The sequence below is a fragment of the Miscanthus floridulus genome, chromosome 6 (genome assembly GCF_019320115.1).
Source record: "Miscanthus floridulus cultivar M001 chromosome 6, ASM1932011v1, whole genome shotgun sequence".
In the NCBI taxonomy this organism is placed as follows: domain Eukaryota; kingdom Viridiplantae; phylum Streptophyta; class Magnoliopsida; order Poales; family Poaceae; genus Miscanthus; species Miscanthus floridulus.
Genome location: NC_089585.1, coordinates 2,835,053 through 2,899,749, shown reverse-complemented (window position 1 = coordinate 2,899,749; position 64,697 = coordinate 2,835,053). Strand labels below are relative to the sequence as shown.

At 45.1% G+C, this 64,697-nt stretch overlaps 4 protein-coding genes and 1 pseudogene across 8 annotated transcripts; 2 read left to right on the top strand and 3 right to left on the bottom strand.

The window, feature by feature from the left end:
• The first annotated feature begins 20,979 nt into the window (after positions 1 to 20,979).
• LOC136457361 (zinc finger BED domain-containing protein DAYSLEEPER-like) lies at positions 20,980 to 23,241 on the top strand. Its single transcript, XM_066457387.1, has one exon. It carries the CDS (start codon positions 20,980 to 20,982, stop codon positions 23,239 to 23,241), a length of 2,262 nt encoding a protein of 753 aa, XP_066313484.1.
• Positions 23,242 to 24,534: 1,293 nt separating this feature from the next.
• On the top strand, positions 24,535 to 28,015 carry LOC136461530 (beta-glucuronosyltransferase GlcAT14B-like). Of its 2 annotated transcripts, none has more exons than XM_066460799.1 (4): positions 24,535 to 24,886; positions 24,997 to 25,939; positions 26,388 to 26,463; positions 26,552 to 28,015. In XM_066460799.1, exons 2-4 carry the CDS (start codon positions 25,204 to 25,206, stop codon positions 27,207 to 27,209), a joined length of 1,470 nt encoding a protein of 489 aa, XP_066316896.1. In that variant the 5' UTR covers positions 24,535 to 24,886; positions 24,997 to 25,203; the 3' UTR covers positions 27,210 to 28,015. The 2 variants fall into 2 exon arrangements, with proteins under 2 accessions (XP_066316896.1, XP_066316897.1); XM_066460800.1 differs by having other exon boundaries at positions 24,535 to 24,928.
• Positions 28,016 to 28,151: 136 nt separating this feature from the next.
• Positions 28,152 to 32,499, bottom strand: LOC136461528 (serine/threonine-protein kinase STY13-like). 4 transcript variants are annotated; one of them, XM_066460795.1, is made up of 4 exons: positions 32,146 to 32,499; positions 29,797 to 31,145; positions 28,801 to 29,256; positions 28,152 to 28,701 (listed from the first exon to the last, which is right to left on the bottom strand). In XM_066460795.1, exons 2-4 carry the CDS (start codon positions 30,814 to 30,816, stop codon positions 28,459 to 28,461), a joined length of 1,719 nt encoding a protein of 572 aa, XP_066316892.1. In that variant the 5' UTR covers positions 30,817 to 31,145; positions 32,146 to 32,499; the 3' UTR covers positions 28,152 to 28,458. The 4 variants fall into 4 exon arrangements, with proteins under 4 accessions (XP_066316892.1, XP_066316893.1, XP_066316895.1 ...); XM_066460796.1 differs by lacking the exon at positions 32,146 to 32,499 and adding an exon at positions 31,801 to 32,125; XM_066460798.1 differs by lacking the exon at positions 32,146 to 32,499 and adding an exon at positions 31,993 to 32,102.
• Positions 32,500 to 47,934: 15,435 nt separating this feature from the next.
• LOC136457420 (beta-glucuronosyltransferase GlcAT14B-like) lies at positions 47,935 to 50,099 on the bottom strand (annotated as a pseudogene).
• Positions 50,100 to 55,043: 4,944 nt separating this feature from the next.
• Positions 55,044 to 60,956, bottom strand: LOC136461527 (probable serine/threonine-protein kinase At1g54610). The gene is made up of 8 exons (XM_066460794.1): positions 60,336 to 60,956; positions 59,106 to 59,390; positions 58,447 to 58,764; positions 58,114 to 58,341; positions 57,632 to 57,732; positions 56,717 to 56,828; positions 56,144 to 56,581; positions 55,044 to 55,882 (listed from the first exon to the last, which is right to left on the bottom strand). The coding sequence occupies exons 1-8, from the start codon at positions 60,684 to 60,686 to the stop codon at positions 55,637 to 55,639; spliced, it is 2,079 nt and encodes a 692-aa protein (XP_066316891.1). The 5' UTR covers positions 60,687 to 60,956; the 3' UTR covers positions 55,044 to 55,636.
• Positions 60,957 to 64,697: the final 3,741 nt, after the last annotated feature.

The following is a 64,697-nucleotide window of genomic DNA, read 5'->3' as shown; positions in this document are numbered from 1 at the left end:
TAGACTTGCATGAGGGAGTAGACAATCAGCATGTTCGCTTGTTGCCATGGGTTATCAGCCATGATATAGTATTTTTCTCTCATAACAAACTAACACCAACCAAACTTATTAGTCCAGAAACCAACCAGGCAAACAGAGGGCACTTGATGAAAGAGACAGGGTAGGAGGTCATATGCATGCATGGGCGACACGGCTGCCTCAGGTTTTGATTCGAGGCCCGCCACGTACGTGCGTGTGTATATATACGGCCATCAACTTGCATGCGTGCATGTCTGTTCGGAATATGTATATGTGTAGCTCTGCCACTGTTGGAATTTCACCAAACTATGCATGGATACGTATGTTAGGTAATTAGAGACTCACCGAGAGTCTTTCTAAAATTAATTTTTAAATCATCCTTGAAAAGTCATATGAGTACAAATTGTTTTCTATATTTTTGTACCTTCTAACAACTTTTTTTATATCATGTGTGCATTCTAGAGAGTCATTTTCGTCCTTCATCTTTGCCCAGCAAAAAATCTGAAATAGAAGATAGGTATATTTTGAGATCCAATTAAAGAAAATATTGGATGGTTTCGCCAAAATCTTTATTCCCATAAATTAAAAAGAAGAATATAAAAAGTCTCTTGAGTTGCTTTTACGACGATATTTAGTATGAATTCAGCGGTGATGTTGTTTCCACACACACAAGACAACACATAGTCACAAGCATGGAAAGAGAGAGGGTCATTTTTATACATTTCATTTAATTATATACTCACTCCATTCTAAATTATAAAATATTTTAGATTTTTAAAATACTTTTGTTGGTATGTATTTAGATACACTATGTCTAGATATACAATAAAAACAATATATTCATAAAATCCAAATTATCTTATAATAATTAATAAAAGCAATATATTTAGAAAAAAAAGCCAAAATATCATATAATTTGGAACATATAGAGTATTTATTTTCCTACCACAGAGAAAATTAAATATTTATCTTTTAGGAGTGCTGGAGTGGATACGATCCAGTGGCCTTTTCTGTGAGCGCAGAGCAGAGATGGGTGTTCGAAATGAACGTGCAGGTGCCAGGAGGAGGTTGCAGGCGGGCGGCGCGTGGTCCAGGTGGGACTGCCCGGGGGTGCAAATGCAATCAAAGTACCACGCCATAGTCACGTGACTAATCATGATCCTGAATCGTATCGGAACTCCACCGTACCTTTGGATCCTAGTTATAACTGCTACTACAATCGTAAAGTTGCAGTAAATTCTACTTTCTCCGTTCTCGACGTTTTAGTCTTTTTGATACATTAGTTTTACTAGATATCTATATAGATCTAAAAATCTATATATCTAGAAAAGCTATAACGGTTAAGATTGATAATTTTGTGATCAATTAGTTAATTAATTAGTTAATCATGTCATTAGCAACTGCTAATGACGGTTCCTATAGAGGCACCTTTTAGAACCCGTAGAGACACCTTTTGGCAACAGACGACTGTTCTTTAGCTTATAATATATATTTGTACATATTTCATTAAATACACATCGGTCATTTTGCACCAACCACTTTTCACTTGCAATACGTTGTCAGACACGCACGCTTGACACCGCTGACACAAATAGGAGAAGGAAGGAGAGGGAGTTCGTCGGCATCACTGCATATCAACCCAAGGTAGATGGCAAACCCCATACATTCCATGAATACGATGGTGGATTTGATCACCGACGTAGTGGAGTCCGCCATCCACCGTGGCCACCACGTCGGAGGCCTTCTCCGCTTCATGCTCTAGGGCGTCGTCCGTCGTGCCCTCCGCGACATCCACGACCACCGCATCCCTCCTCGCCGCTTTCATGGAATCTGTGCTGGAGGGAGTCGCCATTCCTCGCCGTGCCCAGAGCCGACGCTCCAGTTCACCCCCGGCGTCTGCTCGACGCATGGCCCGTCCATGTTCATCAGGCGCATGGGGGCGCCACCGGCGATGTCGCCGGTGTCGTCGACACTACCGAGGCCGCCGATGATGTTGCTGCCGCCACAACCGCCGATGCCGCTAGCCCCGCATGCGCTGCCGTGGAACGGAGGCGGTGGCTCCATGGCTGCGCGCCATGACGCCCCTCCACTCCCCAACCACAGCGCCAACACGGAGATGTGGCCGACTGGCTTCGCCTACGACTTTGACGTTGTGCTCCCGCCGCCACCTCCACCAACCAAACCGTGCTCCTACGCCGACGTGGTGGCCAACCGCCGCCATGGCCTACGCTGGAACGCCGAGCCAGTTTCGTCTCCTCCTCGGACGAGGAGGGGGCAGTGCCCCGTCTCTGAGCGGTCTGGGACGGGCCGGTGGGGGCGGATCCACCATTCTCGGCTCGCAGCGACGACCCTTGTGACCAGAGCTCGCCGAGGATGAGCGAGGTCCGCCCTGCCAGCCGACCTCCATGGCCGAAGTAAGGGCTTCAGCCCAAGCCCGCCATGGGAGGAAGGGGAGGAGGCACATGACAGCGGCAATCTACATCTAGAGGCTTGACGATGGCAACAAGAGCAACAGCAACGGCGAGAGGCGGCGGCGGCAGGCAAGCGGGGCGGCGGTTGGTTCTAGGCAGTTAGGGTTTGCAAACCCTAACCACTGGCCTCTTATAAGCCTGCATCGGGGGTGGCCGGCTAGGCCAAATCGGTGGCCTAGGCCCAGGTTGTGGCCTGCACGCACACATCGCCCTAGAGCGCTTGGCCTGGCTGCTGGGCTGCCTGCTTGCTCGCCAAGGTTGAATTTGCTTGTCTTTGTGCCTAGGAATTTTATTTCTTTGTTATTTTTTCTTTCAGTATTAGTACAATTAATTAGCATATGGTTTAGCTAATTTAATTTTCTGCAACAACATGAGTTTTATGTATAATTACTCAATGTTGCTCTGTACCTGTTGTACCTTGTTATTGTATATAAATGTGGTTTGATTTTATTATATTACAATACAATATGTGATTCTATTATATTTTGGCGTATGTTGGTGCACCCAAACCCTATTTTGCATCACATACACATTATACTTGTGACTTTGATTATTAAATTGTAGTATGTTGGTGCACCCAAACCCCCTGTTTTGCACCAACATATATATTGCATTTGTAATTTTATAATAGAATTGGGTATGCTGGTACCCCAAACCCCTTTTGCACCATATACATGTTAAATTAGCTAGTGACTTAGATGCAATTTAACAAAGTTATCCATAGAATTAGAAAACTTTAACTACTGTAGGTTTAAAATTGCAATATATATCTTGATTATTTTGGTTAATTAACACAAGGTAATGGAGTCTATGGCATTGGTTGCGTTTAATTCCTTGTGAATTATTCTGCCTAGAGATCGTGCCATAGCAGTGTTTAAATCACCCGTTACTGAGAGGTCTACATCATGTTTCCTCTAAGACTTCATGATTACCTACATTGTGTTTTTGCCCAAAATAATGGTTTTGGATTGTTATAAATGGTCTACATCTACGCGATGATTACCATTTTCATCATATTATTTTGCTATTACACAAGATGGTAGAGACCTAAGCAATGGTTGCGTTTAATTCACTTGTGAATTATCCTGTCCAGAGACCGTGCTTAGGCAGCAATATATTTGCCTACCATAAAGATCTACTCTTTGTCTTTAACTTAGAGACTATCTGCCTTGTGTATATCAAAAATTTATGATGATTTGTTGTATGATCTACACAATTTTGTGATTACCTACAACACTCCAAAACTATGATAAGATATAAACTTTAAAAATATTATATTTAGTATTACAACATTACCATGTTGATTTTAATTTACCATACGGTAAAATAATTAATCCATGGTTGTCCACGTAGGATCATGGTCACTAAGGAGTTTGAGGAACCCACGTTAAATGGCAGCAATTACCCTACATGGGCTTCTAATATCAAGATAGCGCTTGCATCTCGTAGTCATACATATACTGCTTTAGCTTTGCTACGGTTTTATATTCATAAGGACCTTAAATCTAAATACCTTATGATTGAAAATCCTCACGAATTATGAGTCGCTCTTAAAGAGCGATATGAGCAAAAAAAGAACTTATTTGACTTGAGGCCAATCATGAATGGAATTAGTTATGTCTCCAAGATTTCAAATCCTTGGCAGACTATAATCACGTTGTTCATAGGATTTGTTCTAAGTTGAAGTTTTATGAGAAGAGCCAACGGATATAGACAAGATAGAGAAAACACTCTCCACTATGCTTCCGTCTGATAGAGTATTACAACAGCAATACAGGGCTCATAATTACCAGCTTTATTCCCAGCTTATTTATACATTGACTCATGCAGAAAAACATGATGAACTTCTTCTAAAGAATCATCATAAGTGCCATATTAGTTTGGCACCTCTGCCTGAGGTTCACAACATACAGAAAACTACTAGGAATAAGTCCAATGGATCTTTTCCAAAGAACAGAACTGGTAAACGCAATCATAATAGGAGACAAAGGCCTAATTCAAACAAGAGGAAGAGGAACAATGTGAAATAAAAAAATGACAATAAGTGTCATAGATGTGGAGATTTTTCATATTTTGCCAAGAATTGTCGTGCACCTAAGCATTTGGTTGCTTTGTACCAAAAGTCCTTAAAAGAGGTCAAGCCAGCAGGAGACACAAGATATGAGACACACTTCAATCTTGCATCTAAGGCTGTCCCAAAAGATGGTTGTTCCAATCAGGCCCCTAAAGAATAAGTGAACAACAATTCTCTTAACATTAAAGTGAACCTTCCATCGACGGACAACATGCTCCTAGACTTTGGTTCTAGAGACATGTTTGGAGATTTGGAGTAATCTCAGTCCAACATTTGATATCTCACTTGATAAATGTTGTAATAGTTTAAGTCATACAAACATATAGTTGTTTTGGGTTGTATTATTTAGTGTGCTTGAGAGTTGTACAAACTTCTTTATATTGTTATTAAGTTGTACCAACTCATAGATATTGTAATATCATACTATTGTACTTGATATTCAATATATTGTATGTATAATTCTATTTGTTACATTTGAGTATTTTAGTTACATTTGTTTTACATATAGATGTCTATTGATCTCAATCCAAAGGAGAAAGAATTATGCCTTGTGGACTCATGTACCACAAACTCTATACTTAGAGAGATGAAATATTTCCGGACTCTTAAGAAAAGAGAAGGAAATATTATGATCATCGCTGGTCGCGAAGCGTTAATAGTTGATTCATGAAGATCCACTATTACTCTCCCTATGGGTCCACAAATTACAATGGAGGATGCATTGTTGTATCCCGACTCGACTCGTACCCTTCTAAGTTTTAGAGATGTCCGTAAGAATGATTTCCATGTGGAAACATATATGGATAATAAAGAGGAATTCCTTCTCTTTACCAAACTTACTGGATATGGCAAACAAATCTGTGAAAAGATTTCTTCACTCCAAACTAGATTGTACTTTACATATATAAAGCCCATAGAACATGTTGCTTATAAGATAATTTTCTAAGATATCGATACAATCCAAAACTGGCATGCTCGACTTGGGCACCTTGGAATAGGGATGATGAAGAAAATTATCGGCAGTTCTATTGGTCATGATATGGAAAATGCAAAATTTCCTCAAAATAAATTTTTTTGTTGTACTGCTTGTTCAACTGAGAAATTAATTTAAGACCATCATATCTCAAAATTTGAGCTGAACCACTCAAATTCCTTGAAAGAATTCAAGGAGATATTTGTGGTCTGATCCAACCATTGTCGGGGCCATTCAGGTAAAACAAAGAAGTTATAGCTTAAATAAAACTAGTGGCAAAACTATAATTAAGTGGGTTTTAATTCAAATTAAAATAAATCAAAATTAGGATTGTGAATCTGGAGTGGACTGCGGGTTTAAAATCAGCAAACTAGGGGGGCTCATATGCAAAAGTAACAGTCGAAAGGGTATACCGTGATCTGGACAGTTGGATCTAATTTGAACGTCTCAGATTAGAACCTAGGGAAGGAGGGAGAGATTGTCGACCGGTGAAGAAAGCCGGCGAGGCGGTTTCCATGGGCGGCTGCGAGAATACCTCACCGGCGTTCATTGATTCAGCGGTACAGGCCACGGTTTGACTCAGGAACGATACGAAAGAGGAGGGAACGACAAACTCACCAAGATCAAAAATGAAGGCGGGGATGGATAGAAGATGACGAGCGACTCAGAACAGCGGCGACAGATCTCCTGCAGACATCAACGACGCGAGGTGAGCGAACCAAAACTAAAAAAGGAGAGGCGAAGGCCTTGGTGACTTCGAAAACTCGACGCAAAATTTGGCGAAGGGCTTACGATGATGTTGAAGCAGAGGAACAGCAAAGCGATCTCAGCGGCGGCGCTTAGGGTTGTGGCTGCTACGAGCTCGAGGCGAGGGCAGTGGCTTGCTCTAGGGTTCGGTATGGAGGCGGCGGACATAGGGGCACCATTTATGGGGGCTTGGAGTGTGGTGCGCACGCTAAGGAATTGGGCTCAGCGGTGGATTTCCATCCCTAGGTGAGTCCAGCTCGCATACGAGAGGAGAAAGACAAGGCTGACACGTAGGCCCGGGGTGTCGTCGACTCCAAGCGTGGGGTCGGGCTATCAGCGCCAAGAGAGAGAGGAGCGGCACCCACAGTGCTGCAGGGCCAGTCCAAGAGCGAGAGCTCAGCCTCTAGAAGGAAAACGGGCGAGGAGGTAGTAGGCCAGCGGCTGGCTGCGAGGAGGGAAAAAGGCCGAGCAGGCCAAAAGCTTAGAGAGGGAGAAAGGCGAAAAAAGAATTCCTTTTCTTTTTCCTAAACACATTTTCAAAACCAAATTCAACTCAAATTTTAATCCTTTTGCAGTTTTGATCAAACCCAAGCATCACAAAAATAAATATGCATCAGCATGAATGCACAAACATATAGCTAGACCTTATAGTTGATTTTAATTTAACAAAAGTTATTATTTCTCTAAGTTTTAGTGCTCAAATAAATACATAAATAAATCAAATTAACCTATTTTTAAATGATGCAAAATTTAGGGTGTTATAATTCTATCCCCTTTAAAATGAATCTCGTCCTCGAGATTCAGATGATGCTTACTCAAAAAGCTATGGGTATGTTCTCTCAAATCCTCTTCTCTTTCCCAAGTAGCCTCATCCTCTGTATACCGATTCGACTGAACCTTACATATTTTTATAATTCGACTCCTTGTAACCCTTTCTGTCATCTTCAAGATCTTTATCGGAAACTCCTCGTAGGTGAGATCTTCCTTAATAGTAAGCTCCTCTAACGGTATCTACTCCTTAGGTACACACAAATACTTCTTTAATTGAGACACATGGAACACATCATGAACACCTGACAAACTCTTAGGCAATTCCAACTGATAAGCCACTTCACCACATCTCTCTAGAATCTTGAAAGGCCCAATATACCTTGGTGCTAACTTTCCTTTCATATTGAACCTTCTCACACTTCTCATTGGTGATACTTTTAGGTAGACATAATCTCCTACCTCAAAGACCAATTCTCTTCTCCAAGTGTCAGCATAACTCTTCTGTCGAGAATGTGCCACTCTCAAGTTGTCTCTAATCATCCGTACTTGCTTCTCTGCATCTCTTAGAACCTTCGATCTGAATACTTGAGTTTCTCCTGTTTGATTCCAAAATAACGGAGTTCTACACTTCCGTCCATACAAAGCCTCGAAAGGTGCCATCTTGAGACTTTTCTTGTGACTGTTGTTATATGAGAACTCCGCATAAGGCAAGCTCTTATCCCAACTTATATCGTACTGCAATGCACAAGCTCTCAACATGTCCTCTAAAATCCAGTTCATCCTTTTAGTTTGTCCGTCCATCTGGGGGTACTGACCACTTATAGAGATAGACAATATATTCTAAAAATTTTCTGGACGAGTTCCAACATCAGCAGCTCGATAAAACAGTCATATCTTGAGTTTCAGATATACAAAAGAGGTGTTCTTTATATGGTTGAAAAGCTTAAGAAATTATATACAACTTTAATTTAGATCATAGGCCCAGATTCTGTCGTTATGTAAATCAAAAATAGGACACAACCAAAACTATTCTAGATTCCAGACTGTGCAGAAACTTCAATTTGAAACAACTATATCTCTCGAACCAGATCAGATAAAAGGGTTATTCCAGTGGCATTTGAAAGATACTTAAGTCTAGTTAGTCTCATAAAAATTTCATACTTTTGGTCGAGCAGATTTAAATGGGCATTGAGATAAAGGAAGACTGCTCTGAAAAACAGAACCAAGAGAATAGGATAAACCAAACCCAACTATTCATTCATTAACTTAACTTAATATTCTTAACTATGGAACTTACGAACATGCTCACAAAGTCCCAACACTCATTACAAAAATTCAACTCACGCATAAACATAATAATAAATCAACTAGACACACCAAGTTCACACCACACTACTAGACTTGACTTGACTCAACTTGGCCCACGCTACTAACGTCTTATTACATAGAAAGGAACTCCAACACCTATTAGCAATATTTATGGGGAAGCTTCTCATAAATCCTTGGCAGGTTGAGGCACATCCTTTGGTCATCTATCACTCATTGGCACCTCTTGATAGACCTCCCTTGTGCCTTCAACTGATCTTCCAACCACCGATTCTTCTCTACTAACTCACAGGCAAAGTTTACCATCACTTGAGTAGTTGGATCCATGCCTTCAGGGTCCATTATTGCCCATTCCAATTTAGGGTGTTGGCGAGGGAGGAATCGATATTGATCCTCCTTCATATCATCAAAGCGCGTGTCCATGGAGACCCATGTAGGCTTCAAAGGTTGTGTCTTCTATGCTATCTTCTATGGTGGCACAATGAGCCTCATGGGTATAGTTCAAGTCCGGCTGATATGCTTCCTTCTCTTCATCTCTGATGTAGATGCACACACTAGTCTTCCAATAAGTGTCCTCTAGGGGGTGCGTATACTTATTGTAGACATACTCTACAGCTGCGTCCCAATTAGCATAGTAGGCCTAAAGGATCCCCAAAAGTCGGCAGTGCGAAGCAGAGGAGTCACACCCCGGCTTGTCATAGGTCATTGTAGTCCACCCCATGGCAGGGGGTGACACATCTTCTTGAGTGGCCTCCTCCTCCTCCTCATCCTCCACTTCAATGACCTCCACAACATCTTCCTCAACTTCTAGCTCTTCCTGGAGTGGCTTAGGCACAGGTGCTGGTGAGTCAACTTCCTACTCCTAAGGTTCCTCATCTTCATCTTCCAACGCATCCTCAACCACCATGATCTCCTCCTCACGTGGCTCCAAGGGCTCATACAAGGCACGAGGCGAGTAGTAGCCTCCGGTGCTGATGCGAGCGGTCTTGTTGGCACGAGACATCTATAGGGTTAGATTTAGTTAGAATAGAAGCAATAATTTTCATAACAGAGTGAGGCGAAAGAAGCATAAAATTTAGCAAATAACACGAGTGAGGTAGTAAGCTTGAAATGAGTGAAGCAAAAGAGGCTAAAACGACCATTACTAACTAGGCTTGCGTCCTACAGTCAACACGGCTCTGATACTAATTTGTCACACCCAATTTTAAGGATAAAATAGGATGCATAATCTTATGTGCGCCTAGAGATCAATCACGCGCATAAACCGACAATTTATAGAAAGTATCATCATAAGTGTTTATTACATCATGGATATTATCATATAGTCTTCATATAAATATAGCAAAAATATAAAGATAACTCTCTCGTGGAAGCTCTATAGCACAGGGACGTCAACTGGTTGACCACAAGACTAGTAATCCTCAGGAAAGTCGTCATTACCATAGTAATCTGTTACCCATCCTGGATTTTTATCCAAATAATAAAAATAAACAAGCGTAAGTACAACTCATACTCAACAAGTGTAACATGGGGTTCATGAGGCTCAAAAAACTTAACTCGGGTTTGACTGCATTTAGCTTTTATTTGTCACAATTTTAGCATATGAGTAGCATCAAATTATCATAATCCCATAGTAAACACATGATCAATGTAAACATGATTAATGAATAGCATAAACAAATAATTAGTAGTGATCATCTATTCCATAAGGGTTCCAAGGCCACTCGTGACCGTAAGCACGGCAAATATACTAGTTTTACACTCTACAGAGGTTGTACACTTTCACTGTGAGTCGTGTTTCTCATTTGCTCGAGGTTTGCAAGTCCCTAAAACACTACCAAGGTGAGCAGGTAGGGTACACTATGAAGCCTTTCAAAGGTTCACCTAACAAGTTAGGGCCACAAGATTTTCAATTGGCAAACATATATAGAGCTCCCCTTCTAAATGGCACATTCCGCGCAAGCTATACACATAAAGACAGAGGCCGCACTATACCTAATTCGGCAAGCCCCTTTTGTGCCATGAAGGTAACCACTAACAAGCTAGAAAAGGTCCTCATACTTGACTAAAGACAGAGCCATATGGCTCTCATAGTTATACTGTAAGTCCTCGATGATCACTTACAGATAAGTCCTTAGGGAGAGGAATCTAAAGCATTTAGAAAGTAGCTAAATACTCTAGCCCCCTTTTATCAAGTTGCTAAAAAATCATATTTTAATGTTTATTGCATATACCATTAGTCAAGTTACAAGATCATGGTTTTGTTGAGCACTAGCATTAGCTACCCAATGCAATATCTCATAGGACTCAAGGCATAAGTACAATTCTAGGAAATCCTTATCAAGGTGACACACGCATATATGAATTAAACGTATTAAGGTTAATAGGAAGCAAGGATAGTCCCATGCTATACTTGCCTTGATCAAAGTGTTCCTGTTGATCCTGCTCATCAAAGTAGTACTCTTGATCACCCATGAATTGCTCACCGTCTATACTCGATCAACACAGCAACATGCAAGCATCAAGAAGCAATCATGCATAGCAAACAAAGGCTATAGATTAGAATATTACACCAATATCATAGAATCAAGATGAAAAGTTTATAAAATGAATCTACGTCTCGCTATGAACACGCAGACGCGAAGATCACGAAAATTGGAGCTATAACGAAGAAGTTATGAATTAAACAAGATTTCTTTTAATAAAATAATAGATTAAAACTAATCTCAAATTTCAAAAGTTGAAAACATATTTAATAGTGGTATGAACATGTAGATTATGTAATTATGAATCTAATGCAACTGGAACGGATCACAACGGAGTTAAAACGAAGAAATTATAGCTTAAATAAAACTAGTGGCAAAACTATAATTAAATGGATTTTAATTCAAATTAAAATAAATCAAAATTGGGATTGTGAATCTGGAGTGGACTGTGGGTTATAAATCAGCAAACTGGAGGGGCTCATATGCAAAAGTAATAGCCGAAAGGGTATGCCATGATCTAGATGGTTGAATCTAATTTGAACGGCTCAGATTATAACCTGGGGAGGGAGAGAGATTATCAGCCGGTGAAGAAAGCCAGCGCGGTGGTTTCCATGGCCGAGAGAGGGAGAAAGGGGAAAAGGAATTCCTTTTCTTTTTCCTAAACACATTTTTAAAACCAAATTCAACTCAAATTTAAATTCTTTTGCAGTTTTGATCAAACCCAAACATCACAAAAAAATATGCATCAGCATGAATGCACAAACATATAGCTAGACCTTATAGTTGATTTTAATTTAACAAAAGTTATTATTTCTCTAAGTTTTAGTCCTCACATAAATACATAAATAAATCAAATTAACATATTTTTAAATGATACAAATTTGAGGGTGTTACATTCATGGTATTGATAGACGCATCTACTAGATGGTCTCATGTGTCTCTTTTATCGACACGCAACCATGCTTTTGCCAAAATAATGGCCCAACTTATTAAGTTGAAGGCACATTATCCTGAACATCGGATTCAATCTATCTGAATGGACAATGCTGCTGAATTCTCGTCCCATGCTTTTAATGATTATTGTATGGCATTAGGAATTCATGTTCAGCATTCTGTTCCATATGTAATTTAAAATGGTTTGGCTAAATCGTTGATTAAAAGAATCAAGCTCATTGTAAGACCTTTGTTGATGAATTGCAAATTGCCTACGTCGTGTTGGGGTCATGTAGTTCTGCATGCTGCCGACCTGATCCAACTATGACCAACTGCATATCATGAAACATCCCCTTTGCAGTTAGTACGTGAGAATTCTCCGAGTATTTTCCATTTACATAAGTTTGGGTGCACACTATATGTACCCATCTCACCACCTCAGCGGACATCGATGGGTCCTCACAGGAAACTAGGGATCTATATAGGATATTCATCTCCGTCAATCATTAAGTACTTAGAACCTTTAACATGGGATCTATTTACAGCCCGGTTCGTTGATTGTATTTTTAATCTCGGCATTAGGAGGAGAATTGTACCAAAAGGAATGTCAAGAAATTGATTAGAATGTAGAAGGCATTCCATTTTCTAATCCACGTACTACAGAAACTGAACTACAAGTTCAAAGAATTATTGATTTGTAAAATATTGCAAACAATCTGCCAAACACTTTCTCTGATTATAAAGGTGTTACAAAGTATCTCCATCCTGCAAGGAATGTGCAATGAAAGAGTGAAGGTACCTAATAAAACCATTCACCCCTAAATTGGCAAAAAGTGGGGGAGAAGCACTTCCAAAAGGCAAGATGTGATTGCTGGCAAGCAAAAGAAGACTAAAAATGCATCTCAACCTTTGGTTAAAAGACACCTAGAGGACAAACGATGTCCTGTGGATAGAAGTGATCCACAATCTAGCTCAGTTATGCGCATAAACACTAAGACTAGAACATCAGAAGACCCTAGATCCATTGTTTTGGGAAGTCATGATGAATCTTTAAGGGTAGACAAAATTGGTATAAATTTTGTAGAGACTAGAGAGTCTTATGATTGTAAATCCATAATAGTCGACATTTATTTCTCTGAACAAATTGCAAATATCCTTCAAACTGATTCAGATCCTAAGTCTATGACTAAGTGCAAGAAACACTGAGACTAGGATAAGTGGAAGGTAGCAATTGAAACAGAGATTGCCTTGCTTTATAAAAGGGAAGTGTTTTTGGCTGTAATGCCAACACCCCCTGGTATCTTCCCTGTGGGATACAAATGGGTTTTCGTCCATAAATGGAACGAAAACAACGAAGTGGTGAGATATAAAGTAAGGCTTGTGGCATAAGGTTTTACGCAAAGACCTGGCGTTGATTTCAACAAAACTTACTCTCCGATAATGAGCGAAATAACGTTTTGATACTTAATATCGTTGGTAGTACAAAATTGTCTATCTATGCAGTTGATGGATGTAGTAATAGCATATTTGTATGGGTCATTAGATTCTAATATATACATGAAAGCTCCTAATGGAATCAATATACCAAATCCCAAGGCAAATCGCAACATGTTTTCATCAAGTTGCAGAAGTCATTATATGACTTGAAACAGTCGGGCCGAATGTGGTACAATCGGTTAAGTGAATTCCTTAAGTTGAAGGGATATACAAATAATGATGAGTGCCCGTGTGTCTTCATTAAAAAATCATTAACAGGATTTTGTATCATATTGGTATACGTTGATGATCTCAATATCATTAGCAACGAACCCGATATTAATGAAGCATGTCATCATTTAAAGATAGAGTTTGAAATGAAAGATTTGGGTCAAATCAAATTTTGCTTGGGTTTACAACTTGAGCATTTATGTTATGGTATATTTGTATACCAAGCTGCCTATGTCTAGAAAGTATTGGAGAAATTCAATATGGATAAGTCATATCCAACAAAACCCCCGATGGTAGTGAGATCCTTAGATGTTGAAAATGATCCTTTTAGACCACGGGAAGAAGAAGAGATATTGGGACCACATGTCCCATATCTTAGTTCTGTTGGAACATTAATGTATCTTGCTAATAGCACCTGGCCGGATATTGCATTCGTAGTAAATCTGTTGGCAAGATATAGTGCTAAACCTACCAAACATCATTGGGTAGGAGTTAAAACCATTTTAAGATATCTCAATGGCTCTAAAGATCTTGGATTATTCTATAGTAAAAATAAGATCTAATTTTGTTAGGATATACCGATGCTGGTTGTTTATCAAATCTCCACAATGGTAGATTACAAACAGGCTTTGTATTCTTGCAAGATGGAACAACAATATCTTGGAAGTCTTCAAAGCAGACTTTGGTGTCCACTTCCATCAATCATTCTGAAATAATTGCTTTATATGAAGCATCACGTGAATGCGTATGGCTTTGCAGAATGATAAACCACATAATACAATCATGTGGTATTGGTGCACTTGAGACACCGACGATTATCTTTGAGGATAATTCGGCATGTGTTACACAAATGAAATTATGTTATATTAAGAGTAATATGACTAAGCATATTATTCTCAAGTTATTATATCCCATGAGCTCCAAAAGAATGGAGAAATTGAAATCTTTCAAACTAAGTCATGTGATAATCTAGCAGATTTATTCATAAAATCTCTACCATACTCCGCATTTCGCAAATGTGTTGAGGGCATTGGTATGAGAAGACTTAGAGATTTGCAAGAATCAGGGGGAGAATCCCTCTAAATATGACATGTTTCAAACATCACATTACACTCTTTTTCCTTTATGAGTTTTACTCTTCTAGAGTTTTCTCGCATAAAGTTTTTAATGAGGTAATGTTAACACATAGTAAATGCCATGTTATCTATTTTTCTTCACGGAGGTTTTTCGAATATAATATTTATGACATGTTGATCTTTTGATCAAATTGTTTTTAGACTATATCTTTAGGGACACCTAAAGGGTCTATTAACATTGGAAGTAACATATATATCATGGTGTTTTTTCTTATTTTCCCACTGGATTTTAAGGAGTTTTGCCTGGTATATCGGTATACTTTGATTTTTTCCCACAGGGTTTTCCAAAGCTTCAAGATGATGACTGATGAACAAACATATATGTCTATAGGAACCAATTGATCAAGGGAAGTGTTAAGATTAATAATTTTGTTATCAATTAGTTAATTAATTAGTTAATCTCGTTATTAGCGATTGCTAATGACGGTTCCTATAGAGACACCTTTTATATCCCGTAGAGACACCTTTTGATCAACAGGCAACTATCCTTTGACTTGTAATATATATCTATACATATTTCATCATTAATACACATCGGTTATTTTGCACCGACTACTTTTCACTCGCAATAATAACGTCTTACTTTGGAGCGAAAGGGAGTCTCTAGAATCAACGTAATCAACTAAATTATAAAAATTATAAAATCGTTATTATAGAATCATTATTTTTAGTAACTAGGCATGTGTCACTGTCACGTGACACTAATGCAATGCAAGCTCCAGACTCGAGCAGCAGCAGTCAGCACCGGTACCGGCCTGGCAACCAACCAGTTCTGGATTGGGCCTGCATATCCAACCGAACAAGCATACTACTGTGCAATTCCATGGCCCATCATTAGCAGCGAACATTATTAGGCCACTTCTGCAGTTGCTGCTGAAGACTTACCGGACATTACGTGTTATATTCCAACCTTCTTAACATTACTTTACTAGTATATTGTCCGTGCTAATGCTACAAGCCATGTTAAGTCAAAATTAATTCTATTAAATTTGAAGTACTTAGCTAATTGTGCTTTGTCAAAGCTGTTTCCATATCCCTGAACTAAGCACTGAAAGTTACATTACAGGAACAATAAATTTATTCACAAATAAGACTCCTAAAAATCAAGAGGAAAGAAATTGGATCTCTTCAATCAACTCAAACTCCAAAACTTAGAGCTAACAAAAAAAGGTTCGGTCCATATAATTGAGTCATCATGGAAAATTTTTCTGTACTGGCTTGCTTTCTGTACAAGTGAGTAACCGAATAACATGCACATGGCCGTCACTATTATAGGCATACTACAACATTCGAAATACAAACTGCTTAATTGACTTTTTCAACCCTAATCAATGTTACCATGATATAAGGGGAAAATTGTGATGACGTGACATAAAGCTGGCAATTACCATGACTTTGCATCCTTCCCATCCTCTGCATCAGGTTTCTTTTCAATTTCACTCAGTACTTTGTCAAGTAGTGCGTAGTCCAAGCCCTTCAGATGTGTATGCTACAACAACAACAACAACAACAACAACAACAACAACAACGACGACAAAGCCTTTAAGTTCCAAATAAGTTGACGTAGGCTAGAGTTAAAATCTAGCAAAAGCAATCAAGATCCAGGCACATGAATAGCTGTTTTCCAAGCACTCCTATCTAAGGCTAAGTCTTTAGGTATATTCTATCATTTCAAGTCTTCTTTTATTGCCTCTACCCGAGTCAACTTCGGTCTTCCTCTGCCTCTCTTCACGTTACTATCCTGGCTTAAGATTCCACTACGCACCGGTGCCTCTGGAGGTCTCCGTTAGACATGTCCAAACCATCTCAACCGGTGTTGGATAAGCTTTTTTTTAATTGGTGCTACCCCTAATCTATCACGTATATCATCGTTCCGAACTCGATCCATTCTTGTATGACCGCAAATCCAACGCAACATACGCATTTCTGCGACACTTATTTGTTGAACTTGTCGTCTTTTCGTAGGCCAACATTCTGCACCATACAACATAGCAGGTCTAATCGTTGTCCTATAAAACTTGCCTTTTAGCTTCTGTGGTACCCTTTTGTCACATAGGACACCAGATGCTTGGCGCCACTTCATCCACCCTGCTTTGATTCTATGTCTAACATCTTCATCAATATCTTCGTCTCTCTGTAGCATTGATCCTAAATATCGAAAGGTATACTTCCTAGGCACTACTTGACCTTCCAAACTAATATCTTCCTCCTCCCGAGTAGTAGTGCCGAAGTCATATCTCATATACTCAGTTTTAGTTCTATTGAATCTAAAATCTTTGGACTCTAAAGTCTCCCGTCATAACTTCAGTTTCTGATTCACTCCTATCCAGCTTTTATCAACTAGCACTACATCGTCCGCGAAAACCATACACCAAGGATATCCCCTTATATGCCCCTTGTGACCTCATCCATCACTAAGGCATGTGTATGCTCCAAATTACCTTAAAAGCATAAAGTGGAAATGGAACGTCATTCAAAGAGCAGGTCATAAGATGGAAATATAAAGAGCGACATGCACAGAGAAATTAAGAAGTTACCTGTTGCCCTGTTTCTTAATGTAGCCATTTGACCTCAAGCAGTACACTATTGGGGATTTAGATGAGCATAATAAATGTTGACCACATGACCTGCATTTTCAATTTAGGAGAGATAACCAGAAGAAAAAATCGCATCAACACTATACAGAACAGTAAACCAGTTGAACTTGTAAGATGGCAAAGCAAAAATGGTCATTTTCAACTGAGGGAGCACGACATGGCCGCCCGACTCTGATGAAATCCTTCCACAGTCCACAGTCATTTACACCTGAGGGAGCACGGCATGGCCTTTTTTTTTAATTAACCACAGTAGAATTCATGTATTGGATTTGGATCCATAGGAAACTGAAAGATGCAAATATCAGGACGTTGTGTTGCTATCTCTATCCAGCTACCACATCCGCATTGCTATCTTCTCTATGTAGTTTCAGTATAGAATAAATTATGGACTAAAGTATAGATGCTAACCAGCGAGGGTTTAGGGTTCAGGCGTGTATTCCTCCACTGCGCTACCTCCGTCGAGGCCGCCCGCTTGCCGCCAACGTCGTCCGCTCCTGGAACCTGCGAGTGTTTAGGGTTCAGGCGTGTCTACGCCACGGGTTTATCTCAGGGATGCACATAAAAACAACCAAACAGCGATAGTTTTTTTTCATAGTTTAATCCGAAAAACACTCATGCATAGCAAGACATAATAGGTCATGTTATCACTCAATCTATCAAGTGTGCAATTTCATTCAGGACATCAACAAGCATCTGTTTGAGGTCACCTGCTTGTGAACCCAGCTCAACCTAAATAAAATCATAATAAAGTTTTGAGAAGTGGCCGCTGAAATTGATTCCAGAATGTAGTTTTTATACTGATGCTTGTTTACTTAGACGAAGTTGCTCCAGCACATCAGCTGTCTATCGATTTGGTAGAACTTCTAGCAATTTAGCCACCTGAGATGCAAGTGGAAAGCAATATTTGTCATCGAAGTTTTTAGTGCTCGAGTACTATATGATTCAACATGGCTGATGTCAGATGCTTTCACAAATTCCTAAAACAGTGACTCAACAGATGGCTAGTTGACATGATCTCTACCGAACAGTGGCCGATCTAAAAAAATTCATGTGCAATTTGCTAAAACATATTTAGCAATTCAGTAATCCATTTCAAAATTTATCTCATAATTTAATATATACAAGTACTAAATAACATAATAGATTAAGAACTTTGTTACTATGCTTGGGAGGAACCACCGGTTCCTCTCGTAAACTCTCCCGTAAGACTAAAGGGTAGTTTAGTATTTTTTTCTCTTCTTCCAAACATATAGATACTCACGAACAGGAAGTAATTCGCCGGCGACGGCCACTCGCCGCCCCGTTAATTCGCCGGCGCCCGGCGCCCACTGCCCGTCGTAATCCAACCAAGGGGAATAGGAGTTTGTTGCTGCTCGTGCGCGATCTGCAAGTATGCTGCTGCTCTCCTCGCCACCAACCACCTCCCCGTATCTGCAAAAGGCATGCATTCAGCCATTCAGGAAGCAAGCCTGCCTGCAGTGCAGAGACGACGCAAGCAAGCAGCAAGCTGGCTCCGTCGGTGGAGCCGATTCATACATCTAGACATGACCTGCGCGGCTACGCCTAGAATCCGATTGGAGGTGCCGCTGGCCTTCTGACTGCCGCCCGCTGCCGGAGCCCGCCGTCTTCCTGCGGTGCTCCCCGGCTGCCGGTTCCTTGCCTCGGCTGCCGTCGTTCTGTCTAGAACAGTCGAACTCTGAACCAGGCGTCGCGGAGCGCGCCGTCGCTAGGAGAGGGAGGCAGGAAGAGAGCGGTAAAGTTACCTTGCTACCCTTCGAATTTATTTTGAAATTAGTTCCTGGCCCATGTATTTTAGGTTCCGGTCCACAACTTAAGTTTCTCTGTATAAGTTCTTCCTATTTTATAACCATTAGATCTATCTAAATGGATGGCTCTCCTTTTTTGCAAGCACCCTAAAATTTCTCATACATTAATAGTTCAAAAAATATTACAATACTATTTGTATGATTTTCTATAGGACACCAAAAGTATCATACACCAAATTATCAAATGATTAAAAAAAGAGGGGATGGAATGTAGGATCCTCACAAAGGAGGTACGGTGCGGCGGGAGATCATAGATGCCTCGAAGTCTCTGTCTTTGAATAATTCGAAGCCTTTGTCTGCAAATAATTCCAAATGGAGATTTCATAAAACTATGGTTCAGAGAAAAAAAATGACTACTCTGTAATCATATTGTGGATTAGAGTTCAGAAAGAATACGCTACTTACTCCTGATGTATATTTGATTTACAGGTATAAACAAGTCAGTACCTGAGCTTTACTGTCTCTCTGTCAGATTAGTTTGATCATAGACCCTTCTGATCGGAACGGAATAACTCTGCTCCTGCAATCAGAAGGCACCAATTCTGCTGGAATCGATCGTAGACACTCTCTCACAAAACAATGGTTAGCACCATAACATGCAGAACAAATCAAACATGCCTCTTACTCGATGTCTGCCTCCATCGCACCGCCATCATCCCCAATTTTTTCCCCCAAACTTGGAACCCTAAATTCTGAACTGAGGCATGAATTGGCGGATTAATACCTGCTCCAGCATCAGTGATGTCGTGCCGCCGCTGCCAGGAGGCTCCCCTCCCGCGCACGCGTCCCACGCCATCGACATCCTCCTGTGCACTCCACCGCTGCGAGACCGAGGACTGGCTGGATGCGGTCTCCTCGGCGACCGAGGGCTTGGACGACTACGGCATGGACGACTATGGCACCGGATGCGCCTCCTACTGCTGCGGATGGCTGGCGGCCAGTGCCCTGTGGTCCGGCGCCCTGGTGGCCTTCCGTCCCGGCGCAACGTCGTGGGAGAGTAGTCGTCACGTCTCGCGTGTATATCTGGGCACAAAGCCCGAGCCCGTGAGCCCGGCACGGAGCCCGCTATTTAGGCCCGGCCCTAGCCCGGCCTGGCCCGAAGGTCAATGGGCCCGGGCTGGCACGGCACGGGGGTGCAGGCCGTGCTTGGGCCGCACCCTAGGCCCACAGGCCGGCACGGCATGGCCCGCAAAATAACGGCAGGCCCGTAGCGGCCCAACGGCAAGCAGGCCGGTGGCCGCCGGCTTAAGAACTCCCCCGTCCTCCCCATATATAAACCGCGACCCCCCCGGCCCCTACCCCCACCCTAACCCTAACCCCATTCCCCTCCCAACCACCGCCGCACTCGACACCCGCTCGGTCGCTCGTCGCTCTCGCTCGTCGCCACTCACCTCCTCTCATCGATCCATCTTCACCGCCGGTGCGACCGTCGTCCTTGGATCCAGTGATATCGCCGCCGCTCCATCACCTCTCCCTGAGTTCCCTGCTCCCTTAGTCCCTCTCCGTCTTCCTTTTTACTCCTTCTCCTCTGTTTGTCGATGAACATGTGAGTCCGCCTCCCCGTCTCTCTTCCGCCGTCGCTCGTCGTCCTTCTTAATCCCGTCTTGCCCTTGTGTGGCCCTCGTCTTCTCTGGCGCTGGGCTCCGGTTGCGCAGGCAAGTCCATCCCCATTCGTAACCCTAACCCTAGCCCCTAGATCTATACGTTTCTCAGTGTTTTGATTCTGTTTTTGGGATCATTTTCTCATCATTTTCTTCTTTTCGTGTTCTTTTTCTTTGCAGGTCTGATGCCGATGCCTCATCGTCAGCTAGCCTTGGCGTAGACGGACGACGGGCAATGGCACCATGGCCAAGCCGTAGCCACACACCGTTGAGGAACGGTGCTGGAGTTCAGCCGTCCGTGGCCGAGGACCCCATGGCGTGTGACCCGCAGGGCGACGATGCCATGTTCCCTATGACTGGCGACGATGACTTGGTCATGGTTGGGCTATCCCCGGAGCACGACGACGACGGCCATGACCCCTTTGCGGTGTTTGATGACGCCACCCGTGGGACACAGCCAGCGATCGACGTCGATGCCGTCGATGCAGGGGCAACGGGGACAGGGACGGTGGACTCCAACACCCACTCCAACAGCACTGGTGTTAATGGTAATGTTGATGGTAATGGTACTCGTACTCCTTCCTCTGGTGCTGTTTCTGGACTTGGTAAGCGCAAGTCTAAGTGCTGGGGTGACTTTGAGGAGGTTTATGAGAAGATTAATGGTGTCGATGTGCGTGTTAGAGCTATATGTAAGATGTGTAGAACTGTGTTGAGTGCTAGATCTACTGCTAGTACTGGTCACATTCTTAGGCACCAAAAATCTTGCAAACAGAAACTTGATAATGCTTCTAGGGTTCAGTCTCGACTAGCTTTTAATGCTGATGGGTCTTTGCATAATTGGAACTATGATCCTGCTGTTGCTAGAACTGAACTGTGTAGATTGATTGCTAGGCTTGATCTTCCTCTTGGTTTTGGTGACACTGATGCATTTGAGGAATATATTAAAAATTCTCATAACCCAAGATTTGTTAGATCATCTAGAAGAACCACCACTAGAGATCTGGATAAGTTATTTGCTGAACATCGTGCTATGATTAGGAACTGTGTGCATGCTTCTGCATCTGTTGCTTTGACTTCTGACATATGGTCTGGTAATGCTAAAGAGGATTACATATCTGTTGTTGCTCACTATGTGAATGCTGATTGGGAATTGCAAAAGAAGATTGTTGGTCTTAGGTTGATTCAAGTTAAGCATTCTGGTGAAAACATTTATGCTTCCATTGCATCTGTTGTTGAGGAGTATGGCTTGGTTGATAAAATCTTTTCTATCACTTTAGATAATGCATCTTCTAATGCTAAGGCTATGGAAACTTTGACACCCATGTTTGCTGGTTATCTTGGTTGTGATCCTGCACCTGATGATCCTGCACCTGGTTACAGTCTTGTGCATCAACGCTGTGCTTGTCACATTATTAATCTGATAGTCAAATCTGGACTAAAAAGAATCAAACCTTATATAGAGGATTTTAGAACTGCAATTAATTTCTTGAACTCCTCTAATCAAAGAATTGCTATGTTTAGAAACTACTGTGAAGCTAAAGGTATGAGACCTAGAAAATTTGTCTTAGACATGGATGTTAGATGGAATGCTACTTATCTCATGCTAAAACACTTGGTTCCTTACAGTGAAGTATTTTCTGTGTTCATAAATTCAAATTATGGTTCTGCACTATTGTCTCCAGCCCATTGGCACGTGGCTGGGAAAATATTAGAGTTCCTAGAAGTATTTTATGACTCTATTGTTACACTGTCTGGTGTTTATTATCCTACTAGTCCTCTTGTGCTGCACCATGTTCTGGAGATTGCAACCCATTTGCATGCATGTGAAAGGGATGTTAATCTTAGACCCTTTGTGTACCCTATGCAGCATAAATTTCTTAAGTATTGGAAGGACATTCCTCTCTTATACTCATTTGCATTCATTCTTGACCCTAGAGCTAAGCTCAGAGGTATGCAAAGGGTCCTCCATTTACTTACTGGATATACTGGTACTGATTACACTACTTACTATGCTGATTTGAAAACTGAGTTGCATAAAATGTTTGAGAAATATTTGAGAAAGTTTGGTGCAACCAAGTCACAAAGGGTTGCTGGTCCTACCCCACCCACTGGTAAGAGAAAACAGGCTTGGGGGATAATTTTTGGAGGATCAGGTCTGCCTGGTCCTTCCAGTGGCACTGCCTGTTCTTCTTCTCACTCTATTGCTTCTGAACTTTCAAGCTATTTGGACAGCGACTGCATAACTGCTTATGAGGATGGTTTTGACATTCTTCTATGGTGGAAGGACCACAAACTAACCTATCCCATCCTGGCTATTATGGCCAGAGATATCATGTCAGTTCCTATTTCCACTTGTTCTTCAGAGTCTTGTTTCAGCTTAGCGGGGAGGATCCTAGAAGAACGGTGCCGGAGCTTGAAACCAGAACATGTTGAGATGCTGACCTTGTTGAAGGACTGGGAGCTAGAAGAGAAGAGGGAACAACATGAAGCTGCTGATACCAAGGAAATTGAAGATGCATTCGAGAATATGTTCCTGGATGAACCAGAAGGTGAAGATGATGCATCTGGTGGCTGAGAGTGGCATTGGTTGGCTGTGAGTGTTGGAGTACTTTTGTGTGAGTTGAGAGTGGATGTGTCCCTCACTCACTTGCTTAGTTTTTATTTGAACATTTGAACAATGGTCTGTAATAACTATGTAAGATTAAGACATTTGGAGCTGGCTACACTCTTTTTTCCTGCCTAGGGTTTCTCACAAGGGTGAGTTTTACCTAGGTAGGTTTTTAATGAGGCGGCATTGCACAAAATAGCTCTTTTTGATATTTAAATCTGTTGTCTTCATCTTGCTGTTGCTGCTGTTTATTGCCTAAGTGTCCTAAATGGCTAAGTGTGAAAAAATTGTGTTGGTCAAAATTCATACTTATGTGTTCATGGTTGAAAAAATGGATTGAGATGTTTATTTGGAGGTGTTTTAGATTTAACAGGCTGTGGGCTGGCACGGCCTGCTATTTTTGTCGTGCCTCACGGGCCAGCACGGCACGAAAAATGGCCCACGGGCCCGTGCCTGGGCCGAAGGCCAGGCCCGCAGGCCGATGAGGCACGGCCCGCAGGGCACGGCGTGCCTCCTTGGCCCGATAGCCATCGTGCCGTGCCGGCCCGTGACCGTGTCGTGCCGGGCCAGGCCGGCCCGATGCCCAAATATACTCGCGTGTGCGTGGGAGAGGAGTCGCGGTGCGCCAGGGAGCCGCGGGGTTTCATTTTTTGGGAAAAAAGGCACCCGAGGGATCGAACTCTGGCTGCGGGGCACGGGCACTGCGGCGGGGGGCGAACGGAGGGCGCGCGCCCGTGGGGGAGTAGCTGACACATTGAACGATGGCCGTCGGATTTGGTTGAGTAAGGAGAGAGAATGCCTATGAGATGATCTGGTGTCTTCGTCTTGATGGTGTTATATTTTCTGGGTGTATTTGTGAGTGTGGATGTAGCATGTATAGAACTATTATCCTGTAGCTGGCTACAGAATAACTTATTCTGTAGCCACTTTGAGTTACGATAATTACTATGTTATTTTACGAGATTATAGTAACTCCTTACTAAGTGGTTTAATATAACGTTATGGTAAATATCCCCATGTGTTATAGTAACCCAACTATCGTAAATATGTATTTATATTATGATAAATTAGTATATAAAATTATAGTAAATGGAGGTGGCTACAGAATAACTTATTTTGTAGCCGGCTACTGAATAGCCTCTCCCTATATGTTGATGACGCTGACATATGCAACAAGAATAATGTGTGCCTGTGTTGAAAGAGGGAACGCAGGGTACGGTACGGCGTGCGTGGCCGGTGTGCATGCATGGCATCGGCATGGTGGGCTGGGTTGCGTTGCGTACGGGAGAGATGGAGCAGGAGAGGGACGGGCGCGGGGCGTGACCGGAGGGTCGCCGGGGACGTTACCGCTCGCCCCGTTGCCGGGGGCGTTGGCCACTTTGCCATTTGCTTATCCTCTCCCATACACAGGCCTACGCCTACCTATATATCGCGTGTTTGCCCTCGCGACATCCCTGCAACCAGCAACCAGCAACCGTTTCTCCGAGAAACCTGCTCGCCTCTCCACGCCATATCTATCATCGTCGTCGTCGTCCTCGCTCCTAGACTGCATCAAATCCTGGCACCTCTGTCTGTCTCTCTCAAGGTCAAGTTGATGAGCGAGGCGTTCAGAGTAATTGCCTGCACCTGTCTGTTGTTCTCTGTCAATCTCCAGGTTAGTTGGTGGGTGTCCGGGCTGTTCATCCGTTGAAGTGGTCTCGGATTGTCTCTGCCTTCCTTTAGGTTTAACCGGTCCTGGAGCTACTCGTCAATCGCCGGAAAGGACCATCGTCATCGTCCAGGGCGCGCGCGCGGCGCGTGAGACACGCAGCAGCAGCGGCGGCCGCAGGCGCTGTAGTGTCCGTCCATCGACCCAACAGATCGATCGCGCGCGATCGCTAGCCCTGGTGGCGCCTTGCACCGAGCGGCGGCAGATCGTCGTTGGGCGCCATGCACGGCAACGGCGGTGGCCACCAGCACTCGCCGAGGTCGGCCAAGTCGGCTTCCCCGCGCGGCGGTGGCGGGGGCGTGGGCGGGGGTGACCATCATTACTCCCCGTCGGCCAAGACCCCGCGCGGCGGCGGGGCAGGAGCGGCGTCCCCGACGAAGCTGCCGAGCAGCGCGGCGTGGCTGGTGGACAGCCGGTGGGCGCTGTCGGCCTCGCTGAGCCTGCTGCTGTTCCTGGCCGTCGCGCTCGCCGTCACGTCGTCCTCCTCGTCCTACATCTCCTCGTCGTTGTCCTTCTTCTCCTTCCTGCCCGCCACCCGCGCCGCCGACTTCGTGGAGGGAGAACGTGCCGCCGCTGAGCCGGCCAACGACACGCCGCCGCCCGGCGCCGGCGTGCCGCGGCTGGCGTACCTCATCTCCGGGTCCAAGGGCGACCTGGACCGTCTCTGGCGCGCGCTGCACGCGCTGTACCACCCGCGCAACCAGTACGTGGTGCACCTGGACCGCGAGGCCCCCGTGGCGGAGCGCCTGGAGCTGGCGGCCCGCGTCGCCAACTCCACCGTCTTCCGCCGCGCCGGCAACGTCCACGTCATCCGCCGCGCCAACATGGTCACCTACCGCGGCCCCACGATGGTGGCCAACACGCTGCACGCCTGCGCCGTCCTCCTCCGCCGCGGCGGCGCCTGGGACTGGTTCATCAACCTCTCTGCCTCCGATTACCCGCTCATGACGCAGGACGGTACGTATATGCATACGTATACATATATGCATGCCAGATGTCGTCGTCTTCCTCCATGCCCGCGTGATCGAGTACACACAAATGCATTGATGCATACACACACCGACACACGGTCAAACGGGTTCACCAAGGCTTCGTTTGGCCGTGGCTTAAACGATCGTAAATTTCCAGCCGGTACAGTATTTTTCTCTCACACAAATCAGCCAGCAGTACTTCTTTATGAACCAGCAACGATACGAACCAACCAACCGAACAGGCTGTATACATTTTGCATTGTTATTAACTTATTATATATATATATATATATATATATATATATATATATATATATATATATATATATATATATATATATATATATATATATACACACACACACACACACACACACAAAGTTTCGTTGAGGATTCTTTACCAACGGATTGAATGTTGAACTGACTGATGGCAGACATCCTGCACGTATTCTCGACGGTGCCCAGGAACGTCAACTTCATCGAACACACGGGTAACTTAGGCTGGAAAGAGTGAGTAGCTCTCTGCATCTGCAGCTCAACTGTTCGATGAAATGCAAAGGTAGCTGAAGCTGACTGTTGCCATGCTTCATGCTTGCAGGGGGCAGCGAGCTCGGCCTATGATCGTGGACCCGGGGCTATACGGGTCCAAGAAGCAGGACATCTTCTGGGTGACGCCGAAGCGGGAGCTGCCGACGGCGTTCAAGCTCTTCACGGGCTCTGCCTGGGTGGCGCTGACGCGGGACTTCGTGGAGTACACGGTGTGGGGGTGGGACAACCTGCCGCGCACCCTGCTCATGTACTACGCCAACTTCGTCTCCTCCCCGGAGGGCTACTTCCAGACGCTGCTCTGCAACGCGCCGCGCTTCGTGCCCACCGTCGCCAACCACGACCTCCACCACATCCAGTGGGACGTGCCGCCGCGCCAGCACCCGCACGCGTTCGTGCTCGCCGACATGCCCGCCATGCTCGCCAGCGGCGCCCCCTTCGCGAGGAAGTTCCCGCGGGACGACCCCTTGCTCGACGCCATCGACGACGGACTCCTCGCGCGCCCGCGCCCCCGCCCCGCCAACGGCACTGGCAACGGCACCGCCGGCGAGGTGGCGTTCGTGCCCGGCGGCTGGTGCGGCGCCGACGCCGCGTGCCGGGCCGTGGACAACGACTGGGTGCTCAGGCCTGGGCCCGGAGCCGAGCGCTTCCGGAGGCTCATCGACAGGATCGTCAGGTCCGAGGCCTTCCCCAACAGGCAGTGCAAGTAGTCGACATGCATCATGTGTCATGTGTGTGTGTGTACAGGGAAAAAAAAAAAAAACACCAGCCGATTTGTACTCATGTAGTGGACTGGAGATGATCATAGCTCACCTTTCATATAACAAATATACACACATAAAAGCAAACATCTTGTTAGTGTCAGCCAATTTCAGAATCAGAAAACATCTTGGCATGTTTGTGTGAGACCAGGTGTGAGACTACTGAATGGCCCACGGCATGCATTCTCTTCTTCAACTCTGAAATGGTGTAATGCCAGAGAGCAACAATGCTCAGGTTTTGGACCCAGTTTCTGCTGTCTGTCGACAGGCTGTTTGGATGTTAAGGTCTTGAGAAACTCTAGTATCAACAAACTTTAGTTTGAGAAGCAAAGAGACAAGCAAAACCATAGTTTTTTTTTTTTAAAAAAATGGAGGCTTACAACAGTTTTGAAAACTCCAAAAAAAACTACTGTTTCTGTAATGCCATGGTTTTCAAAATTATAAAGTTCGTTCAATCCAAACAATTCATGACGCTCCAAAACCAAAGTACTTTTACAAAACTATGGTATTGTTATAAAACTCCAAAAGTACTTTGCATCCAAACAAGGCATATAAGTATTCATGGTGAATGCTGCAAACTGGACCTAGAATTAACCCAAAGTTTCACCAAAGACAGACTATACCGCAAAACCAATGGATACGAAACCGGTTTCAGAAACACGTCTGAACGCAACAAAAAGAAAAAAAACGAAAACAATTAAACTGTCGACATAACACGGCGAAAATATTTGTGACCTCAAGGATAATGGAGCCTTAGTCAAGTAGCGATAAGATGTTGCTGTCTCAGATATCAGCATCATGGCAATAAGCACGGCAGGGCAGCTGCTAATAATAGAAGGGAAGGGCGCAATAATTGTATTAGCATACGCCCTTTCCCAAAAGACGGCCTCAAGAGTCAACTCTGCATATGCTTTTCCTTTTGCTTTCACCTCAACGAGTGAGGGGCACATGCTATGGTATCATGAGAATAACCTGCAGGTAAATCTAACAAGGGAGGAGGAAAAAAAATGCAAAAGCATAACCATGTACAGCTACTGTAAGATCTATATTGCAGATCAGCGGATACACAGCTACGAGCATCCCTAGAACACTGGTTCCTTGAATCAAAGGGTCCTCAACAGGTCTAAACTACCGAGCATATCCAACCTGACAAAAACTACGGCTGCAACGGTGCTATAACTATAAGAGCCTTGGTTACTCAGGTGCTACGCGTCGGTTTCAGTTTCTGAATCCACTGCATGAGCCGCTTCTTGGGGTCCTGGCAGGTGCCACTCTTTGGTGTGTCGAGGCAGCCACCCTGTGAGAGAATGGAGTGGAACTGTTCCAGGACTTTCACAATCTGCCAGAAGTCGGGCCTCTTGTCAGGCTGCAAGGCGCAGCACTGCTCAATCAGTGGTCTGAGGGACGATGGACATTCTGGAGAAATTGTTGGCCTCAAGTTCTGGAAAAAATCAATCATGTAAGAGATATCTTCCCCTGGACAGTCACTGTGCGAAGAAATTCACTTAAGTTGTAATCAAAGCAAGAAAGAAATCATTACCCTGTTGGCTACTGCGTAAGCCACCTGGAAAGGGGTCAGGTTCTCGTAAGGAATTCTCCCAGATACCATTTCCCACATGAGCAGTCCGAAACTGTAGACATCCACCTTTCGGTTGTATGCCTTTTGCTTGATCATCTCAGGTGCCATCCACCTATAAGTGCCTTCATCCTCCACAAGCACATCACATAAAGTCTCCTCACAGGCAATACCAAAATCAGCAATCTTCACACAGAAGTCCTCGTCAAAGAGAATGTTCTCGGGCTTAATGTCACGGTGAACAATCCCTTGAGAATGTATGTACTCCAAACCACGGGCAATATCGAGAGCAATGGATATGGTTTTCTCCAAAGGGATGGGGTGGTTCTCTGTATTATTTAGGTATGACCTTAATGAGCCTCCAGGAAGGAACTCGGTAATAATATAAAAAACTGGTGGCCATTTATAGGCTGCTACAAGCTGCATTAGCAGAAAATTGATCAGAGAAGTGTGGTTGCATTACAAAGTAATCAACACTGCATGCAGTTGAAATGCATTATGCGTAATTGGTAAGATCATCTCATTACAAACAATCCATACAAAGACAAACATATATTGATAAATACTCTGAGCAGTTGAGTACACTAGCACAGTAGTTCCAGTGTTCCTAAGAGTGGGAACACCAGCTTAATTTGTTTATAAAAATAGTGGGGGCAACTTGCGGGGTCTGGGGAAGGGTGTCAGTGAACAAGCCTTACCCTCGCCTGTGCAATGCGAGGAGACCACGACTTGAACCCAGGACTTCCGGTTACAGGCGGTAAGACTCTACCGCTTGCACCAGGCCCGCCCTTCACAAGCCATAATCAGTAGCACTAATTTAAACTGATCTCAATAAAATGGTTATAAGAGTATAATGTAAAATCAGCACATGCACTTGTATATAACCATTTAGCAGGAGACATAAGACTAAAGGCACAATGCGGTGAGTGACAAACTTATCACATTCTTGTTAACTGTTACCTTGATCACATTCTTGTGGTACAGGTGAGACAATGAATTGATCTCACTGTTATACTGCTTCTCAAGCTTTGCAGCCATCTTCCCATTGTCGTCGTCATCAGGTTGGCGGATAAATTTAATTGCAACTGGCTTATCATCATAGAACCCCTTGTACAGCCGGCTATACGCTCCACTAGCAAACCTGTGCCCAACGAGCAGCTTGGATGGAACAAGGGTCCAATCAACTGTCGTCTGCACCGCCTGGTTCATTCTAATCATCTGTGCCCTTCGATCATCAGCAGGATTCACTGCACTAACCCTCCTTCCACCACTGTATTTCCTTGTCCAAGCATTGTCCTTTTGAGACTTGTGCTTACCAGATACCACTGAAATTGAGCACCAATCAGGACTTTGACCCATATCAGAGACCTGCCTACCAAATGATTTGCCATATATACTCTTTTCAGATCCTCTTCGCTGTGGAGGAGGGCTTGCAAACCTCTGGCTGCTAGACTTTGCTTCCTTGAACACTCCAGAAGGCACAATACTAGGAAGGGGGGACTTTGATCTTGGTTTGGGCCGAGGTCCATAAGCCTTTTGCGGACTATAGCCTTGATTTGAGGGTGCCTTGTTCAAGTAACTTAGGAGCATCATTGAACTCGGGCTCTTGACCAGGCTCCTTGCTTTTGGAGTCTTGCTACTCTCTGAGTTCATCGGGGGGCTTGAAGGAATCTCCAGGCTCGCCCTCTTGGGCTTGTTGACCTTGTCCCTATCAAGCTGAAGCGGGGATCGGACTAGCGGCAAGCTAGCGCAGTGCTTGAATGCAGTTCCTGTATCTTCATCATCCCGATCAACGGGCATCGATACAGACTTCTTCATATTGACAAATTTCTGCAGTTTCCGCTCAACATCCTTGCTAAGCGGAGCAAAAGGTAGCACCGCATCTTTGCTAACCGGAGCGACAGCTACTCTTAGAGGATCCACTCTAGTGTAGGCAGTATGGGAGAACTTGGTCCTAAGCCATGAGTTCTGCTCCTCCATAACGGCAAATAAGGAAGCTAAGAAGCAATGACTCGAGTGATCAGATTCCAACTTTGGAAGTCTGGATCCATAGAAACCACATGTTAAATTGGAACTTTGAGGAGGAAAAAGGAGTCTGCTAGCTCGAAACACCAACAGAAGCCCTCAAACCAGGAATCGCATCAGCCGCGCTTCCTTGGTCCATCTGCAGTCGAATTCTTGCAGCAAGTTGTGAATCAGGCTGATAATCTACAGAGGTGTAGAGCTTGCCCAATACAGAGGAATGGATCCTGGAACTTGAAGAGCTAGGTGGAGGATCCAGTAGTCACATACAGGGCTTCCCAAGAATCCTAAAATACAGCAACAGGGAGGCAAAATTGTAAACTGAAGCGGTTGAGCAACGGCCACTATTATATTGGCAATTATTGCACTAGGAAAAAGGCTAGTTCAACCATAGCAAGTATCCAATACAAGATTCAAATAATAGACACCAATAATTCAAAATTACGGGCTTTTGACTCCTTCTAATGTCATTGGGGTCCAGAAAAACAGGTGTGAAACGGGGTGCAGACGCGTTGAACCATGAGAAACTGCAACAGTACGAGGATGACCGGACCAAGCACGTCTGAGGACACTGTTGAATTAGCCTGCGATTGATCAATCTCCAGACTGCGTACATAGATTTATCGTTGTCAAGTCTATCCGTGACTTTTCATGGGCACAGTGAGCAATTTTAGCAGTTAATGCTAAATGCTTGAGAAGAATACTAATGCACAAACGAAGAACATCTTCTTATCCAAAAGTAGCATCCAATTCAGAGACCAAGACTTTTATTTCTTTCCATAAGAAAAAAAAAGTGAAAAAGATTGCGGCTTCTCTAAAAGCCTGAGACATGTCTCACCTCAATGTAAAATCGACACGCAAATCGAAAATATTTCAATCAAATCTATCGAAAAGAGGAAAAATAATACTTGCGCCGATCGAAAGCACGAACCAAACGCAAACCTCGAACGGAGTTGCGCGTCAATGGCGACGAAAACCGAGGAGCGTAAACGCGATTGCCCCAAGGAAAACCAATCCGGGGCACAAAGGTAGACACTTTGACGACAGCCGGGGGCTCAAAGGTGGAAACTTTCACGACAGCCAAGCAACAACAAGATCGCGAAGGAACGATGAATCCTCGTCCAAAGGACTTGCCTTTTGAGAAGGAAATCGATCAAAATCCACCCCCGAAGAACTAAGCTGGTACGCAGAGCACTGAACACCTGGAGAAGTCCTGGAAGAACCCCCACACCAAAAGAAAAATCTCGCGTGCTGGCGCCACAAAAAACGGAGCTGCGAGAAACTAACCTCGCAGAGATCGCGGCGGGCGGATGAAGGACGCAGAAAACCGGATCAAAATGCCGGGCTGCCCACCGCTCTTCCCGCTTCCCGCTCCAGCTAGGCGCGGCCAGGAGCAGGAGAAGCGGATCGAGGAGGAGCCGGGGGTATCAAGCGCGCATTGAGGGCGCGCACCAGAAAAAGGGCCCCGTGCGTAGTACCGCGCACCCTGTAAACGCGGCCTCGTGCCGGTGGGATGGGATACGTACGCCGCTCCCCGCACCGCCGTACGGGCTGCCTGCTGCTCTCCTCTCTCTCTCTCTCTTCCACCGATCTGTAAGGGGCGCAATGGAGAGGGGCTTCGTTGAGAATGTAGCGAAGCGCAGGGGGGGGGGCTCGTATCGTATCCGAAGCTCGTATCGTATCGTATCGTATCCGAACGGCAGCAAGGGCGGGGGCGGCGGAGGCTGCAGAATTCGAGGGCGCTGCGGGTTTGTCTTCTTCCCTTGCTGGGGACGTATACGTAAATACTAATATGTTTTGGTCCTGTTTGCAAATACTCCTAGCGCGGAAAGGCAGGAGGCGAGGGCATTGGTGTAAATGTAGAAAATGCTTAGGTAGGGATCCACCATGGCTAGGATGGGTGTTTGTTACGGCTGCTAAAGTTTACCTCCTATCATATCGGATGTTTGACACATGAAGTATTAAATATAGACAAATTATGAAACTAAATATACTGATTGAGACTAATTTACGAGACGAATTTTTTAAGCCTAATTAGTCTATAATTTAACAAGGTAGTGCTATAGTAAACATGTGCTAATGCCGTATTAATTATGCTTAATTAATTCATCTCGTGGAGTACTGACGGAATCTATAATTTGTTTTTTTATTAGCATGCGAATACCACGTGTGACACTCCATGTGGCATCCGATGTGACACCTCTGAAATTTTAGTCCCTGCATCCAAACAGCCTAGTACACCACAATTTGTGTTGTTGTCTCTTCTCACGCTTTATACTAATGCATTTCATCCACAGGAGCGTCTTTGTTTTGGTTGGGATTTTTGTTGGAACTGAAACCATTAGATTCTATTTTTCTTGTGCCCAACTGCCAGTATTGTGTATACAGTATACTCGTGTTTGCATTGATTCGCTAGTAATCTATCAGCATGTTCGCTTGCTCGTATTCGATCGTGGATTATAAGCTAGAATAGTATTTTTCTCTCACACCAAACCAGCCAGCAGTAAATAATCCACGATCGTTTACGACGAAACAAACATGTTGTATATCTGTTGGTCGAGAACTTTTTCCCTAAACATAATAAATAGGAGGTCCACGTACAAATCAACTTGTGGAATAGGAAGGTGGTGCAATTCATTGCAAATAAATTTAGGTTGTCTGGTCTTAAGAACAACTTGATACAATCATCTTGCCATCCTCTCAAAATACAGATACTTTTGTGGCCTGTTGGATAAAGGTCCTCTTGAAAGGATTTTTTGTGTTTGTAGAAAGTGACTTTGCCTGACAATGATTTTCTAGAATAACCTTTGTGAAGAAAGTGAATCAAGAAAATACTTTTCCATATCCCACCATCTTGTTCACTGTAAAAAATTAGTTCCACGGAATGACTCTGCAAACCGTAGTTTAGAAGAGGTCTCCAGCTCTAGGAGCTGCTTTAGGAGCTTTGATAAATAGGTCATGTTTGGTTGCTGCCTGCCAGGTAGATCGATTTTCATCCATGCAAGAATCTGTACCCCTAAACGATCAAAATCCTATGACTAAGAATCATTACCTGCCCCAACCAAGTTTTCATACTTGGAACCAAATACGCCCATAGTCTGTAACAAATCACATATGCTCTCAAACTTCAGTGGCTGGTTCTATGTTGTTATCAAAAAGTACATGAGCCTAAGAGTACCTTAGCGACAACGATGATAATAACCTAGGCAGTGGAGACACATAGTCAAAGGGATACGAGGACGTATGTTGCTGAATAGGAGGTTATCGGCAGTCACAACTCACGACATGGCATATTCAATTGTAACGAGGACGAGCAAGAGGAGTTATGTGAAAAGGAGCTCGATCGATGTCACTAGGATATTGGCGCGGGCAATTGCACATGACAAATTTGTATAAGAACCAAGGACTCTCTACGCTAGAAAAGGCTTTATCACATTTAATTTTGCACGGTGTGCGATGCATACCTTCGACCACCATTTTAGTATTTTTTTAGGATGTGTTTTTAAAATACTTTTTATCTATAAGAATTTACTGTAACTATATTAGATTAAGAAAGTTAGTGGATCAATTTGGCATGATAAAAAAAAGGTGACTACAACTACTGCTGTCGCAAACATGTAGCTATGGCCTATGCAGAATATTGTTGTACGACTTTGACTCAATCCCAATCGCATCTCATCAGGCTCTAATTGATTGCTCGATCACATGCTTAATTTTAGGGATCCCAAAACTGCTGGGACTCCGGAGTCGGAGATGGATCAGTTCAGCAGCCCCAGAGATTCGTGCTGCACCGTTCACACCACAAGGTCCATGCCACTGAAGATCCCAGCTCGTTCGTTTGACTTTGGCTCTCCCCTATCTGCCCAGGCATTTTTCTATGGCCTGCCCGGGCCTTGTCTCACCTCAAGTGAGGAGGAGAACAAAGAGGCAACCACTGCTGCTGCCGGTGTGCCTCCATCCCAATGGCCACTAGGCAGACAGTGCCAAAAGGCTGATAGATCCTGAAGAATTGACAGTTTTCGGAAATAGACAATTGACAGTTTCAGAGGATGAAAATCTTGTGGCAAGTGAGATGATACTGCCATTTGAGGTTCAGAAGCGTCAAAGGACATGTTCGACGGGTATTAAAGTCAGCTGATAAGCCGGCTGAAGCTGTTTTGTTGTGAGAAAAAAATACTGTAGCTAATAAATCGGCTGATAAGTTGAAGCGAACATGCCCAAAGATGACCAGAGACGAGGAACGGAGCTGCTCTCAGTTTTTAGTCTTTGAAAATTCCGGCCTCGAAGCTACTAAAATTCTTAAATTTCAGTTTTTTCAGACTTCAACAAAGGTAGGGCTTTCTACATTCTTTAGATCTAAGCAAAATATTACCATGATTTATGATTACAAATCCATTGACTAGAACAATATATACAACATAAACAGTAGAGAATACTCATGTATTAGTCTAATACAAAATTAAAATTTTCTTTCGTCCCATGTATTAGTGTAATGTGAAATTTCAAAATTTTCTTTCGTCCTCTCTCCGAAATTTTGGTGAAATTTCACTGAAATTTTGAACCCTGGCTAGGGCTTCTTTGTCATGGGAATCTACGGAAATATTTTCGTGTGCCGGTCCGGCGACAAGTCCTGGCGTCGGAGCAAGAACATTGGGCTTCATATCAGTTCGTCGGTCGTCAGTCTCCACACATGCTTTCTGTGCATTTTTTGGGGTCAGACATAATTTATGAGCCGTTTCTGTAATTTCCCAGGCTGTGTGCGTCGATGCTTTTTGCAAAGATCTGCTGCTGGCTTTTCCATGGAAAAATCAAGTTGTTGGGATGTTTGTAATATGATTCAATATAATATAATATAATATAATATTATATTATATTATATTATATTATATTATATTATATTATATTATATTATATTATATTATATTTGTATTACGCTCATCGAAATCGAAACCGTTTTTCACATGGTTTTCAAACAGTGAAGCAAACTTAGGATGGCTCTGTAATCCGCCTTTTTTAGTTTATTTTTTTAACTGGAATAGTATTTTTCTTTCACAACAAATCAATCAGAATAGTGTTTTGGTTTATTTTTTCAGCGAAGCGAACAGGCCGTTGTTTGTGTTATATATGTACTCGTATGTACTACAAGGTTGACAGATACTGCATGTCCATATGTTAAACGTTAATGGATCTTTGACTAACCGGCCTGCCGAGGACACGCTAAACACAAATATATTCAAACTTGAAGGGTGTCAACCTAGCAACACACTACCCAATGTAAACGACTTATATATCGTATAAATATATACTCCACCCTGATGAGTAGTACAAAGTAGCTGCTCCAATATATATTTTTTTCTTTCAAAATGGGTCATTACTGATGGGCTTGTGGACGACTGAGCTTTGTACGTGGGCCATTAACTAGGAGGAAAGGTGGAGCGATCTAGGCCTTGGAGGCCACACGGCCCAGCCCAACAGCCTCCATTTGGGTAGGTGGAGTCCCTCGATCTTTCTTTCCCCTCGCTGCAGTACACAAGGGCGGAGGGGAGGCGATTTCGAATCCAGCGTCGATCTCACCAGCTTCTCTTCGCCTACGGCGACCGTCCCAGTGCCGGAGGTGGAGAGGAGCCGGGGGATCGACGGCCGTTGTACATACCCACATCTAGTCCAGTGAGGTTAGGGTTAGTTTTCTTCGCATAGAGGTCGTCGATGCGGAGTCCAGCGGATCATGGTTGTGGCGTCCGGTTCTTTTGTCCCTCCACAACATCTCTGGCGGCTGCGGTAGTGATGACGCGTCTTTCGGAGATGGTGCTGCGAGGTATGCTTGCTCCTATTTGGAGAAATCGGGTTGGATTATCCCTTTTGGGGTTGCTTCGTCGTCGTGTGATTTGGGGTCACCAGCAGTGCTTGTGGTGTCTGATCCCGTATCTCTCGATGATGATATGGCCGATGGCCATCATAGTTTGCTTTGGCATTCAGTGCTCCATGTGCACATCGGCGAGTTCGGTGTGCCAATCGTTGCAGCATTAAAATTGTATGTGGCTTCTTTGGAAGCTTCTTCATTAAGGTGGGAATCGGCTTCAAGCTGCAAGCTCGGCGTTTCTCTCTTCCTGGGGTGGCGTTTCGAGAGGTGGCTCCGGTTGCCGACGATGAAGACGACCGGGAGACCTTTACAAGGACCATGTAATTTTCTTTTTTATCAGTGGTGTCTTTGTAAGGGTGTTTCTGTAATCCATGTTATAAATAAATGAAATGCAACCCGGTTTTCTCAAAAAAAAAAAAAAGTTAAATTCTACCTTCCCCTCAAAAAAATCTACCTTGGTGCAACATAGCATACTTTTTTCTTTTGATAAGGATTCCAGCTGGGCGTCCGTGCGGCCGGACGCGCTGTAGTAGAACCGACCAATTTATAAAAGCACAAGTATAATAGCAGCTCGCAAGCGGTCGCTCTGTCATACTTGAGCCTATATAAACCCAGTAGTCCGTCGAGTACCACGAAGTGTCTCGTTAACCATCAACATACAACTAAGATTGTACATGATTCAACATACATATGATAATCCACTAGTAAAACGAAACTGGAATTTCATTAAAGTTCAACCCATAGTGAGACAACATGTAAAGTGCCAATATTACACCGAAGTCAAATCACCAATACCGAACTTCAAGCTACAAGTCCATCACATGAATAACAGGATACATCTAGCACTTTAACTAGTCACTTGGCGATTCTAATCTTTAGTGTGCTCGCTGTCGAGGTCGGAGACTGTAACACCTCGGGTGTTTTAAGTACTAAAACCTGCCATATCATCATATGCATTGCAAAGCATTTGGTCTTAGTGAAAACTTGGATATGCATTCACTAAAACAAGTTTACTTTTATGTTATATGTGTTGACTTGGATGGTGGAATCAATTTCAAAACAATTGTGTTGGATTGGATTTCTGAAAACCCTGATTTCAACATTTAATTTTACCCTGGAAAACTCATTTCAAAATCTAAGCACATTTTGGAGTTGAGACTAAAAGCAAAAGTGTAGAGCTTGTCGAGATGTAAAAAGTTGGTTTTTGGAGTTTTCAAAGTTGTTTTATAAAATTTGAAGTAATTTGAAAAGGCGTAAATTCTTGAAATGTCCCCTTTTTGAATTCAAACTTGCATTTCAAAATGTAGACTGAATTTGGGTATGGTTATAAAAGCAAAGTTGTAGAACTTTGAATTTGGAACAACTTTTATTTTTGTAGATTTTTGAGTTGCTATATAAATTTGGGAGTATTTTGGGTTTCAAATCAAGTGACAATTTTGTAATTTTGGTGAACAGTAATCGCGGAAGCCATCTCACCGACGGCGAGCTTCTATTACGTTTTGGTTGTCGCCGTGGCCACCTTCGGCTCCGCGCTGGCATGGAGAAGGCTCCTGCGTGGCTTCTCTTTGCTTCCTGGTCACGTTTTAAGCCCCGACGCAGTCGTCGTTCTCTTCTTTCTCCTCTGTTTTTCCAGTCGCCACCGTCGCTGCTCCGTCGTGCTTGCGCCGTCGCCGTAGTGTCTTTACTGTCTCGGCAAAGCCTGTCCCAGCTCCGCCTACTCCTTGCGAACCCAGTTCATCGAGCCTTGGTGCCTGATTTCGCCGAGGAACGCCTCTCGCTGCCTTTCTTCCTCGTGGCCGGCGGCATCGTCGTCGCGTGCGCTTCACTGTGGCCGTCGCTCTATGGTGAGCCGCTGCTCTTGCTAAGTGTTTGTCGACTTTTATGTCGCCGACTTTGACACCGCCTACCATGCCATACTAGGGCACCTGGCTCTGACCCAAGTTCATGGTCGTTCCACACTACGCGCATTTGGTGCTGAAGATGCCTTCGCCTGCAGGAGTCCTGTCTCTGCGGGCCAACCTCTCCGTTGCCTACGCCTGCGAGATAGAAAGTCTCGCCCTCGCCGAAGCCACCAACCTCTCCATCCAGATGGCTAGCGTGGTCGCCGAAGCTAAGATGGCATCTGCTGACGACATGGAGATCCCAGAGCCTCCCCGTGCCTCCGCCAAGTCCAAGGAAGTCAAGGAGATCGGCCTCGGCCTCGACGACCCTTCCAAGACGGTGAAAATTGGGGCTCACCTTGACCCCAAATAGGAAAGCACGCTCATCTCCTTCCTACGTGCCAACGCCGATGTGTTTGCTTGGAAACCTGTAGACATGCCGGGGGTACCACGGGAGAAGATCGAGCACTCCTTGAATGTCTCACCGACCGCTAAACCGATCAAGCAGAAACTTCGCCGATTCACGCCAGACAAAAAGGAGGCTATTAGGGTAGAAATAAAATGGCTCTTAGCTGCCGGATTTATAAAAAGAAGTGTATCATCCAGATTAGTTAGCTAATCCTATTCTTGTTAAGAAAAAGAATAAAGAGTGGAGAATGTGTGTTGATTATACTGATCTTAACAAACACTGCCCTAAAGACCCCTTCGGCCTGCCTTAGATAGACGAGGTTGTAGACTCCACCGCCGGCTGCGAGTTGCTCTCCTTTCTTGACTGTTACTCAGGCTACCATCAGATCTCCCTCAAGAAAGAAGACCAGGTCAAAACGTCGTTCATCACGCCTTTCGGTGCATACTGCTACACCACTATGTCCTTCGGACTAAAGAACGCCGGCGCAACCTACCAAAGGGCTATCTAGACATGCCTCGACCAATAGATCGGCCGCAACGTCGAAGCCTACATCGATAACATGGTCGTCAAGACTAGAACCGCCGACAATCTTATCACCGACCTTGAAGAAACTTTCTCCAACCTAAGCAAATACCGATGGAAGCTGAACCCTTCAAAGTGCATCTTTGGAGTTCCATCCGGTATCCTGCTCGGCTACATCGTCAGCGCTCAGGGCATTGAACCAAACCCTGACAAGGTCTCTGCCATCACCAACATGAAACAGCCGACATGTGTCAAAGATATACAGAAGCTTACGGGTTGCATGGCGGCGCTAAGCCGTTTTATCTCGCATCTCGGTGAAAAAGGGCTACCTTTCTTCAAGCTCCTCAAGGCCTCCGAGCTTTTTTCTTGGTCAGAGGAGGCAGATATAGCTTTTGAGTAGCTCAAGTTATTTTTAACAAAACCTCCAATCATGATAGCGCCACGACCAGATGAAACTCTGCTGATTTACATCGTCGCCACATCTTGCGTTGTCAGTACGGCTATTGTCGTCGAACGCGAGGAAGCTGGACACGCCTACAAGGTGCAACGTCCGGTCTATTTCATCAGCGAGGTACTTAATGAGCCCAAAACTCATTATCCTTAGGTGCAAAAGCTGTTATATGCAATTTTGATTACCTCACGCAAGCTCCGACATTACTTCAAATACTACAAGATCACCGTGGTCACAGAGTTCCCTCTAGAGGATATTCTCCACAATAAAGACGCCAATGGTGTATCATCAAGTGGGCCATTGAGCTCGGCACTTACTCCATTGATTTCAGAAGCAGACCAACCATTAAGTCACAGGCACTTGCTGATTTCATCGTTGAGTGGACCGAGATCCTAGAACCCATTGCCGCCACTTGCCCCGAGCACTGGGTGATGTACTTCAACGGTGCCCTTAACATCAATGGTGCTGGTGCGGGTATTCTGTTCATTACGCCGACAAAGGACAAACTCCGATATGTTCTCCGCATACATTTTCCGGCCTCCAACAACGCCGCGGAGTACGAAGCATGTCTCCATGGTCTCCGTATAGCCGTCGAGCTCGGCATCAAATGCCTCATGGTATATGGGGATTCTGCGTTGATTATCAACCAACTCAATAAGGATTGGTCCTGTTCCAGTGAGAAAATGGACGCATACTGCGTCGAAATTAGAAAAATTGAAGGGAAATTCTACGGTATCGAGTACCACCATGTGCTATGGAATCAAAACCAACCAGCCGACCAGCTATCAAAGATAGGATCTTCTCGAGTCGTGGCTCTGCCAGGGGTTTTCGTTCAAGACCTCCTGGCACCATCTATAAAAGAGGATAAGGTAGTTGTAGAAGTACCCCCAACCAAGCAGTTGGTACTCGCGATACCTTTGCCGGTCGCCGATTGGAGGGAACAGTTCATCAAATACCTCTCCAGCGACGAAACACCCACCGACAAAATCGAATCTGAACGACTAATTCGCCGAAGTAAGCATTACGTGCTGGTAGATGGTAGCCTGATGAGGAAAAGTGCCAAGGAAGGAATATTGCAAAAGTGCATCATCCAAGACGACGGTGTGAAGCTACTTTCCGAAATTCACTCTGGTTCCTGTGGCAATCACGCGGCTTTAAGAACACTGGTCGGCAAAGCTTTCCGAGCAGGTTTTTACTGGCCCACGGCCATTACAGATGCAGAAGATCTCGTTCGACGATGTGAGAGGTGTCAGTTTTTTGCCAAGCAAATACATGTGCTGGCACAAGAATTACAGACCATTCCAGCTTCCTGGCCATTCGCATGCTGGGGACTGGATATGATCGGGCCTTTCAAACCAGCGCCAGGAGGTTTCCGGTATGTGTACGTCGCCATTAATAAGTTCTCCAAGTGGATCGAGTACAAACCACTCGTCGCAGCTACTGCTAAGAAAGCAGTCGAGCTATTTGAAGACATCGTACACAGATTCGGTCTCCCGAACAGCATCATCACCGACCTCGGGACAACTTTTACCGGCCATCATTTTTGGGACTTCTGCGAAGACAGGTGCATTTCTGTTAAATACGTTTCCGTTGCTCATCCTAGAGCCAACGGCTAGGTCGAGCGGGCTAATGGTATGATCCTCGATGCCCTCAAAAAAAGGCTCTATCAAAGAGAAGAAAAGCATCCGGGAAGATGGCTCAAAGAACTACCAGCTGTGGTCTGGGGACTGCGCACTCAAGCTAGTCACAGTACCGGCGTATCTCCATATTTTATGGTCGATGGCTTAGAGGCCATACTCCCAGCGGATATTGCATTCCGAGCACCTAGAGTAGAAAATTATGATGAAGAGCAAGCCACAGCCATTCGGACAGAAGACATTGATCGGGCTAAGGAAGAACGTCTGATTACTTGCGTTCGCACAGCCAAGTACCATGAAGGTCTGTGGAGGTATTACAACCAAAACATCAAAGGTCGTTCGTTCGTGATCGGCGACCTCGTCTTACGTCGGAAACAAAAAACAGAAGGGCTTCACAAGCTGTCTTCGCCCTGGGAGGGCCCTTACATCATCAAAGGTGTTACTCGGCTAGGGTCTTATCGCTTATGTGACTTAGATGGAATCAATATTCCCAACTCCTGGCACATAGAGCACCTTATACATTTCTACCCCTGAAATAACACAGATATGTATTCTTTACTTTCATATTAATAAAGTTCTGGTCTCCAAAATTTTCCTCCATTTTTTCGTCCATTATAAGTTTCACTTATCTCCATCGGGCTATACGCCATGGCATGGAGATCTCCAACACGTTCGCCAAGCACGCCCAATTCGCCGAACACGATTACTCCAAAAATCGCCAAACACGATTACTCCAAAAATTGCCGAACACGGTTACTCCAAAAATCGCCGAACACGGTTACTCCAAAACTGGCCAAACATGGTTACTCCAAAAATCGCCGAACACGATTCCTCCAATTCGCCGAACACGTTGACTCCAAAAATAGCCAAAAACGATTACTCCAAAAATCGCCGAACATGATTTCTCCAATTCGCCGAACACGTTAACTCCCGATCGCCGAACACGACTTCTCCAATTCGCCGAACACGTTAACTCCCAATCACCGAACACGATTTTTCCAAAAATTGCCTACTATGTTTCCTCCAAGTCACATAGGTTTTTCTACTAAAACAACGACGATCTTGCGTTCCAAATTTCGAAACATAGCCCGCCGATCGTCAAGCAGCACACTTTTTTCCTTATATTTTCTATGGAGAAGACCCAGTCTCTGACTATGCTTAGGGTCTCCGCCCTCTGCGTTACGGTTGGTCAGCTACGGTTCCTTGGCCATGCCTTAACTTGGCGATTCTATTACAAGAATGGCTACTCGCGCATTGGGAGTGGAGAGATGGCGGGAATCGCGTGTACCCACGTGGCAATGGGCTGGATTGGTGGAGTACTGTATTCTCGGGTGGCGCGGACCCATTTTTGTTTTAGAGGACCTGAGGGTAGGTTGGTATATGTAGGTCAGGAACCTACATTTGTCGTGTGGTCTGGAATTCCCAGCTGGGTTTAATCGGTTCGAATCGTCGTTGCTCCTTGGTTATGGAGACTCAACTCACTATTCATCATCGTAGTTTAATAACTGGAACTTGAGTAAGGTTTAAGAAAGTGTTGGATACAAAGTTTCATGGTCTCAATACGGATCATGTCAGCTTTGTATATGATCTTTTTGATGATAAAAATGTTGATATAAAGAATCTTGTTAGAGAGCCTTTATGCAAAAGAACTTTGATTATTGCTAAAGCCATACCTTGAATCCCTGAGCCTGCTCTCAGTTTTTAGTCTTTGAACCGGATCATGTCAGCTTTGTATATGATCATATGCATTGCAAAGCATTTGGTCTTAGTGAAAACTTGGATATGCATTCACTAAAACAAGTTTACTTTTATGTTATATGTGTTGACTTGGATGGTGGAATCAATTTCAAAACAATTGTGTTGGATTGGATTTCTGAAAACCCTGATTTCAACATTTAATTTTACCCTGGAAAACCCATTTCAAAATCTAAGCATATTTTGGGGTTGAGACTAAAAGCAAAAGTGTAGAGCTTGTCGAGATGTAAAAAGTTGGTTTTTGGAGTTTTCAAAGTCGTTTTATAAAATTTGAAGTAATTTGAAAAGGCGTAAATTCTTGAAATGTCCCCTTTTTGAATTCAAACTTGCATTTCAAAATGTAGACTGAATTTAGGTATGGTTATAAAAAGCAAAGTTGTAGAACTTTGAATTTGGAACAACTTTTATTTTTGTAGATTTTTGAGTTGCTATATAAATTTGGGAGTATTTTGGGTTTCAAATCAAGTGGCAATTTTGTAATTTCGGTGAACGGTAACCGCGGAAGCCATCTCACCGACGGCGAGCTTCTATTGCGTTCTGGTCGTTGCCGTGGCCACCTTTGGCTCTGCGCTGGCGTGGAGAAGGCTCCTGTGTGGCTTCTCTTTGCTTCCTGGTCACGTTTTAAGCCCCGATGCAGTCGCCATTCTCTTCTTTCTCCTCCTCTATTTTTCCAGTCGCCACCGTCGCTGCTCCGTCGTGCTTGCGCTGTCGCCGTAGTGCCTTTACCGTCTTGGCAAAGCCTGTCCCAGCTCCGCCTACTCCTTGCGAACCCAGTTCACCGAGCCTTGGTGCCTGATTTTGCCAAGGAACGCCGCTCGCTGCCTTTCTTCCTTGCGGCCGGCAGCATTGCCGTCGCGTGCGCTTCACCGTAGCCGTCGCTCTACGGTGAGCCGCTGCTCTTGCTAAGTGTTGATCCAGCTTCACCTTGATGCCGTGGTGATTTATGCCTTGTTGCTTGGTCATTTCTTCCACCGCAGCCACCGGAACATCACCGTCGTCGTTGCTCACGCCGTCGCGGCTGCTGTGACCGTCAACCTACCTCTCCGCTGCTCCTCCGGTCCCGCTTTTTACTCAATCACGTTCGGGGTGAGCTGCTGAACCTTCCCATGTAGTTTGTTTAAGCTCTACCGGTCTTGTTTCACCGGCGGAGCACAGCCGCTCCACCGTGTCCGCCATGGCCGGTGTCGAGCTCGTATTGAGCTGTAATCGATGCAAGTAGTGACATCAGTAGGTGCGCCTAGTCGTGATGAACATGTTGGTGCCTTCGCCGTCGCCATTGATCTCACTGGTGGCAAGGAATCGCTGGTCAGCGCGCGTCGTCGCCGTGGTCAACATGGGGATCGGTGCTGACAGGTGGGGTCGATCTGTCAGTGGCGGTTTGGTTTAAAAATGGAAATTTTTCTTTTTCAGAAATAGATGAATAGTATGAGTTTTTTGTTATTTTTGTGTAGAATTATTTAGAGCTCCAAAAATTATGAAACTTTTTGTGTGACCTCTTTGTGATGTATAATATTTAGGAAAAATATGAAATGTTGCTTGTCAGTAATTTTTGAATGTGATAAAAATTGCTCAATTAATTAATAAATGAGATTTCATGATTTTTCTAGGCTTAAATAATTATCCAAAAAATATGAAAATTGTTTTGCCACTTAGTTATCATGTGATGAACCTTTAAAAAAATTTGAGCTCAATTGGAACAAGTTGATTTATTTCATAATTTTGAATTAAATAATTAATTCATAAAAGCAAATAGTAACCTTTAATGATTTAGGTTTTGTTTGAATTTTTCGATTGAGTGATGACCTTGGGTCATTAGTTGGTAATGATCCTTGGCAATTGAAATAAGTGTTATGAAAAAGGTTTAGTTAGTTTTGACTTGTAACTGTACCGCGAAGGAAAGTTGTATTCAAGTTTTTGACTTTCGCATCCATTATCAAGCATCACGTTTTGTATCTCGCATCATGTTAAACATGGCATTGTTACTACGTGTAGTGAATGAAAGTGAGCACGTGGTAGTTAATCAAGTTGAGGAGAAGGTTAATCCATCTGTTGAGGTCGGATTTGATATATGTGGAACGACTCCGGAACCTGACTTTTCCGCCAATCGAGGCAAGCCCCGGATGCATTTAAACCTACCTTGTGTTTTACAAATTTATATCGCTTTTGCTTTTCAATACTGCATTAAGTGATTAGGAGTGAGTGAAAACCTAATTGGTGCATTACCAATCTTGTTTTTCCATATCTACCTTGTTACCAGTTTTACTTCGTAAATGTCTAGTTATGCTTAGCCATGCTTAGACAGATAAAAGTCGGGTGATTACCTGTCACCTGTGAGTTTTAAATGGATCTTTGGTTACGTTTGGTTACTTATGTTATCATGAGATATGAGCATGTGGAATAATAAATCTAGACCGGGCGGACTCAGTGTATGAGAGCCACAAGACATGGATGTCTTGTGAGCGGGTTCTTTCCGCCTATGTCGATTGAGGCTCGTCCGTTGTTGAACTGCATGAGGTGAGACTTTGTAGTACTAACCACACATTCTGGTAAGCCTTAACTTGGCGATTCTATTACAAGAATGGCTACTCGCGCATTGGGAGTGGAGAGATGGCGGGAATCGCGTGTATCCACGTGGCAATGGGCTGGATTGGTGGAGTACTGTATTCTCGGGTGGCGCGGACCCATTTTTGTTTTAGAGGACCTGAGGGTAGGTTGGTATATGTAGGTCAGAGACCTGCATTTGTCGTGTGGTCTAGAATTCCCAGCTAGGTTTAATCGGTTCGAATCGTCGTTGCTCCTCGGTTATGGAGACTCAACTCACTGTTCATCATCGTAGTTTAATAACTGGAACTTGAGTAAGGTTTGAGAAAGGGTTGGATACGAAATTTTATGGTCTCAATACGGATCATGTCAGCTTTGTATATGATCTTTTTGATGATAAAAATGTTGATATAAAGAATCTTGTTAGAGAGTTTTTATGCAAAAGAACTTTGATTATTGCTAAAGCCATACCTTGAATTCCTGAGCCTGCATTCCTGAGTCTTCTTAGTTTTATTTCGGTTAAGTCTTGTTGAGTACTTTTGTACTCAGGGTTCGTTGACCCTTGTTGCAGGTGAGCCTCATGAGCAGGTCTGTTTTGGACCATGCTGCATGACTGTTGTTCGATCTGATGATGACAAGTAATTATGTGGTCCTTGGGCAGGGCACTTTAATTGTGTGTTTTGTATTATGTTACTAATGCCACTCCACTACTATGGTTTGTAGTATTTATCGAACTTAGTTTGTAAGTTTTGAAACAACTAGTTTATAAACTAAGTTATTGTAAGACTTCCGCTAATTTACTCTGATGTAGATATTTGAATAAATATTGTAATACTGCAATAACTCTGTAATGGGATCCTGCTCGGAAATCGTGGATGATTCAGGGTTCTTCGTGGATACCTGACAGTCTTCTTAAGTTACCGAGAATATATGCATAGTCGTCAGAGGTCATTGGACAGTGACAGTTGCATATGGGCCCTATAATTTAGGAGGTTCTGCCACAGAGACAACCTCGTCCTCATCCTCTAGCTCCACTTCTTCCTCCCAACCGTCATCCTCGACCAACATCTCTGGATCTTCTTCTTCCTCATCAAGGATCGGGTACAGTTGGTTGTTCAGAAAATGCACCTCATGCTGAAGATAACCACCACGTTCTAGGTCTGTGCAAGCTACTGACGCAAGTTTCTCTCAACACGGTCCTGTTGTATGCTCAAGGCTTGAGTCATGTCTCGTTCTGCTTCTGCCATACCTGCACGTTTGTTTGCTAGGATCTGCTGGCGCGTAGCTGTGAACGTCTCGGCACGGGTGGCCTCTAGCTGCTCCCGCAATCCTGCTAGCACAGATAAAGTATGCATGCGAGTAAACCTATGCCTACTTCTATAGTCAAGGGTAATAGATTTAGAAACTTTAAGTGTTTCAGGAATCGATATGAGATCGATCAAATGAACATGGTTCAATATACTTTAGATGTTGGAAGCTTGATGAGTGTACAAGTAGAAGTAAGAACTTATCCTGACGTAGTTTACGTATCCGGGATATTTTGACAGAAATCTAGTCCAGATATAGATAACTGAAATGGAGTTGAAAATGTCTTGCAATTTTGTAAAGTATCATAGGCCTCATGCTAAGTAAGAAAGAACAGGTACTCTCAAATAGTTGAGGGTACAAATGTTAAGTCTTGGCGAGATGTGTAGTGAAATCCACAACAGTTGCTAACACTCGCAGTTAGAGTATTATTATGAAAAAGCTCCAAAGAAATAGTTGTGGTGTCATCAGTGATACATACCATAGTATAGCTTGACATGAGGCTTAAACAATAGGCAAAAGAGGTTAAGAAAATTTATACCCGGATTTAACAATGGTAGACAACAACAATAATCATTTAAAGTAAGTTAACTACTAAGACAATAGGTCAAGTGTGCTGCTAAACACATTGACACTAAGTTATATGTTGTAAAGTAGAAAAACCAGAATCATTTTGAAAGCATTGAGCACATAAGTACCGAGTAAGTACTTACGGATCTGTTTACCAAAGGCTTAGCACCCAGTGCATTCAGAGAACACACAGTCGACATGAGTTTACGAGAAAGCCTATGATTTCTGGATACTAAAGGCCTAGTTGAGTATCTATTTCAAAATAGAGAGATGCATTGTAGCTGTTAAATCTAATGGTAACTGACCGTGACGATGAGGCACGCTCTATGCACTGATCTGTGATAGAATGAGAAAAAGAAAAAAAAGTTAAGTTTAAGTCATAAGGTGAGATCAAGCAGGAGAATGTTAGGTTGATCTCCACTAATTGGCCCAAAGGCTCTTGATCCGCGCCCTGATCGGGGATGCTCAGCATTTCTATTGGCTGATGGGCCCTCGTCGCGTAGCGCCATAAAAGGATGATGGGGGCTATGGCACAAGACAAGAGGTTCACCGTAGTCGCCAGCGCCCCACCGTGATGTCCTAACCCTAGTCCGATCTAGAAGGACGCGCTGTAAGCGACGGGAAGCGTCATCGCCTTCGCCGTCGCCACCATCACCGCGCCCGAACTACTGCTACCTACGATGACCTAGTGGGCGCGTCTCTGCTTCCCCTACTACTACGACTCCGGTGGCCATGTCGCGGTGGGGCCGTGACCATGGCTGAGCTCGACGTGAGGTACATTAGCGAGTCTCTTCATTTAAGCTAAGCATTATCCACTGATCTACGCGTACGCCTAGAGGTGCTTTAAGTTATATCAATACATACCGTCCTACGTCATGAGCGGGTAATCGGAGGCGGAGAGGTTGATGAACCGGTCCCAGGCGCCGCCGCGGCGGAGGAGGACGGCGCAGGTGTGCAGCGTGTTGGCCACCATGGTGGGGCCACGGTAGGTGACCATGTTGACGCGGCGGATGACGTGGATGTTGCCGGCGGCGGAAGACGGTGGAGTTGGCGACGTGGGTCGACAGCTCCAGGCGCTCCGCCACGGGGGCCTCGCGGTCCAGGTGCACCACGTACTGGTTGCGCGGGTGGTACAGCGCGTGCAGCGCGCGCCAGAGACGGTCCAGGTCGCCCTTGGACCCGGAGATGAGGTACGCCAGCCGCGGCACGCCGGCGCCGGCCGGCGGCGTGTCGTTGGCCGGCTCAGCGGCGGCACGTTCTCCCTCCACGAAGTCGGCAGCGCGGGTGGCGGGTAGGAAGGAGAAGAAGGACGACGACGAGGAGATGTATGACGAGGAGGAGGACGTGATGGCGAGCGCGACGGCCAGGAACAGCAGCAGGCTCAGCGCGGCCGACAGCGCCCACCGGCTGTCCACCAGCCACGCCGCGCTGCTCGGCAGCTTCGTCGGGGACGCGGCTCCTGCCCCGCCGCCGCGCGGGGTCTTGGCCGACGGCGAGTAATGATGATCACCCCCGCCACCGCCGCGCGGGGAAGCCGACTTGGCCGACCTCGGCGAGTGCTGGTCGCCGCGGCCGTTGTTGGCGTGCATGGCGCCCAACGACGATCTGCAGCCGCTCGGTGCAAGGCGCCACCACCAGGGCTAACGACCGCGCGCGAACGATCTGTTGGGTCGATGGACGGACACTACAGGCCGCCGCTGCTGCTGCGTGTCTCACGCCCGCACGCGCGCCCTGGACGATGACGATGGTTCTTACCGGCGATGATTGACGAACACCAATGATGAGCTTGGCAGCTTATTTATGCAATCCTCTTAAGGATCGGACGAGGGTGACCACGACGCACCCAATGGCTATCGAATTCTTGGGGCCGCCGGGCAGGGAGCAAGAGATTTGGATTTTTTTTTTTGGGTGGGGGGGGGGGGGGGGTCTGCAAGGGATTTGGATGGGTCGAAGAGGGCTGGTTACGTGCTGGCAAACAAATTAAAAGAGATTAGGATGGATCAAATGACGACGACGACGACGACGCTGATGCAACCCCAAAGACCTTTGCAGGAAAGACCGGCCGCGTATTTAACACACCACACACAGCAATTGCCATCGGAAACTATTGCCTGTTGAGTACCTCCAGGACCGGTTAAACTTCAAGGAAGCCAGAGACAATCCGAGACAACCTCAACAGATGAACAGCCCGGACACCCACCAACTGACCTGGAGATTGACAGAGAACAACAGACAGGTGCAGGCAACAATTTACTCTGAACGCTTGCTCGCTCATCAACTTGACCTAGAGAGAGACAGACAGAGGTGCAAGGATTTGATCCAGTCTAGGAGCGAGCGAGGAGGAGGACGAGGAGGAGGAGGAGGAGGACGATGATAGATATGGCGTGGAGAGGCGAGCAGGTTTCTCGGAGAAACGGTTGCTGGTTGCAGGGATGTCGCGAGGGCAAACACGCGATAGGCCTGATCTGTATGGGAGACGATAAACAAACGTGGCCAGCGCCCCCGGCAACGCGGCGAGCTGTAACGTCCCCGGCGACCCTCCGGTCACGCCCCGCCCCGTCCCTCTCGTGCTCCATCTCTCCCGTACGCAACGCGACCCGTACCATGCATGCACACCGGCCACGCACGCCGTACCGTACCCTGCGTCGTTCCCTCTTTCAACGCAGGCACACATTATTCTTGTTGCATCTGTCAGCGTCACCAACATCTGTATATATACTAGTACTAGTATATCATTGCGAGTTCAGTTTCAGTCCCTTGGTTGTGACACCAGAACAAAGACAAAAATAATGATTAATAATGAATAAACAGGCAGATTAGATTAGATTAGATTACCTATTGTGTGATGCGTATTAAAGATTTGCTTTGCCTTGTGCCTCTTTTGACATCAATGATGATGGAATATATTTGTTAGTTGTCATTGGTGTGCCAAGAAACTGAACAGCCTTTTTCCGCCCTGTTTATTCTATGCCTTTCTTTTTTTAGAGTACTGATTATTATTCTATGCTTTTCTTTTTTTAGGGCGCTAATTATTCTATGCCTGACAAAGATCTTAGATCATGTTCGCTTTGCTGAAAAGTCATGGCTCAAAGTACTATTTTCGTTAGCTAAAATAATACGACTCGTAAGATAAGCGAACAGACCTAAGTGCCTCACAAGGGACGACGTGTCTGCCCTGCTAGGCTGCTAGTCACCTGTCTCGGCTGCGGCGGCGGATTGCCATGCCTTCCAGGCCACCGCGCGCGGTGTGTACACCTGGGCGATCCATGCATGGAGTTGGTTTATCGTGTTTCCTTCTACTGCTAGCGACATGCCAAGCATCTACTACGCCTATAGCTAAGCTAGGTTTCGATCCTGATCCACGACCAATTTCCAAATACTAGTTGCGCTTATAAGGTTCGGGTGATCTAATCTATATCTATATCAATATATATACTTATATAATCTATAATTTATTATCTATAATCTACATCTACAATATATAATCTATATCTATAACCTATATATAATCTATATAATCCAAAATTTTCTATATTAAAGAGTCAAAATTCCCCTAGCTACCCAGGCACTCCGTGTCTTGTACGTGACTCAGACGCATGACCCATACACATACGAGTTACAATGATTTGCGTCTAGCGACGTTGAATACAGAGTCCGATTTCCAATATATATTGGTCACCCCCTACGTATCTCGTTAATGACCATACGAGTTAGAACAAATCGCATGCATCTAATGATGATACGAAATCTAATTTATATATGTATTGGGTTCTGTTACAATGCAGGGACACATTTGCTAGTCTAGTATTAAAGAGCCAAATTTTCTTTCTTCTGTTTCTCACAAAATCCACTCACCCATTGCTTGCCCTTCACCCTCATCTTTCTCACTTTGAGTTTGGAGCTACAAAACTTTCATTGGTGGCACACGACTTATGTCATAGCTTGATCACCTGAGCCCCTTCGTGTCATGCCATGTATGCAGATGTATGGCTAGTCTTCCATCTTTTTAAAAAAATTATAACAGGTGCATACAATAACCATATATTTAAGTTTTAGTCGATCTCATATCAATTTCTCATATGGGATTAATCTTTTATTGCGCTAGAATTTACTATTTGATTTAAGGTTGGACAAAGCCTAATCTAATACAACAAAAATAGCTAGCATATGGGCTTGTTAGTAAATGTACATGTGCGTTGCAACTGAACATTTATTTTGTTGCATGGCGCGGCTTAGAGATTTATTTACCGATCATATCATGTGTTTCAATTTGTCTGGGAATCGAACTACTGTGTCTCGACATGTGCTGCTTTAGCTCATATGGGTACGGGAGGTTTAGACATTTATCAATGATCGTGTCATGCGTTCGAATTTGTCTTAGAATCGGACTCTGCACCATGCTTGAACACTTAACTCGTATACACATGGGAGAAAGTGGCGAACCATAGAAAGACTTTGTATTCCAATTTGTTTCGGAATTGGACTCGGGCGTGCATGGACATGCTACTCTTTGTGCATGCATGCATGGGAAAGAATGAGTCCGATCCATTGGATCCCCATAAGATGGTTGTGAGCGATGAAGGAAGAAGAAACATTTCACTCTTTAATAATTTCGCAATTTAATTATTTAGCGGTGATTATAATATGTCACTGAAAGAGAATAGAAAATCCAAATTTAAGATGTATTTGTTTGAGCTTCTTGAAAAGTGTTTGTATCACTAAAAAACATAATATCAACCAAACGGGTGGAATATGAAGCGGCTTTTTCAAAGGCCGTTGCTTTCATTCGTGTAGGGTATAATTTGCGCGGCACTTGAACTCTGCTTTCGGTTTTTCTGCTTTCCAAATGCATAAAACTAGAGACAGAAAACAGTTAGCGCTCTTATAATTGTTTCAAACAAACAGCTTACAATTTTTCCGAATCACGTCAGCGTCCTGTACTAGTGGCATACGGGGAGACGCACGTGACTGAACTCGGTCGGTGTGCATCCGTCCTTCGTCCTGCTAGGTTTTGTGGACATGAGTCCACGGTCACCATACCCCTCCTGCTGTACTGGTCTACTGGCGCCAGACAGCCAGTGGAAAGTGAGGGAAAAAAAAAAGACCAGGCTGATCGACCTCTGCACTACACGGCTTGTTGCCTTCTTCCACGCGCGTCTTCGTCTCCTCTGACCCTTGCGCGGTAAGCCTCGCAGTCCCGGCCTCGATCGTCTCTGACCCTTGCGCGCGAAGCTTTTCGCGGGGCGGGGCGTGTGCATCAGCATGGCGTCCGCCGGTTTCGTGGTCCGGCGGCCGGGCGTGGGGTCGAGCGACGAATTGAAACTCTGCTCTGCAAGTGGAAGAGACGTGGCCGGCGTCGCTTGGTCGCCGTCCGTCGCGCTGGCTGACGCACCTCCTGCGACGCCGACGCCCGAGGCGGAGGCTGCGGACCGGCGTCGAGTGGTCGCCGTAGCTGGAGCATGGAGGCTTCAGCCATAGCGTAGCGTGCGTACACACAAGTCCGGCTCGTGCACGGCAAGACGGCCCAGGACGGGGGTTTCCGTCGTTTTCAGGTCTCGGACACCCGTGCCGATTGTTTTAGCGCGCGTTTAGTTTTCACCCTAACTTCTAAAAAAAAAGTGCTACAGTAGTTATCACATCAAATCTTGCGATACATATATGGAGCATTAAATGTAGACGAAAAAAAAACTAATTGCATAGTTTAGTTAGAAAATTATGAGACGAACGTTTTGAGCCTAATTAGTCCATGATTGAACACTATTTATCAAATAAAAACGAAAGTGCTACAGTAGCCAAATTTTCAACTTTCATCTAACTAAACATGCGCTGTGTTTAGTTAGAGGAAAAGTTGGAATTTAGGTACTGCAGCACTTTCGTTTTTATTTGGCAAATAGTGTTCAATCATGAACTAATTAGGCTCACAACGTTCGTCTCGCGATTTTCAACCAAACTATGTAATTAGTTTTTTTTACATTTACCGCTCCATACACGTATCACAAGATTCGATATGACAGATACTTTTTTAGAATTATTTTTGGAACTGAACACGCGCCGACTTGGTGATGCCGACTGACAGCTTCCTTCGTAGAAGCAATCGATTCCAGAGGCCGGGAGATGCAGGAGCAGGCAACTGCGACAGGGAGAGAGGGCGCGCCTGTCGGCCTTCCGCAGGCCGACGAGAGGTCTATTGGCTATCGGACGGCCGACAGGTCCATACTGTACGTGGCCCTTCCGCAGGCTGACAAGAGGTCTATCGGTTATTGGACGGCCGACAGGTCCATACTGTACGTGGCCCTTCCGCAGGCTGACAAGAGGTCTATCGGTTATTGGACGGCCGACAGGTCCGTACGTGGGCCTATGGGTTATCGGCTCCTGGGATGCCGATATTACGTGGCCCTGTCGGCTTCTGGGATGCCGACAGGGCCGAAAGCTCTGTCCCTGTTGGCTTCTGGGTTGACCGTATGTGGCCACGCCATGGGAATCAACTGCCTGGACGCTGCAGCGTGATTGCCTGGGCTAGTCACCCTGCGCCATCATGATTAGGAGATAAGGAGACATATATAAATAGAAGATAAAGCAGCTTGTGTTAGCTTTTAAACAACTCGAATATTAAAATATATACACATCAGAATATTATACGACTTTATCATGATTTTCTTGCATTTTTTTTACATGACTAGATTAAATACTTCGCAAAAAAATTTAAAAAAATATCTGATCCAAATATGTTTCTTGCTAGATTAATTGATGTATTATCATTTAATACTACAATCAAAGTATATAACAAAATCAATTAGATGTAAGTTAGAAAGTTTTCTACTATTAACTTTCTTAGGACAGGCTTCCAACCAAACAAGTCATTCTCAAGTTTGCCTGGTCAGGCAGATTTCATCAAATACTTTTTGCCAGGCAAGTTGTCCAAATTTCGAACTTGTCCTAGATGAGTTCTTGTTCTTCTACCATTCCGAGCTTCAACGTCGTGCTGGCCAAGGTGCCAGTGTCTTCGCGAGCGTGCAGTGATCACTGAGACTTGAAACTGACATCCTCTCCGGCGAGTGGAGCGACAAGGTGCTAGGGATCAAGGGCAGCCCCAATGTCATGGGGCCAAGCTGCACCATGGCCTCTCACAATATTTCAGCATAACCCCTGTTCGCTTGAGCTTATTCAGAACTAATTTTCAGCTATAGAACAGTGTTTTCCTCTCGCAACATTTCAGCATAAACATAACATAAGCCAAATTTCAGCATCAGCGAACAGAGAGAAATCCAATTCATATTCTACTGGAAACCTTGCAGCTTGCAACATAGCAAACCACGAGGCCCTTCGTCCAAATCACTGAACATCTCATGGAAAAGATCAGCATATGTACCTACCACAAAGTTACCAAGCCGAGATTTCTTCCATCCACGCCAACAAGGTTACAAGAATAACAGCTGCTTCAACAAAGCTCCCAAGTCTCAGCACGGCTGAGAGATTTGGTGGCATCATCACAGTGAAAAAGCTCTTGGTGGCCAATTTCGACTCATACATACATTGGGTTTTCAGTTTCAGATTTGGCGAGCTGAGATACACCTACCATCGCATTGTAGTTGCAGCAAACATTTGGAAACCACCTGACGATACATGACTTTGGTCACCGAGACACTCGAATCGCCGCCAATAAACAAATCACCTCCCCTCTTTCCTGCAGAGTCTCTCCAATACACATGCCCACTACACGGGTGTTGCTTTCTTCCTCCCTGTACATAGCATAGCATAGCATAGCATAGCATAGCGTGTGCTCTATATCCCCCCGAAAACAGCACGGGACCAAAGCAACTCGAAGGTTCCAACTCTTGTTCGGGCGCCTCACTGCTGCATGGCCTGATAGCTGGAGCGGCTGGAAGGGAAGACAGGGATGGCGCCGAAATCGCCGGGTCTTATGCTGCCCTGGTGATGTCCATGATCCCTCCTCGCTCTCGACTTCTCCACCCGGGTTCGCCGGAAGACTTCTTGGATTTGCCGGTCGTTCTCCTTCAGCATCTCGTCAACGTTGCCTGAAGGGCAGGTCAGGGGCCCAGAATGGTGGATCTTGTTGCCTTTCGATCCGTAACCCTGTTATGTCAAGCCATAAAATGGTCAGTTTTTTCTTCCAAAAGTACTAATAATGAACTAGAAGCAGAATAAATGAGGTTGGTTTCCATTTAAACCCCTTTTTCATGTTTCATTGACCTAATAACTGGGTTTGTTAACCTACAATTTGAGCTTCGCGTTGCATGTTAAACTACAGTTCTGAACGAACAATGCAATAACCATGGTTCAAACAGGACAATCAAGCTTTCCATCCTTTTGCATTTCAGGCAGGACGTTACTTACAATAGCTCCATCAGCCCTGATGTTCCTGTCATCCTTCTTCGGGAACACTTGATCGTACTTCCCACTGTTACTGAAATGCTCATTGATGGACTCCGACAACCTCCGCCCATGAGCAAATGCTTCAGCTTGAGCAACCATTGTCCTGCTGCCATCGTCCGTTCGGAGACCTGATCTTGTTGACACAACCACAGGGTGATTCGCAGCACCAGGGACCTGAAGTTCACCGTTTTTGCCACCTCCAGCCTTTGATGGCTCGCTCTGATTAACTAAAGGACCAGAATGGAAGATCCTGGTTGGGTAGGCACGTTGTGGGTCTTCAGAAGACTCAGTAACAGGAGTTGGCCGGGGTGGTTCTATTCGGAATCCAGACGCGGAGTCTTCTTTGCAGGGATTGAACATCTCACTCCTGCTCCTGGTATTAGCTTGGGCTTGCCTTTTCTGAAATCAAAGACATTCATGCAGCAGGCAATACAGGTTACTTATGGATTGAAGTGACAAGACAAGTGCATATGCATCTCCAAGCTAAAGATAAAAAAGGACTATTCAGGAAAGTGTCAACAAGTGGAGAATTACCTGCAATGATGACACTAATTCTGCATTTGCATCAGGGGCAGGGACTGCTCTTGATTCTCTAGTTCTCCTTTCGGGGTCATGTTTATGTTGCTTTCCTCCAGTAACACCTTGCCTAAAAAGTTAATGGCTATGATCAGTACAAAAGAAATGCAGGCACTGCAGTATGACAACAAGTTGGTTGCCTTTCACGTAAGTGTTAAAATTTAAATAGAAAAAGATGGAACAGGCAACAGACTAAAGGAAATGGAAAAAAAAATGAAACAAGTCGTGCAGGTCTAGAAAACAGGACGTGCTAATTATACATGAGAAAAATGAGAGATAAATGTTAATCCTGTGTAGGTGTAGGGGAAGCACCATCCACGGATGGAATGTTGTGTAATAATACCTCCGTCCCAAAAAGAATGCAGTTCAAGGTGCATTCTCAGTTAAAGCGCCTAAAGTTTGATCAAATATATAGACGGTACCCTCGCCTGTGCAATGCGAGGAGACCACGACTCGAACCCGGGACCTTCCAGTCACAGACGGTAAGACTCTACCGCTTGCACCAGGCCCGCCCTTCAACGACAAGATGTAACATCAAGGGAAAAAAAAGTAACAATTGCTGTCCCTGTTACATGACTCACTCTAGTAACTCAACTTTCCAACTATCACAGCATGGGTACAAATGGCAAAAGGTGCAGAAAGGTGTCGTGAACGATGAATCTTGTGAAATGGAGGTAGTATATGTTCATGTGCTTGTGAAAAATATAATAATGTTCATATAAGTTTGACAGGTCGACAAAGATAAGTTTTGTGCTCCATGACCTAGTGAAGTGCTTATGTACTTTTCCAACAGGAAACAATAAAGATCAATGCCTCATTAAGAATTGTCTTTGGTTGATGATAAAATGCGAACACCAAGTTGGTTGTGCTTACCTTCGAGCTTCCTCCTCCCGACGTTTTGCATCAAACTCTTTGCTTGGGGGATACCTAGGCAAGCTTGAAGGATTGCAAGCATATGGCTTTGTTGTAAAAAACTACAGACACAACAATAGGTTCATAGCTAATTATTTAAGGCAGGAGGAATGAAATAGAAAAGAAACGATAAGTGTCACTTTTGGGCATATTACTTGATAATACAAGGATAAAACTGGCTATTCCAATATGATTAAAAGCATGACATAGAAATGTATGGTGCTACCCACTACTTCCTGATTGCCAGACTATCGAGTATAGACTGTTAAGCACAAGATAAGTTCATTCCGCCATGTTGAAAATTCAAATTTTAGAATATTTCAAATGCTGCAAACAAAATGAGTATTGAAACAGCATGTCTCATAAAAAAGAATGGCCTGTTTGAAAACACAAAATAAATGCCTTGTGTTGCTGGAGAAAGGTTTAAGAGGGAATTTGTATACCTCACTTTGCAATGCAGAAGACGCAGTTCCACGATCTGCTGGGTCTACTGAGAGGAGAACATCTACTAATGCCAGAGCAGGAGCAGGGAACTCTTTAAATGTTTCTGGTACACGCCTTGCATACGGGTGTTGCGGTTTGAAAATGGTGGCATGGGGAAGCTTAGATTTCCTCCAATAATCCTCTGACGGTGAACCACAGAGTTTAAATATTTTATGCAACTGCTCAACCTAGAAACAGTGAAGCTTTAACAACTTAGTTTTGTAAACAAATATAACTACTGAAGAGATTCTCTTACAGCATACACTTAGTGTGAGGGGAGCTTGTTAGCATACCTCTGTTCTACCAGGCATGATAGGCTTGCCAGCATATAGCTCGGCAAGAATGCAGCCAGCACTCCAGAGGTCTACAGAAACACCATAATTGGTGGCACCGAGCAAGAGCTCTGGTGGCCTATACCATAGCGTGACAACACGACTAGTCAAAGGATGCCGTTGTTCAGGATCAAAGAAGCTTGCTAATCCAAAATCTGCTATCTTCAATATGCCTCGGTTATCAATCAAGAGATTTGAACCCTTAATGTCACGGTGCAGAATGTGACGACTGTGGCAATGCTCAAGACCACGGAGGAGCTGTTGCATGTAACACTTTACCTGGACAACAGTGGTGCGTATCATCAGACCATAGATCATACAAATAGCTAGTTCACTTCATTTCAAAAATGCTATACCGGCTACCAGGCAATGTTGCCAACTATTTTATTTTAATAATGAGACTGATATTACATGGAACACTTCATCTAGGGATGCTTATTGTCAGCATTTACTGACCATAGTTCATACAAATAGCTAGTAGTTCTCACTTCATTTCAAAAAGTTACTACTACCACTGTACCAAGCAATGTCATCGACTTCTTTCTCTCTCTGAGACTAAGATAGTAGCAGGAATATTGACAGGCGAATACACTAAGGACCACAACAATATGACTACATACCTGAGACTCGGTAAATTTTACTCCAGGGAAAGAAGCTAGTCCAGCTAGATCATGCTCCATGTACTCAAAAACAAGATATAAGCTGCAGGACATCCTTGACGTTACTAGACCCTCTAGCTTGATAACATTTGGATGATCAAGTCGACGCAAAATGAGGATTTCCCTTGCCATAAATTTCACGCTCTCAGGTTCCAGATTATCAAAGCGCACTTTCTTCAAAGCAACAATCTTCTCCTTTTCAAGATCACGAGCTCTGTAAACATTACTGTATGTACCCTGACCAATCTGAATAAACAAACGAACAATTATTGAAAATAATTTCCAAGGCAATAAAAGTTACATGTGCCGATCTTCACAGTGAATTAATTTCATCAGAGCTACCCCTGGCAACACTCATGAACACATCTGAGCACATGATCTCAACAACTCGGTCCAAACCTAAATTCTAGAAATGGTTTGAAGTATTTAAGCCAAATATCAGTTCCTGCCTTTCACAGTCCAATGTCTAGACCTAAAGTATCCATCCAGAACAGGGTAAACAGAACACTACTCTTTGTTATATTACCGCCTTATTTCCAGAAATTTAGCAGAGATGAACAGTCTTTGCTGCTCTCAGCAGAATATTTTATTATTTATAATTAAACAACATTTGCAGGAAAAAAGCAGAAGAAATACGAAGAGCAGTAGTCTTACAGTTTAATTTCATTCCTGGTAAAAGACCAAACTTTTGGCGCATTCTTACCAAAAGCTTGCTAGCAATGCCTACACTATTCATAGGTTCCACGGTCCACTGAAACTAACAAAAATGTCCACAAGAAAGGAAATGCCACGGCATTCTCGCATCCAACACAAAAGGCATCCCCCACTGATAACGGAATGTTACTATTTCCTATCGTCCCCAGCTGCCATCGCCAGGCATAGACAAAAACGAATCCAAGAAATGAAAAGATCTCGCGATATCAAATTGTTTCCGCGTCGCGGAAATATATACCATGTAAAACGTAACATTTCATCATTTACCGCACAATTTTACTGCTCCCCATCTGTTCACAGAGAGCAGTACCTCAACTTATCTTCTAATCTAGCAATGGAAAACCCAAAAAAAACACTCGAATTTACAGCATAATTTCACAGATTATCACTGTTATGAGATTCCGGCACAGGCGAAAGGCGAGAGCAAAATGGGAAGATAACAAAGTAGCACGGGCGAAGCAACGAAGAAGGTCCTACCTTGTCGAGCTTCTCGAACGACTCGGCGCGGCGAGGAACCCATCCACGCACGGCCTCCGGGGCGACGGCGACGAGCCACGGCGGCCACCCCACGGCCACCTGCTCCGCCTCAACTGCCCTCGGCACCGGCCTCCTCACCTGGCACGCCGCCGCCATCGCCATCATCGCCCGCCTCCTCTCCAGCGCCTCCTCCCTCCCGCTCCCTGCCCTCGCATGCTGCTGAAGCTGCAGCTGCTGCTTCCGCACCTCCTCCTCCCTCCTCACCGCTGCCGAGAGCTTCGCGACCGGCGGAGGCGTCGCGCGGCACTGGCCGTCGTCGAAGGCGGAGGGCCGGCCGCAGACGCAGCCCATGGCGCCGGCTGTAACTGCAACGGCGCCCGCGCGTCGAAGGAAGCTGCCTGTCCGGCTCAGCAAAGCCGGCGCCGCCGCCGGGAAGGGAGAGGCATGCGGCGAGCGGATCTTGCGGCTAGGGTTCGGCTCGCGCGGATTAGGGTTAGGAGTGGTGTGGCACTGTGGTGGCGGAGGAGGAGGAAGGGGGGAAACGGTGGCGGGGTGGAACCGTGGGAGTGGAAGGGAAGCAGCAGCGGCCACTCCGCAGTCGCAGGACGGCAGGAGGAGGCGGCTTCGAGAGGGGAGGGGCTTATTTGTAAATTTGGATTGTGCAAGGGTGTCCTTTTGGTTTGGGGGTTCTTTTTGCACCTAAGGACTTCAAAGCTCTACAATTTCTGGAGTGGACAAATAGAATGAGATTCGAGGTCTTGTTATTAATTATAGAATCGGGGAAGGGAAAATTCCAGGTCACCCTTGCACTTTGGGTTTGGCTTCATCTCGAAATTTCACTTTGAACGATGAAATTAGGTATTTTTCATACAAAAGTCGCTGTAGAACTCAAATAACGCCTTAAGGCTCCGTTCATTTTATCTTAAATTCATGGGGATTGAGGAAGATTTTGACTTGTAGGTAATTTAATCCTCTCGATTCCAACAGGCTTGGGACAAAACGAATATGGCCTAAGTGATTTTAGATGATGGACTAGTGGTGAGACCAAACGTCTCGAAGGCATTGTACAGGTCAAAAAAAAAAAGAATCCTAAACTATATACTACTACTACCTACTACGGAGTACACATTATGCTAGCAATCGTACCAAAGAGTCCACGACCACTAGGAACACACAACGAGGAACTACTATGGTTTGGGCTGTGATCGGAAATCCCACATTTACGGATAAACACATCCCCGTCAGAATTAAACACGGAAGCTGCTGTTGTTCGCTGCGCCTGCGCCCGGGGGCCATCTCGCACGCAGGCTACCCGTTCTCCTCCTCCTCGTGCACCCCCTCACGGAACGCCCTGACAGGCACGTCTCCCGACCCGACGGACCCCACGTGTCATCTGATCCCAGGACCGCAGGGCTGGTAGCCTCTCGGGTGCGGCTCTCCGAGACCGGCGCCGGCCGAGTGGACTGCGCGGGCGCCGCTACGCTACGCCCCCACCGCCCGCGTACACGGGATCTCCCTCTCTCGCTGGCTGACGCCGCGGGCCCGACCTCTGCCCGGGTAAAAATTTGGCGGGCAACGGCAGGCTCGTTCCCGCCTCCACCGCGGCCTTTTTTTTTTTTCTTTGGTGCTGATGGCCAGGTACTACTGGGCAGTGCTAATGCTGCTAGCTGCTGGCTGCTAGCTGCTGGCTGCTCGTAGGACTCTGCGAGACAGCTTGAGACGGGAAGCAAAAGCGTTTGAGCTGAAAGGAAACTTTGGCGTTGTCTTTTGTCAGTTGGTTTGCGTGCAGCTGGTAAGTGGTACCGGACGGTGCTGTCACGTGTACGCATGTACAGTAACGGGGAACATTAGCTTAGACATGCTCCCTCCACCTCACAAAGAAATACATTTATTTTTTACCCCCACGGAAGAAGGCACCGCAGCACTGTTTTTTTTTCTTCCGAAAGCGTGTGCTTGGCACGTGCTTCGTGAGGAGAGGTTAGAGTTAGTATAATAATACATAGGACTCGCAAGTAATCTCAGGATTACCGACGAAATCCCACAGGCACAGACAAAAAGCAAGAAAACACGATGGGGGAGACTGTCCACCTAAAATCCCCAACCGGCTAAGTCTAATACAGAAAGACGACACATCGGTGGCCAGTAGTGTAGTGAAGACCACAAAGGTGACGAGGCTAGCATCAACCTCAGCGACATAGCATCCACCAAACCAAGGGCGCCAGCAAGATAACAGCGGCAAAGCATCCGCTATAGAAGAGACCACGGCGGCAAAGCATCCGCCAGAACTGTAGCACGGCGGCAAAGCATCCGCCCGAGACGACGACCATCAACACGACAAAGCATCCGCGGATGGGGGGGCCATCACACTCACAGCAGCAAAGCGACATTGGCGGCAAGGTAACCGCCCGAGCAACATGACGGCAAAGCATCCGTCCAAGAAAAAAGCAATAGCGATAGCGGCAAAGCATCCGCTACAAAAGAGCAAACGACTACGGCAACACCAACCAACTACTGGACAAACCGAAGTGAAGGGTAGCATGAAGCACAATTAGGCTTAGCACAAGGAGCAACTCCAGGCAGGGAAGCAGGAGCAGAGGCACGGCAGCAGGAGCACTCCAACGACACCTTCAAGAAGGGTACTGACATCCGCAAACGCCATCATCATTGACAGGAGCACACGAGGATTTTCATCCCAAAAACCAAGGCCCAGCAACCCGAACCGTGAGGACAAGCTTCGACGACGCCTTCAGGAAGGAGAATGACGCAGCCTGCGCCGCCGCCGCCGCCAGCCCATAGCAGGAAGGGAAGTAGGGTAGATACCCCAAGCACAGTAGTCGACGCTATGGATCAGGGATGGGGGCGCCACCGTGCCAAGTGACTCCAGCCAGTGAGCAGAGAGCAGCGACCCCGGCCGCCGTCCAATCCCACCACGCCAACGCTTGCCGACGCGGGTTCCCAGATCAACCGCCCACAGCCGGCCGCCAGCCGTCGTGCACAGGAGGCTACGGTGCCCCCAACCAGAGAAGGATGAAATGGTTGGAAGGGCACCGTAAGGCCGGAGCACTGGCCACCCCTGCAGCAAGCCCGCTGGGGGAGGCAGCCACGGCACCGCCTTCCGCAAAGCCAGACGCCCAGCCAGCACGCCAGCGCCGGCCATCACCGCACAGGGCAGATCTGGTGAGGGGGAGGACGGATCCGGCCCCGGGGGGCCCGGATTTGGCTCGCCGGAGATGCTCGAGGTAGGGCAGGGTGGAGGAGGAGTGGGGATGCGATGGGAGGCCTTTTTTCGGTCCGTCGCGGGCCGCCGCCGCCACACACCAGAGGGTGGCGGCGGGGGCCGGAGAGGAGCAGAAGGGGGGGGGGGGGCGCTGGCGCGGCGGCGGCTGACCGCCCGAGTCACCCCGCGGGGGCGCTGGGGGAGAGAGGAGTTTCCTGGCTGGCCCGATCCAAAACCTAAAAAGGCCCCACCCCACCCTCACTGTAGCACTGTTTGACACTGTCCAACAATGTTTATCACACTCCGCTAATACTTTTAAGTAATGCCCAAGTCAATTTAGGCCCCATTCGGTTATCTCCGTTCCTGGGCGAACCGATCCGACGCTATTTAAATTTTTGAAGGAAACTCCGATGGAATCGTTCCTCACCCCAACCGAACGAGGCCTTAATGTATCTTAATTTATTAGCATTTCAGTATTTTGGTATGCCTGCTCGGATGAATTGAGCAGCGCTAGGGGTTATAATTAAAATAAATAAAATCGGCAGAGCCGACAGATGCGACTGGCTGGATAGGATCAATGCAACGACGTTAATCTACGAAAGACAGGCGTATAAGAAATGATTAGTTAGAGATCATGAAGATGCATGTTAGATGTATACTAGCTGTTTGCAGGATCCAGGCTTTGCGCGTCCGGCCGGCGGCAAAGCTTTCCCGTTTCGATCTCCTGATCCCACGCTCTCTCATCAGTCATCAGCTTCCAGCATAGGAGTACTCCTGTATTTTTTTTAAAAAAAGGAGTACTCCTGTATTACTATATTTGTACGGTCAAATGCATGCATGCGTTCTCTTCTCCATGTACAGAGAGAAAGACAGAGAGAGGCGGCATTATATTATACTGGCAACAATTGAAGAAGAGTATCAGAGACAGGTCATATGTATGAAACAGAAGCTGATCGAAATTATTGTGGATCGATGGATATTGGCCGGCTAGCTAGCTTAACATGGGTCCAGCGTCATCAGTGGGTACCAGATTAGAGCCAACTGTAGTCCATGTACACGTTACTTACGAACAGAAACAGACAAATTAACTAATTAAATTGCTTCCACGGCATGAGATTATTTGGCCCCACAAACAAGCTATCGTC

Excerpts from the sequence above, each read along its gene's own strand:
- LOC136457361 (XM_066457387.1), top strand. The coding sequence starts at position 20,980 with ATGGCGTGTGACCCGCAGGGCGACGATGCCATGTTCCCTATGACTGGC.
- LOC136461530 (XM_066460799.1), top strand. The coding sequence starts at position 25,204 with ATGCACGGCAACGGCGGTGGCCACCAGCACTCGCCGAGGTCGGCCAAG. Across the intron at positions 25,940-26,387 it reads CCCGCTCATGACGCAGGACG|ACATCCTGCACGTATTCTCG; the intron begins GTACGTATATGC and ends GACTGATGGCAG. Across the intron at positions 26,464-26,551 it reads GGTAACTTAGGCTGGAAAGA|GGGGCAGCGAGCTCGGCCTA; the intron begins GTGAGTAGCTCT and ends TCATGCTTGCAG.
- LOC136461528 (XM_066460795.1), bottom strand. The coding sequence starts at position 30,816 with ATGGAGGAGCAGAACTCATGGCTTAGGACCAAGTTCTCCCATACTGCC. Across the intron at positions 29,257-29,796 it reads ACCACAAGAATGTGATCAAG|CTTGTAGCAGCCTATAAATG; the intron begins GTAACAGTTAAC and ends CTGCTAATGCAG. Across the intron at positions 28,702-28,800 it reads CTTACGCAGTAGCCAACAGG|AACTTGAGGCCAACAATTTC; the intron begins GTAATGATTTCT and ends GATTTTTTCCAG.
- LOC136461527 (XM_066460794.1), bottom strand. The coding sequence starts at position 60,686 with ATGGGCTGCGTCTGCGGCCGGCCCTCCGCCTTCGACGACGGCCAGTGC. Across the intron at positions 58,765-59,105 it reads TAAAATTTACCGAGTCTCAG|GTAAAGTGTTACATGCAACA; the intron begins GTATGTAGTCAT and ends ACTGTTGTCCAG. Across the intron at positions 58,342-58,446 it reads TCATGCCTGGTAGAACAGAG|GTTGAGCAGTTGCATAAAAT; the intron begins GTATGCTAACAA and ends CACTGTTTCTAG.